Source organism: Geotrypetes seraphini, chromosome 16 (assembly GCF_902459505.1).
Source record: "Geotrypetes seraphini chromosome 16, aGeoSer1.1, whole genome shotgun sequence".
NCBI lineage: Eukaryota > Metazoa > Chordata > Amphibia > Gymnophiona > Dermophiidae > Geotrypetes > Geotrypetes seraphini.
Window position 1 is genome coordinate 20,473,139 of NC_047099.1, and position 72,089 is coordinate 20,545,227.

A 72,089-nucleotide genomic window follows, 5' to 3' on the forward strand; every position below is an offset into this window, starting at 1 on the left:
ACACTCTTATGGCAGCCAGAAGACCTTCAACCAGAAAACGCTATGGGTTGAAAGGGAGAAGGTTCCGCTACCAGTGCACAGACACGCAGCAAGACCCCTACAACTGCCCCATACCGGACATCCTGCAGTACATACTGAGCTTATCTCAGGGGGACCTAAAACCCACTTCCATCAAGGTCCACCTAAGTGCAATCACGGCATACCACGCTGGCCTAGACAGCAAACCAGTGTCGAGGCATCCAGTAATCACAAAATTTCATGAAGGGACTGTCCAATCTGCACCCACCGGCCAGACCACCACCGCCCGGATGGGACCTCAACTTGGTGCCGCATCATCTCACCTCGACCCCTTCAAACCTTTGGGTTGAGGCAGATCCCGTATTCCTGGCTGGGAAAACCCTGACCATCGTGTCTATCGACACACTCCCTCATGAGAACAGGGTGGTACCCAGAACCCACCCCCGATTCTTGCCGAAGGTGGCTTCAGCGTGCCTCCCGGCACTTTACATCTCCCCACAAGGAGGCACACTGCCACCTCAGCAACACCTCCTGGACTGTGTGCGGGCCCTGACTATGCAGCAGATTAGACAAGCCTCAATTGTTCGTCTCCTACGACCAAAACAGACCAGGACTTACAGCCACCAAACGCAGGCGCTCGCACTGGATATAAGAGTGCATCCCCTTCACCTATAGAAAAGCGCAGCATCAACCGCAGGTGGGAGCCAACGCCCACCAGCGCAGAACCATAGCCAACACAACGGCACATCTGCACCACACACCAATAGGGGACATCTGCGACGCAGCCACTTGGTCCTCCATGCACACCTTCACCAAGCACTACTGCCTCGACATACCATTCCACGCTCCAAATGCATTCGGCCGAGCAGTCTTGGAAGTGGCTCTTCCCTCCCGGGAGGGACAGCAACCACTAGCACAGCCTTGACAAACACTGATCAAGTAGGGTGTTATAAATATCGACAAACACTGTTCAAGTAGGGTGTTATAGATATTGATTAAGTAGGTCTTCCAGCACTCCTTCCTAGACTGAATTTGGAATAGGCAAGTATGAATTCTCACATGCAAGTACAATTTGTCACTGTTGACCAGTTGGTTTCTCACTGTTCATTGATTGTCATTGACCAATTTCACTGTTCTGTGAGTTAAGTAGGTCTTCCAGCAATCTGTCTAGACTGAATGTGGAATAGGCAAGTATGAATTCTCACATGCAAGTACGAATGGTCACTGTTGACCAGTTGGTTTCTCACTGTTCATTGATTGTCATTGACCAGTTCATTGTTCTGTGAGTATTATTGCTCAGTTAACACAGCACTTTATCTAAAACCTTGTTTCCACAACTTTACCTGCTTTGCCTGATTACCCTGCCCGGCTCGGCCTCCACAGCCAGGCGAGGGATGCACAAAGCGCCAAGGCGCAGGTCCAGTCGGTACATCCTTCGGCTAGGGAGTCACCCATATGTGGCTGACTCATCCTGCTTGTCCTAGGAGAAAGTGTAGTTACTTACCTGTAACGTAGGTTCTCCGTGAACAGCAGGATAGTCAGCCACACAACCCACCCGCCTCCCCATACGGCCGACCCGGCCACAGCTAGGAACATCCTGGGGATTAGGGGGAAGCAGGGGGAAATGGGTAGGGCTCGGGCATGCCCAGTGGGGCCCGGGCACTGCACGTGCTCAGAGAAAAAAAAAAAAAAATCTCTCTGAGCTATTGGAGAGCTTATCTGCCAATTGGGAGGTGTTGGGACAACACCCATATGTGGCTGACTATCCTGCTATCCACGGAGAACCTACATTACAGGTAAGTAACTACACTTTCTTGAGTACTGATAGTTCAGATTTGTAACAGGACAGAAAGGAGGGGGAGGCGAGTCTTCCTTTCAGAAGAGGAGAGGATGGGAGAAATATTCCTTACAGCTGAAAGAATGAGAGGACAGAAAGAAAGAAAGACAGACAGGGGGAAGGGAGAGCGACAGAAAGAAAGACAGACAGGGGGCCAGGAAAAGGGACAGAAAGAAAGATAGACAAAATGAAAGAAAGGGGGCAGGGAGAGAGGCAGAAAGGAAGAAAGAAAAAGAAAGAAAGAAATGCCTAAGCCTACACATCTATTCTAGCTCCCGTTAATGTAACGGGCTAAAAAACTAGTTTTGAATATAAACCTAGACACTCAAGCCTAGTACATTTTCAAAGAGAACAATTTAGCAGCACAACTCTCAAAGGGACCCTTTTACTAAAGCTGAGCATGAGCTTAATATGCTGCCAGTTCTATTGTATACTTATGGACTATCTAGCATTTAGCGCATGCTAAGCTTTTTAAAAGGGCCCCGCTGTTAGAAGTGAAAATGCATTGACTGTCGGGCTCTGAATTTACAGATTTTATAGACACTAAAAACAGAAGCATTGTAATAACCAGTAGGGAAGAAGGGCAAGCAAGGTCACAGTGGCAAGGAGGGGCTTGGCACCTACAGACAGGGGACATCGGTATTTAATAATGCACACCACTAATTTTATTTCTCTCTCACACAAACATTTTGTTTTTCTCTCTCTCTTTCTTTTATTCCTGATTCTCTTTTTATTTTTTTCTCTCTCTTCTTCTTTTGCCTCTTCTCTTTTCCACTCTCTCTCCCTTTCTTTCCTCTCTTTCTGCTCTTTTCTCTCTAACTCTGTTTTCTCTCTCATTCTGGTTTTTTTTCTTACCCACACTGTTTTTCTCACTTTTCCTTTCTCTCTGTTTTTCTCACACCTACTCTATTTTTTTCTCTCTCTCTCTGTTTCTCCCTCTCTCTCTGTTTCTCTTTTTCTCACTCTTTCTTCTCACCCTCTCTCTCTTCCACTGTTTTTCGCTGTCCCTCTGTTTCCTTTTTCTGTTTCACTAATTTTCTCTCCCCCACTGTCTCTCCTTGCCCCTGTTTCTCCCTCTCTCTATCTCTCTCTTTCTATTTTTCTCACTTTCATTACCATTCCTCTCTCTTTCTGTTTTTCTAGCTCTTCTCTCACTTTGTTTCTCTTTCCATTTTTCCTGCTTTCCAATCTTACTTTTTTTTCTCTCATCCACTCTTTCTCCTTCATTTGCTCTCTCTCTCTCTCTCTTTCTCTTTTCCTACACTCCCACATCTAAGCAGAAATGGCTGGAGAAGGTACTTATACACAGAAAAACAAGTGTTGAATTTTTATTTTACCACAGCTCTTATCTTTACTAATGACCAAGTTAAATATTTCTTATACAACAGAGTTCATCAGAAGATATACTGTATATGGACCAGCGGACAACACTCGACAGCAGATGCCCTCCCCCAAGAAGTACAAAAGGGGGCAGCAGTATCCCCTGAGAGGTAGATTTAATTATGATCCCATGAAGCTAAGATCCACCTCTGCCCTCTTTTATTGACAGATTTAAGAAATAATATATGGAGGACAGTTTGTGACAGATTTATTGCACAGGAAGAGTTCAAAGAACTCAGCAAAGAGGCAAAAGAGATGTCTGTACCAACCGTTAGTCTCATTTATTAAAGCAACATATATAAGGTGTAAAAGTCCTAGGTCTTTATAAAGACCATATGAAGTCCCAGATGTAAGATAGGGCTCCTTTTACTAAGCTGCGGTAGCGTTTCTAGCGTGCGCTACACGTCCAAAACTAATGCCAGCTCAACAGTGGCGTTAGAGTCTAGCGTGCGCGCTAAAACCGTTGGCACAGCTTAGTAAAAGGAGCCCATAGTAACATAGTAGATGACGGCAGATAAAGACCCAAATGGTCTATCCAGTCTGTCCAACCTGATTCAATTTCATTTTTTTTTTTTTTTCTTCTCAGCTATTTCTGGGCAAGAATGTCCAAAAATGTCCAAGGATGAGTGGTGCACATACACACATCTGGCAGAAACAGCCAAAGCCAGGCACGAGATCCCCTAAAGGATGGTGAGCTGCTGTGACGCGGAAAGGCCACAGCTGACTTTGTGTCTGTCAAAGAGATTCTGCAGCTCTTCAATGTACAGCCGGTGATATTTATCGACTTCCTCGCACGACGGCACAGGGATATGAGGGACCTGGATTGGCCTCCCAACTGCAAAGAACATTCGGAGGATTAGAAATTCTACAACCCCAGCAGGACCAGGGAGATAAAGTGAGTCATCCTGGAGGTCACACTCAGAAAATCTGTGACAGAGCTGTGGATTAAAACGGCACAGGAAGGAGGGGGGAGGGGAGTGACTCATCTCTAGATCACAGGTACAGTCCGTGGCAGCTGGGATTAGATACAGAGCAGGATACAATGAACTGCCAGGGGTCTGTCTCTCTCTCTCTCCCCCTTCTTCTGCAGGATTATTTTCCCTCAGCCTGAGTAGCCCCCAACCCCCCACTCATATCCTTCCCCTCTGGGATTTGATTTTGGGCACTTGCTGGCTACAGTTTCTCAGAACTGCCAGATCCACAGCTCGCTCGTGTGTCGTTATTACACTCACCAATTGTGGTGACCGGTTTGTTGAAGGGCGTCAGCCCCCAGGACTCGCTGGAGAAAATTCCCCGCCCAAGGAAGAGGCAGGGAGCAAAACCAACTATCTTCTGAAAGTGAAGCTGCAGGGTCTTCATCCAGCTGCCTTCCTTAAATATCACCTGCTGGTATAGGTCACTCTCACCAAAGGTGTACACCGGTACCAGGTCTGCTCTGGAAAGCACAAGCATAGTCGGAGTGCGATTAATCAGGAGATAAGCAACAGTCAGAAAAACCACAGTTAGAGAAAAGAAAGTGAGACTAAACACAAGACAAACCAGCATCAGAGGAAAAAGAAAATGAGAATAAACAGGAGATGAGCCATAGTTTGAGAAAATCCTTTGAGAATAAACAGGTGTTCAATATCAATCAGATGAGAGACTGTGAAAATAAAAAGGAGATAAGCCACAGATGGTGAGAACAGTCAGACCCCCCCCCAAACAAAATAAAGTGAGAATAAGCATAAAATAAATAAACATCAGAGGAAAAAAACAAAACAAAATCCTGTGAGAAAAATAACCTACAATCAGAGGAAAGACAGTAAAAAGAATAATCCATAATCAGAGATAAAACAGTGAAAATAAACAGGAGATAAACCATAGTCTGATAAAATCCTTTGAGAATAAACAGGTGTTCAACATCAATCAGATGAGAGACTGTGAAAATAAAAAGGAGATACGCCACAGATGGTGAGAACAGTCAGGACCCCCCCCCCAAACAAAATAAAGTGAGAATAAGCATAAAATAAACAAACATCAGAGGAAAAAAACAAAATAAAATCCTGTGAGACAAATAACCTACAATCAGAGGAAAGACAGTACATAGAATAATCCATAATCAGAGGTAAACAGTGAAAACAAACAGGAGATGAGCCATAGTCAGAGAAAATCCTGTGAGAATAAGTAGGTGCTAAACAACAGTCAGAGGAAACACAGGGGGAATAAACCATAACCAGAGAAATTCCTGTGAGAATAAGCAGGCGCTAAACCACAGTCAGAGGAAACACAATGAAAATAAAAAGGGCATAAACCACAGTCAGAAAAAGACTGCGAGAATAAATAAGGAGTATAAACTAGGTCAGAGGAGTGACAGCAAGAAAAAGAGAGAGAAAAGAATAACAGTGAGATAAAAGGTAGAATAAAAAGGAGATGAACTATAGTCTGAGAAAAGATAGTAAGAATAAAGAAGTGCCAAATCACAGTCAAGGAAAGACAGTAGAGGTAAATGGGGAAAGCTACAATCAAAGGAAGAAAAGAAAGAATAGAGAAACAGAGAAAAAGATAATAAGAATAAACAAGATAAAACCATCACAACCCAAGGATAGACAGTGAAAGTAAACAGGAGATAAACCACAGGCAGAAGAAAGAGAATTAAAGAGGAGCTAACAGTCAGAGAACTGAGGATAAATAAAACCTATACTATAGTTAGAGAAAAGGCAGAAATAAATCACAGTCAGAGGAAAGACAGCAAGAATGAACAGTAGAAAAAAATACAGCCAGTGGAAGACAGTGAAAATAAACATAAGACAAACTACAATTAAAGATGGAAATTTCCCAAAGGTGGCAGAGAAAATCAAAGACTTCCCTCAGAAGAATGAACAGCAACTATGGGGGAAACTATGTGTATCCTGTGACCAGAGAGAAACATGACCACGGACAAACCAAACCTGGGTATTGTCTTTCTGTAGTTTGTAAGTCTTTCTTTTCACTGATTATTGTATTAAAGGGGAGAGGGCTAGTAGCAACTAGAGAGTTGCGTGGGGACAGAAATCCCACCCATCCCCGTCCGCCCCACCAGGATCCTCTCCGTCCCCGTCAGGATCCTTTCCGTTCCTACCCATCTCTGCAAGGAATTACCTCCATCCCCGCCTGTCCCCATAAAAAGCAGCAATTACTTCTGACAGGATCATCAATTCCACAGTTTCTTTTGTGTTTGCGCTACTATTTTCCTTGTGGAATTTCTTTGGTGGAACCCTTTTATTGTTTTCTGTTCAGATAATTAACTTATAAACCCCCTCTTTTACTAAGCCTGACATGTCCATTATATTATATGGATGAACCCTGCTTCCAAAGTCTTCCATCCCCGCGGGAGTCCCGTGGGCCAGAGGGGGGTCTCTGTGGGAGTCCCGTGGGTTAGGGGGGATTCCCGCGGGACCCGCGGGATTCCCGCGATCCCCGTTCCCGTGCAGACCTCTAGTAGCAACCCCAGTGCCTGAAATGAAGTGCAGAGGGTAACACAGAAAGATAAGCAACAGTCAGAAAAACCAGTTAGAGAAAAGAAAGTGAGACTAAACACAAGATAAACCAGCATCAGAGGAAAAAAAAAAGAGAATAAACAGGAGATGAGCCATAGTCTGAGAAAATCCTTTGAGAATAAGTAGGTGTTCAACATCAGTCAGATGAGAGCCTGTGAAAATAAAAAGGAGATACGCCACAGATGGTGAGAACACTAAAACCTTAGCAGAGGATGGTTTCAATCCATTGACCTCTGGGTTATGGGCCCAGCACGCTTCCGCTGTGCCACTCTGCTCCTGAGCGCCACCTTATGTCAGCTCTATAGCAGAATCACTCACTGTGACATTGATGTGTAATGTGATAAATAGTCACACTATACATATATTTTCCACTATAAGAACATAAGATTTTCCGCTGCTGGATCAGACCAGTGGTCCATCGTGCCCAGCAGTCCGCTCTTGCGGCAGCCCTTAGGGCCCTATTTGAGTCTAGCCTTACCTGCGTCTGTTCTGTTCCAGTAGGAACTTATCCAACCTTGTCTTGAATCCCTGAAGGGTGTTTCCCCTATAACAGCCTCCTGGAGAGCGTTCCAGATTTCTACCACTCTCTGGGTGAAGAAGAACTTCCTTACGTTTGTACAGAATCTTTTCCCTTCTAACTTTAGCGAGTGCCGTCACCAAACACACTTACTCATCAAATATACAGACACATCCACTCACAGAACTCCCAGGTACATACAGTCACCAAACATATGAACACAATTCACAGGACACATCCACTCACTAAACAAACATACACACGCAACACTCACTAACACAAACACAGAAACATATATTAACAACATTCACTATAGATACACAACTCACCAGACGCAAATATATACACACAGTTCATAGATACATAAAGTCACCAAACACACAAGCATACACATACAATACAATACAATACACAAGCACATTCACTCAACAAACACACAAACATACACACACAACTCACAGGATTTACCACACATACACACACACACACTTTTGGGATTGGCCACCACTGTGGATTCCGGATACTGGGCTGGATGGACTATCAGACCGACCCAGTATGGCTGTTCTTATATGTCACAGTGTCAGTCATTAGTGGTCGACAGGGCTCCTGCAGGGCTGGCCCAACGAATGGACAAGACATGGAATAAGCTATGACTACTGCTTATAACTTCTAAAGGGCTGCTGGACTGCGCTAGAAGTGCTGGACTGAACATTACGTTTCAAGTTTCAAGTTTATTATAAATTTGATTAATCGCTCATTCAAAATTCTAAGCGATGTACAAAACAATAAAATGACAAATTTCTGGGGGAAACAAAACAGACGAATAGAACTAACCTGACAAAACATATTAAACAAAAGGAAAAGATGGGGAGAGAAATACAAGTTGTTGATAGTAAATAAGACACGTATGGGGAAAAAAAAGGGGAAAAAAAAAATAGGAGTCTGTCATAGGGGGAAACACCCTTCAGGGATTCAAGACAAAGTTAGACAAGTTCCTGCTGAACCAGAACGTACGTAGGTAAGACTATTCTCAGTTGGGGCACTGGTCTTTGGCCTAGGGGCTGCCACGTGAGCGGACTGCTGGGCATGATGGGCCCCGGGTCTGACCCAGCAGCGTCAATTCTTATGTTCTTAAGAGAGAGCAGTGTGCCTCAAAAAAGTTGTGAAAATAGGATTCAATTGAGGCTCCTAATCAAGCTTTCTAGCTATCAAATGCATCTTTAAAAAGAAAGCTTTTTAACTTGCTCTTAAATCTGTCTAGATTGCATTCTTCCCTTAAATAAATAGGGAGTGAATTCCATGTTTGGGGGGCTGTGACAGAAAAGATGAATTTCCGCCTTGTGTTAATGGTTTTGAGTGAGGGATCAATTAATAGATGTTGGTCTTTGACCTCAGTAATCTTGTTGAGGTGTAAGGAATCAATAATTTATGAATGAAGGCGGGAGTTTTATAGAGAAGAGATTTGAGAGTCAGCAGACTTTATATGTTATGCGGTAAGCAACTGGGAGCCAATCCACTTTTTTAAGGAGAGGTGTCACATGGTCAAATTTCTTTGCTTTCATTATAAGTTTAATAGAAGCATTCTTGGATAATTTGTAAACGTCTGGTTTCATTTTGAGCTATTCCCTTAAATCAGGGGTGTCAAAGTCCCTCCTCGAGGGCCGCAATCCAGTCAGGTTTGCAGGATTTCCTCAATGACTATGTATGAGATGGATTTGCATGCACTGCCTCCTTGAGATGCAAATCTATCTCGTGCATATTTATTGTGGATATCCTGAAAACCTGACCTGGCTCCGGCTCTCGAGGACTGGAATTGCCTACCCCTGACCTAAGTGGAAACAGGAAGTTGAATCAGAGGGGGGGGGGCACACTATGGCAGAGGGAGATTACCGAGGAGGCCACGGGCAGCGCCACAGAATCCCTGACATGCTGGCCATCCTCTTGCATTTTAAAAGAAGAGGGGAGCTTTGGACCAAGATGGGGGAGAAGGAAGGATATTCCGGCCCCCCTGGAGCAGCTGAAATCAGGGACCCCAATATGTCTGGTTTTATGCAGTTGTGGTGCCAGTCTCTCCTAATGTTATCTGGGTCTGAGAGAGTGGAATCTCCAAAACTTCCCATTTACAGTACCCAGGTAAATGGGATTCGGAAATTGTCTTCATTAAGTACTAAATAAAGTTTATTTAGATGTATGATATTCAATGATGCATTTTTACAGGATTGCTCCGGGAGGTGTGACAGAGAGGGTTTATGAAAATCTCAAAAGAGTGCCTTGGGGCACTGAAAATTGGGAGGGGGACACAAAGCTGAAGAGTCACCGAGGGCACCTGATATCCTCACACTAATCCTGGTTAAGGTTACCAGATTTTACGTATGTAAAACCCGGGCCCATAGACTCACCCCCAGGCCCACACAGCTCTACCCATCCCCACCCCGTTATGCCCACACCACGCCCTAGACTCGCCCTAATAGCCCCGCCCCCATCCCTGGCCCAACCCCCTCAATCTGCTCTTCTCGGTTGGGAGGGCATCCGCATATGCGCAGATGTCCTCCTGACACAATCTGCTTTTCAAGACCCAGACAAAGAGCTGGGTTTTGAAAAGCCATCTGGACGCCTAGACATGTCCTCCAAAACGAGGACATGTCCTCCAAAAAGAGGACATGTCCAAGTTAATCCATTACATCTGGCAACCCTAGCTCTGGTCCCGAGAGCCCTGCAGATCCCAAAACTCCTATATTGCTTCACCAAAGAGTGGTCGTCTGCACACCTTGGAAAGAATATTGCTGATATTCACTGAAAGAGTGGTGGACCATTGGAACGAGCTCCCGGAGCAGGTGATCATGGCCAGCAGCATACAAGATTTTAAGAATAAATGGGATGCCCACGTCGGATCCCTACGAGGGTAGCATAGAGGAGGGCAGATTGGGGACGAGTGATAGAGTGTAGATTAGGGGAGGGTTGTTGGAGTGGGCAGACTTGATGGGCTATGGCCCTTTTCTGCCGTCATTTTCTATGTTTCTATGATATGTCCGAGGATGTTACTGAGACAGACTCCCATATCGCCAGTTAGCGCAATTGCTGGAAGGTGGAACAGAGATCCTTGGCACTCACCCGTGCTCCAGAGCAAGCTTCACGAAGCCCTTCCGTCCACGCAGGGTCAGCAGATGCTCTCCAGGGACACACTGCAGCGACTCTGCTGCCCCTCCAATGACAATCATTACAGCATTACCTGTTCCAGTCTGGGATAGAAGGTAATCCAGGCTCATTTTACTGACTGGACACATCCCTGTGGACAGAAGAGAGACCTTGAGAACCAGAGAGACACTCAGAAAGAGACCCCGACAATCAGAGAGACCCCCCCCCCCAGACAACGGATGAAATCCAGGCTCACCTTACTAAACAGGCACAGTCCAGGAGGCAGGTGAGAGCTCCTGACAACCAGAGAGACCCCCAGACATAGGCATCAGAACGGGGGAGGCCACAGGGCCCATGGCCTCCCTCAAAATTCTCGGTCGCTGTGGTTTGAGCCCATCCGCCCACCATGCTTCTAGTGTTTGCTTAAATGTTCGGACAGTCACCAAACAGCAGGCCTGCCCCAGAACCCTTCATTCTGGGGGCAGGCCTGCTTGTGGACACTGCATGGCGGCGGCTGAAGATTTAAAACTAGAGGTGGTTAGGGGACTTGGGAGTTATTTAGAGGTCATGCACCAGGGCTCCCCAAAAAAACAAATCAGTATTCTGCTGCCTATGCCCCCAGATGTGGTAATCCAGCTCGCCTTACTGATCCGACGCTTCCTTGGAGGAAGAAATGGACCCTGAGAGCCGGAGAGACCTGAGAAAGAGAGACCCCCCCATCCCCTAGTGAAAGGAAGTAATACAGCTCACTGTACTGGAATATGCTTGGGAGCAGGAGAAACAGAGAGAACCCCAGCAAACTAGGCTCCGCCTACTAACTAGACACAGTCCTGGAGGCAGGAGGAAACCCCGAGAACCAGAGAAACATCTAGAAAAAGAAGCAGAGAGACCTCCTTAAAGAGAAAGGATATGCAGGGTGGGCCAAAAGTAGGTGTCATGAATAATATTTTTGTGAATTTTTTGTATCAGTTACATTGGTTCACATTTACAGACTTGATTATCATTCATTCGTGTGTTATACCTATTCAATACCTGTACAATAAAAGGAAATAATGAATACATATTGTATACCTACTTTTGGCCCACCCTGTAGATGAAGAGAGTCTTCTGACAACTATTGAAATATATATTTATATCCAGTTAAAAATATTTAAAAATAACTATACCAAAATGCAAGCTATCCCAGTTCTTAAGTCATTAACTAAAGGGAATTATGCTATTTACTTTATGTAAAAAATAGTCTTTAGCAGAGGATGGTTTCGATCCATCGACCTCTGGGTTATGGGCCCAGCACGCTTCCGCTGCGCCACTCTGCTACCAGCAAGCTACTTCCTGCTTTATCACTGCTATAGGTTTTGCTCTGTGATGTGTTGCTGTGTTACTGAGCAGACAGAAGGTGGCATTAGTGCACCAGGTTTCAGCAGATGTTCCTCACTGCTTTGGGCAAAACTGGAAATCCAAGCACCACCAAGGCAAAAACTGGGATCAGCTCATATCGTTTCCCTGACAAATTGAAGCAAGCTAGTGATTCTTAGTACACCATAACTTGTAGAGGGCTGCCAGCGTCTCGGTGTTTTTCAGGATGGCTGGAGCCATATTTGGTTTTACCCCAGTGCATGCAGGGAAAGGTAGTCTCTGTGTTTTGTCATAAAGCCAAACTGTAAGTTCCAGCATGTGATAGGGAAAAAGCTGGACAGGATCTATCTTACAAAGAATGGAAAACTGGTACTGTCCCAGTTGCTGGAAGGAGAATTCAGGCAGAGCTGCTAAGGGACCCAGGCCTAGATGAACTAAGAGGATCGGTAAGACCATTTCGGTCTGCACCAATCCGATTTTTGGGCTGATTTAAAAAGAGCTATAGATGCCCTAAAAAACTGCATACAAATGATTCACGTGGATGTTCAGCGTAATCCCTGATTCGGCCTCCGATTGATCGCTGTGAGCGCGACTCTCACACAAGTGCAGAACCGGTAAGGAAAGCCCAAACAACTGAGAGGCAGGGGAAGCCCTGAGAACAGCCTCCTACCACTCAGGTGTTTGGGGCAGGAAACCTTTTTTTTTTTTTTAATGGGCACAGATGCTGTGCATGTTACACACGCACAATATCAGCTGCATTAAAAAAAAAAAAAATCACCCTCCCCTCCCCGCTGATGACGGCCCTCCCCATGATCAATATGTCAAACAAAACAGAGAAGCAGATCTCCACAACTTCAGACACGAAAAGACGAACAGCGGAGAAGTGCCAAGGTCCAGGTGTGCAACTTTATTTCAAAGCGTTATAAATGCGATGGCTCGACGTGCATGTTTTTTGGCCTATGTAAGGTAGCACACATCAAATGAACTTAAAATGCGCAGTCACGATACAAGCTCATTATAAGTGCTTTTGATGTCTGCTACCTTATCTTACCTTACCTGATGAAGGTTAATAATTAGGCTCCTGAGGCAGGCCGGATAGGCCCAAAAACGTGCACGTCGAGCCATCGCACTTATAATGTTTTGAAATAAAGTTGCACACCTGGACATTGGTACTTCTCCACCGTTTGTCTTTTCGGTCCTCCCCATGAACCAGCACTGCAAACCGACCCCCCACCCCCAGCAGTGAAAACAGCAGGAGGAATACCCACTTCCTCCTTGCCAACGGAGCCACCCCCTCCTCAAACCATCCCCTACCCTCCATCCTCCCCACCAAAAAAAAAAGGCAGGAGGGATGCCCATTCCCTCCTGCCACCAGATGCTGCCCCAGACCACCCCCTGTACCTTTTAGCATTGGAAGGAGGTGGGAAGCAAAGCCCCTCCTCATTCAAGGTCCGCTGATCCTAAATGGCGGGCCTTCCCTCCTCGGTGGCAGGAGCCTGCTTTCAGAGCTTCCCCTGCCGGCTCTGTGCATGTGAGAACCTCTCTCAATGCAGTCAATCGGACAGAAGTCTGGGATTACGTGGAACCTCCGCATGAATCATTTGCATGCAAACATTTTAGTGCATCACAAGCTCTCTCTGAATTGGCCAAAAAATCGGATCAGTGCAGAGCCATATGGTCTTACCGATCCTCTTAGTACATGTAGTCCCTGGTTTTAAACTCAAACCCCAGTGCAGTGTAAGGTTTGTAGTCGCTGATTCTCCCATTGAAATGAGTGCCGCAGATCCCATAATGCATCAGGATCGGGTTGCAAGAAATCCAGGTTTGGCCTATTAAATATCCCTCTTGGAACTGGTTAACTCAGAAGCTTTGATTCAGGGTTTTTTTTTTTTGTCCACATATTCGCCCCCTTGACCCCTCCCCTTCTTAGACCCATAGTGGAAATTGCTCCCCCACCACTTGCCCCCAGCTGGACTTCATGCACCATAACACATTAAGATCCAACTCTCCATCCTAAAATGGTGTCACTGGACTCTCAGCTCCATCTAACTTATCTGTCTTCTCATTCCCTCTGTAATTCCCCCACCTGAGCACTGTGTATTGAAGCACCTTTTTGTCCAGTTTGTCTGTCTTCACTAGATTGTAAGCACTTTTGAACAGGGACTGTCTCTCTATGTTTTGATGTATGTCTAGTAGCGCTATAGAAATGATTAGAAGTAGCAGAAGCTGTCTGAGCACTCAGTGACATCACAATGCATCTGGGTCATACCCAGAATTCTTGATGACATCATAATGCAGCTGTATATGGTTCCCCCAACTGAGAACATAAGAATTTCCGCTGCTGGGTCAGACCAGAGGTCCATCGTGCCTAGCAGTCTGCTCACGTGGCGGCCCTTAGGTCAAAGACCAGTGCTCTAAATGCGTTCAGCCTCACCTGCGTACGTTCCAGTTTAGCAGGAACTTATCCAACTTTGTCTTGAATCCCTGGAGGGTGTATTCCCCTATAACAGCCTCCAGAAGAGCGTTCCAATTTTCTACCACTCTCTGGGTGAAGAACTTCCTTACGTTTGTATGGAATCTATCCCCTTTTAACTTTAGAGAGTGCCCTCTTGTTCTCTCTACCTTGGAGAGGGTGAACAACCTGTCTTTATCTACTAAGTCTATTCCCTTCATTATCTTGAATGTTACGATCATGTCCCCTCTGTCTCCTCTTTTCAAGGGAGACGAGGCCCAGTTTCTCTAATCTCTAACTGTACAGCAACTCCTCCAGCCCTTTAACCATTTTAGTCGCTCTTCTCTGGACCCTTTCAAGTAGTACCATGTCCTTCTTCATGTACGGCGACCAGTGCTGGATGCAGTACTCCAGGTGAGGGCGCATCATGGCCTGGTACAGCGGCATGATAACCTTCTCCGATCTGTTTGTGATCCCCTTCTTTATCATTCCTAGCATTCTGTTTGCCCTTTTCGCCACTGCCGCACATTGCGTGGATGGTTTCACTGACTTGTCGATCAGAACTCCCAAGTCTCTCCAAGTACCGCCCTGGACATCCTGTATTCGTGCATGAGGTTTTTGTTACCTTCTTGTTCAGTTTGTCTATGTTGACTAGATTGTAAGCTCTTTTGAACAGGGACTGTCTCTCTATGTTTGCATATGGCTAGTAGAGCTATAGAAAGGATTAGTAGTAGTAACTTACCTATACTCATTAGGTAGTCACGGTACACGGGAAAGCGGAAGAGTCCACTCAGGATGGCCAGGGTGGGCCGGATGTCAGGGAAGGTCTGTTGGAAGTTATTCGCTTCCGTGGAAAAGTTAGTGAAGGGGCCGAAGCACATGATGCCATGGGGGTGGCAGCCAAAGATGTAATTCCTGTTTGGACTGAGCTCAGCTGTCTTTATCATCTGCGAAAGAGGAGGAAGAGAGATTAGAGAAGCTGGGGGCAAAAACAAAACAAAACCACATTTCTATCCCAGGACGCCTTTGAAACTTAACTGCCCTTATAAGGGCGAAATTCTTAATTTTTTCTTTTACTTTTTTCTTGAGAAATTTACTTCCCCACCTACTGTTTGCCCCCCATTGGTTCTTCTTTCTTATCTAATATTGTAGTTCTTTCATCTTTACCTTCCGTTTCTGTCTGTCATAGACTGCAGTCTTTTGCTTACTAACCTCCCCTGTAGTCATATGTTGTGCAGTTTTGTTTACATTTTTATTAATTTTATCTAATATAATAAAACGGTAAGCTGCGCATGCGCACTTCCGATGCGTGCGTCCGTTTTCCGTGAGCTGAAGCGACCCATAGGAAGTGCGCATGCGCGGCTTACGGTCTGGCCTCACGCGAGGCAAGACAAGTTCACATGCGCGCCCTTCCCTGCTCTCCACCTGTGGAGCGGCGGCTGCCGGCCGCTAGCACCCCCTGCCCTCTCCGTCGCCTCCCGGCTACAGCGGCATAGGCAGCACTATAAACACGCTGCTTCGCGCCCTTCTCTGCCGATTTCCTCTGCCGCGTCTCTGATGACATCATCGGAGACAGACGCAGCAGAGGAAATCGCCAGTAGAAGGCCGCGAAGCAGCATGTTTAAAGTGCTGCCTACGCGGCTGGAGCCCCGAGGTTTGTCGGCGGTGGGAGGGTCAGGAGCAGGCCGGATCGACAACGGCAGTAAAAGAAGGGGGAGGGGCTGAACGGAGCAGGTAAGAGAAGGGAAAGGGGGAGTGGGGGAAAATGCTGCTACTGCTTCTACACAGGAAAGGGGGGGATAGGAGGGAAATGCTGTTGCTGCTGCATAGGGAAGTGGGATGGAAATGCTGCTGCACAGGGAAATGGGGAAAAATGACAGACAGACAGCGGGAGGGAGGGAGACAGAAAGAAAGAAAGACATAGGGGCAGGGAGAAGGACAGAAAGACAGACAGAGAAAGGGGGCCAGAGAGAGAGTCAGCGGGAGAAGGAAAGGGGGCTGCTATGGGGGGAGGGGTGTGCTTGGGGCAAACAGCTTTGCTCTGGGGGGGAAGACAGAAGGGGCCATGGAGAGACAGGGAGAGGGATAGGGGGCTGCTTTAGGGGGAGGGGTGTGCTGGGGGGAGACAGAACGGGCCATGGAGAGATAGGGAAAGGGGGCTGCTTTGGGGGGAGGTGTCCTGGGGACAGACAGCTTTGCTCTGGGGGGGAAGACAGAAGAGGGCCATGGAGAGACATTTGGGGGGGAAGTGGGTGCTGGGGGCAGACAGTTTTGCTCGGGGGGGAGGGGGAGACAGAAGGATACAGACAGCAGCCAAGGAGAGAGAGATAAAGAAACACAGACAGACACATCTGTTCTAGCACCCGTTAATGTAACAGACTAGTATGATAATAACAAGATATACAAAACAATCTAAAGCAATCCATCTGTATAAATCATGAGTGGTATATACATAGCAAAACAAAGCAAAACTAAAGAATACTGAACAAGGGAGAAAAAAAAGGGTAAATAGATAAATAAATATACAAGTATATACACCCATATATATATATATATATATACATACATACACACATATACATATGGTAGGGTCAGTGCACAGGTTATCATTAAAAGGTATATATGTGAGCTTGTAGTAGGATTTTCAACGAGCATTACCTATTGACTTGACTCTAAATTACTATTTGTCAGTGCAGTAAATTTGGACAGGACTCCAGATTTTACGGAATGAACTGGTGGAATGATGTTTTTCTGCGATCATCCTTTCAAATTTGGCAGTGATACATACTATGATCCACCATACCATGAACTCTACTTTGTCTAAGTTTTTCTACCAATGTAATATATTCCTGATAGCCAGAAATAATAGGATATTGAGCAAGCGAGCATTGGGTTCTGAGATACCTTGTGTGAGACCCAGTTGTCCAAGTACAACAATTTTGAGCCACAATGGTACTTGAATCTTTAATATAGCGGAGATGGTGTTCCAAACTTTACCCCAATATACTGTAAGGTGAACATAAGAACATAAGAATTTGCTGCCCAGCAGTCCGCTCATGCAGTGCCCCCCAGGTCAAGCACCAGTGCCCTAACCGAGACTAGCCCTACCTATGTTCGTTCTGGTTCAGCAGGAACATGTCCAACCCTATCTTGAATCCCTGGAGGATGTTTTCCCCTATAACAGATTCCGGAAGAGCATTCCAGTTCTCTACCACTCTCTGGGTGAAGAAGAACTTCCTTACGTTCATACGGAATCTATCCCCTTTTAACTTTAGAGAGTGCCCTCTTGTTCTCTCTACCAGGTGAGGGCGTACCATGGCCCGGTACAGTGGCATGATAACCTTCTCCGATCTATTTGTGATCCCCTTCTTAATCATTCCCAGCATTCTGTTCGCCCTTTTCGTCGCCACCGCACATTGCGCGGACGGCTTCATCGACTTGTCAACCAGTACTCCCAAGTCTCTTTCCTTGGGTGTCTCTTCGAGTACCGCCCTGGACATCTTGTATTCGTGTATGGGAATACACTTATCCATGTTGAACCTCATTTGCCATGTCACTGCCCATTTCTCGAGCGTTGTTAAGTCACGTTGCAGATCTTCACAATCCCCCTGCACCTTCACTTCGTATCATCTGCAAATTTAATCACCTCACTCGTCGTACCCATTTCCAGATCGTTTATGAATATGTTGAAGAGCATGGGTCCAAGCACCAAGCCCTGCAGCACCCCACTAGTGACGTTCTTCCAGTCCGAGTATTGTCCATTTACCCCCTAGCCAGTTTTTAATCCACGTGAGTATTTCACCCTCTATTCCATGGCTCTCAATTTTTCGAAGTAGTCATTCATGCGGAACTTTGTCGAACGCCTTCTGAAAATCCATATATACAATGTCGACCGGGTCGCCCTTGTCTAGCTGCCTGTTTACTCCCTGGAAGAAGTGCAGCAAGTTCATCAAGCTAGATCGTCCTTTGCTGAAGCCGTGCTGTCTGGTCCTTATCAGATTATGTCCGTCAAGGTGATCAATGATGCGGTCTTTTATCAGCGCCTCTACCATCTTTCCCGGTACCGAGGTCAGATTCACCGGTCAGTAGTTTCCCGGATCTCCCCTCAAACCTTTTTTGAAGATCAGCGTAACATTCGCCACCTTCCAGTCTTCCAGAATCTTTCCCGATTTGATCAACAGATTGGCTATTTGTTGAAGCAGTTCAGCTATAGTCTCTTTCAGTTGAAATATCATATGGGGTAGAGTACCCAGTGATATCCTACAGGACCAGCATAAGTTGGAGGCTTTATGTGAAAATTTACTAATTTCGTGCAGTTTTTAACCTTGATTCTTATAAATGTAAGAAGTTTACTGTTTTTATTATTCTACACCACTCAGAAGTCCAATTGAGCGGTATAAGAAATTTTAATTAAACTTGGACACTTGGAAAGGGCAAGGGGAAAAGGGGAGGTGGAGCTGCCAAGTTACCTAGTTCCAGTTTTTCACTGGTCCTAGCTTCAGTGGCGTAGTAAGGGGAAGATGTGGGTGGCGGCTCCCTTCCTCCTCTCCGCCCCCTTCTGCCTCTTCCCACTCCTCCTCCGCTCACCACATGCACACCCCTTCCCTTCTTCTGTATCTCTGGTTGTTTACCACTGCGAGCAACAGCTTCAATATGTTCCTTCTGACTGCGTCAGCTCTCCCTCTGATGTCACTTCTGGGTGTCGCACATAGGGAGTGACAGAAGGACAGCCGCTGGGGTCGAGAGGAGCACATTGAAGTTTGTGGTGTGGGATTTATAGACCTTAGTGTTACTCATTGGAATTATTTTTTTTTTTTTTATTTATTCAGTTTTTTCTATACCGTTCTCCCAGGGGAATTCAGAACGGTTTACATGAATTTATTCAGGTACTTAAGCATTTTTCCCTGTCTGTCCCGGCGGGCTCACAATCTATCTAATGTACCTGGGGCAATGGGGGGATTAAGTGACTTGCCCAGGGTCACAACGAGCAGCATGGGTTTGTACTACAGGTCCCATAATGCCTCATGATGGGATTGTCAGAAAACCTGGATCGGTTGAATAGCGTGGTGTGGGATTTATAGATCCTGATGTTACACATTGGAATTAGTACTACAGGTCCCATAATGCCTCATGATGGGATTGTCAGAAAACCTGGTTTGGCTGAATAGAGTGGTGTGGGATTTATAGACCTTGATGTTACTCATTGAAATTAGTACTACAGGTCCCATAATGCCTCATGATAGGATTGTCCGAAAACCTGGTTTGGCTGAATAGAGTGGTGTGGGATTTATAGACCTTGATGTTACTCATTGGAAATTAGTACTACAGGTCCCATAATGCCTCATACTAGGATTGTCAGAAAACCTGGATTGGTTGAATAGAGATGTGTGGGATTTATAAACCCTGATGTTACACATTGGAACTAGTACTACAGGTCCCATAATGCCTCATGATAGGATTGTCAGAAAATCTGGATTGGTTGAATAGAGATGTGTGGGATTTATAAACCCTGATGTTACACATTGGAACTAATACTACAGGTTCCATAATGCCTCATGATGGGATTGTCAGAAAACCTGGTTTGGCTGAATAGAGTGGTATGGGATTTATAGACCTTGATGTTACTCATTGAAATTAGTACTACAGGTCCCATAATGCCTCATGATAGGATTGTCCGAAAACCTGGTTTGGCTGAATAGAGTGGTGTGGGATTTATAGACCTTGATGTTACTCATTGGAAATTAGTACTACAGGTCCCATAATGCCTCATGATAGGATTGTCCGAAAACCTGGTTTGGCTGAATAGAGTGGTGTGGGATTTATAGACCTTGATGTTACTCATTGGAAATTAGTACTACAGGTCCCATAATGCCTCATACTAGGATTGTCAGAAAACCTGGATTGGTTGAAATGCTGCCTCTTGGAGCTAGGTAACTTGGCAGCTCTGGGGAGAATAAAAGAGAGAGTGACCTCTGATCAACAAAGGCAGTTTGACATCTTAATTGCTACTGCTTTAAAAACTATTTTGAAGGATTGGAAAAATAATAGCAAGTTTCTTTAACTTTTTGGTGGAATTCTTTATGTGTTATTTTACAAATAAGAATCAAAAATAGCTGAGAAATCTAGATCTTTCAGTAAATCTTGCAAGGTTTTGGAACTTATGGAACTATTTTGTTCTGACAAAGTCATTAGTTCTGACTAATAAGTGTTATATGATTAAGGTGATATGTAATCCATTATATTGACAAAGCATCAAAGTATGTGGATTATTGGCGCTAAATGTATATATTACTTGCTCTATCTCATATAGTATATTTTCTAACCAAGCTGAACAACCGTCTCATCCAAACTACATCAACTAGACATAGGAAAACCCCCACTCCATTCACGTACCCTCCAATCAAAGTCAAACGGAAAAAAACTATATGATGGCCTCCTAGCCACACAAGCAGCAAAACCCGACAACCAAATCTCCAATCTACTAATTATGACCCCAGACTACAAAACATTCAGAAAAGAAATAAAGACTCTACTTTTCAAGAAATTCCTGCAAATGACTTAATAACGCTAGCTTCTTCCCACTTCCCGATTCCCCCAAAGCAACCTCATCTACTCTTTAAATTACTCTAGAAATTACCAGATATCTCCTTGTAATACGTTTTTTTGTAATTCTTTTGTAATCCGCCTTGAACCGCAAGGTAATGGTGGAATAGAAATCTCTAATGTAATGTAATGTACTTTGTTATTTTAAAATTTCAATAAAGATAGATTTGATCTTAAGAAAGAATGAAAGAGAAAGGTCTGCCTTTGGTGGATTGTGGGAAGGGGGGGAGAGGGGAGGAGGGTTTCGGTGTCAGGAGAGAAGAGACTCAAGTGCTGAGTATGTGCACACAGACACTGAACAAAGAGTTAGGGTTGATGGATAAACCATAGGGAAACAGGTAAAATATAATTAACCCTTGCTTTACCTTGACAGGAAAATAATCTTTCAAGCGTTTCCACACTGTCCATCTTCGAACCCATGCTGACCTCCGGCCACCTATAACAAGGGAGAGAGTGATTGAACATTTTATGTTTCATATACAGAGTTCCTGTAAACTGACTATCACCTATAGAATTCATCATATATACCTCCCACTCCCATAGGAGTAGGTATGGCTCCAAGAAAAAGGACAGATTGAGACTTCTTTTGATAGAGCCTCGATCCGTCCTTTTTCTGGAGCCATATGGTAACCCTATTTACAGAAACCGCTCTATATCCCCTCCCCTATAGAGCTTTCCCCTATCTTAAAAGTACATAAGGTATAACAGATATATCCAGTTCCCTATAGGAGGAAGACTGGGTACTTGGTGCATCCCTTCTTTCCTATACCTTGTTCTGGCGTTGCACAGTCAAAGAAGAACCACAGGAAGTATAGGACGGAGATAATCCAGAAAGAAGTAAACATCAGATAGAACAGCAGAGCCGTGAAGGAGATACCTATGGGGGGGAGAACATACCATTAATATGCACAGTATGGAGCTCATAATCAAAGCTTAAACACGTCTAAAACCCCACCCAAGTCAGCACTTGAAGGACCTAAAGAGAGGACGTTCAAGTGCCGATAATCAAACCGACTTTCTGGACGTATCCGGGGACTTTTTAGGTCTCTGAATGCCGCTATGTGCCCAGAGCTAAAAGGGGCATATCTGGAGGAGTGATTAGGGCAGTATTTGGGTGGGATGTGGGCCCACCTAGGCTTAGTTGTCCTGCAGGGATAATCAAATGTTTCATGAGACTTCTTGGATGAAACTCATACATTGTGAGTTAGATGATGTAAAACCAGATATAAGTGCCAAAAAGGTATCCAAACTGACCAGTTAACCACTGCAGAGACAAAGTAAAGATCCCCACACACTCCCCCAGTGATTACTGACCCCCCTCACACTGCCACAAATATCAGAATAAAAATGTACATACCTTTTTTTGGAACATCAGCACCTGCTATAGGAAAGCCTAGTAGAGCTGCACAGAGGTGTCGTAAGTAGAATGGGGGGTGGACAAGTGAACCATAGAGGAGGACCCAGGCCCATAAGCCACTCTAACCACTACATTCATGGTGGAAAGTGTGAGCCCCCCAAAAACCATGCCATAAAGGTGCCACCTGCAGCCATAAGGACTATTGGGGTTGTAGACAGCTGGGGGGCTCACCATATCCTATAAGGGAGTTCTGGTGAGATGTTTATGTGGCACCATTTTTGTGAAGTTCACAGCAGTGCCCTGTAAGGTGCCCCACTGCTCTGTTGCCAGTCTGAGTGGCCAGTCCATCACCATACTGGCCCCTCCCACATCCAAATGGTCTTGTTCTGGACCTTTGGGACTTAGACAAATTTTTGGTCAAAAATGTGGTATAAAGATAGATATTCTGACAGTCTGGACGATCAATGGCCTGGATATCCAGATAGACCAGGGGGTCTCAAAGTCCCTCCTTGAGGGCCACAATCCAGTCGGGTTTTCAGGATTTCCCCAATGAATATGCATGAGATCTATGTGCATGCACTGCTTTCAATGCATATTCATTGGGGAAATCCTGAAAACCTGACTGGATTGCGGCCCTCAAGGAGGGACTTTGAGATCCCTGATCGATTTTAGGGGAAAAAAATATTCTAGATGTATTTTTCGAGAATGGACATTTTACCACTGCCGACTTTGGGCATCTAACACCATATGTCCAAATCAGACTTAGACATCTCTTTTGATTATGCCCTTTCACATGTACAGACATAGAAGATTAGAACCACATGTATCAGCCAATGGACTCATCATTAGCTACCTACTGTACTTTCATGGGTCCTACTCTGTGGTGTAGCGAGGATGAATGATGCAAGGAGCAGTATAGTGCACCTCCCTGCCCTCTTCTCTGCCCCCCCTCCCCCCGCTCCTTCCCGACCTCCCTGCCCCCCCCCCTTCCCTTACCCGTACCTCTTTAATTTTCCCGGCAAGAGTAGCATCGTAAACTTGCTGCCCGCATCATGTCGGCTCGCCCTCTGATGTCATTTCCTAGGCGATGGACCTGGAAGTGACATCACAGAGAGCTGACACTGACACGGTCAGCAAGTTTGCGATACCTGCTTGCGCCGGGACAATTAAAGAGGTATAAGGAAAGGGGCACATATGTGGAGCAAGGGGGATCGGGAAGGAATGGGGGGGCAGAGAGGAGGATGGGTGCTGGCTCCCCCACCAAGACGGCACCCATGGAAGACCACCACCTCTCCACACACACTGATCCTACTTGTTCACAAATATTTTCTGCCACTAAGATCCCTCCGCATCTATCTAGAGTTGGCGCAAGGGTAGTGGAAACCATAGACTCAAATATCTTTAATAAATATGCATGAGAGAACTTTTCATATAATGGAGATAACAGGCATGCAAATCTCTCTCATGCATATTCATTAGGGATGTCCTGAAAAGCCGACAGACTTGTGGACCTCTAAGACAGGTCTGAGCACCCTTATTCTCTAGGACATTGGTTCCCAACCCTGTCCTGGAGGACCACTAGGCCAATCGGGTTTTCAGGATAGCCCTAATGAATATGCATGGCACAGATTTGCATGCCTGCCACTTCCATTATATGCAAATCTCTCTCATGTAATTTCATTAGGGCTAGCCTGAAAACCCGATTGGCCTGGTGGTCCTCCAGGACACGGTTGGGAACCACTGCTCTAGGAGAAATATCAGAAGAACTGTTGGTGTCAGCGACTGGATGTGCACTTCTGTCTTTCCCAGTATTTAAGGTGGGTGAGGGTGGGGCACTAAAATGAAGACTGCCAACTGAATCCAGATTTGCAGGACAGGGTTGATCCAGTCCTGGGTTTACCTCAGTGCATGCTGGGACTTGTAGTCTTGCTTATCTTAGAGTATGCAATGATATGAACCCTGGACTGGATCATCCCTGTCCTATGAATCTGGATCTAAGTGGCAGCCTTAACTATATTCTATTGTCTTCCTGATTAATATGTAATTTTAAATAAGCTCATCTTTACACAAAAGTCTCAGCCCACTATTCTAGCCATTGGTGTACTCCTCCATTTTCTACACTTTGACAATCTGAAGCTGCCTCTATTGCAGTTAATCTTACCCACTTTAAATTATGCATGTCTCCATCTTGTTATTTTAATTCAAACTATCTTTTGTTTTGTACTGAGCTTCCAAACTTTCCAATTCCAGAAAGGAGTTTTAAGGCCAATCCTTGATTTCTCTCAACCTCATCCTGATGCATTATGGGACCGGCAGCACTGATTTCAATGGGTAGAATCAGGGACTGCAAGTCCCACACTGCTTTGGGATGCAAGTTCAAAACCAGGACTGGTCAAAAAGTTTCCCTCCTGGAACTGGGTAATTTGGCAACTCTGTATTGTTGTGTTCTATTTTTGTCAGGCTGCCAACTGGATCCAGGCTCCCAGGACAAGGTTGATCCAGTACTGAGTTTACCTCAGTGCATGCTGGGACTTGTAGTCTTGCTGTTCTTAGGGCATGCAATGAAGAAATCAGAATTATGAGTCCCTGCATATAGGGTTGCCATATGGCTCTAGAAAAAGGAGGACAGATTGAGATATCTGGGGTTTACTTTCAATGGAAGTAAACCCCAGATGTCTCAATCTGTCCTCCTTTTTCTGGCGACATATTGTAATCCTATCTGCATAAAACAGGATAAACCCAGCACTGGATCAATCCTGTCCTGCTAATCTGGATGCAGTTGGCGGCTTTATATTTGTGCTGTCTAGACTGAAACCTCTTGGTTAGAGACCATCTACTATATGTACAAAGCTGGGTATATCCAGTATATGGTATTAAAATCATGGTGACTGATAATTCCACATAAGCCACTCAACTTCCCTTTTTCACCTACTCTGTTCTTTCAGAGCACAGCAAATCCTGGCACATTACTCACCCATAAACAGAAAGGTCAACACATATTGCAAGACAGAGATGGTTTCAATGTGCTTCTCCACAGAGGACTTCATTTACTCGAGTGGGAGGGGGGCGAGGGGACTCTGTTCTTATCTGCAAAAGAGGGGGGGAGAGAATACTTCAGTTGATCACGCACCCACTCAGATCACAAACCAAGGCTCAACGTAAACCTAGACTGAAGGGGAAATATTTACACACTAACGACTGCCACTTTCTCTATTTCTAACACGTAGACAGACAAACAGCCACAGGCAAGAGGCATAGAGGCAGAGTTACCATATGACTCCAGAAAAGGGAGGTCAGATTGAGACATCCGAGTTTTATTTCTGTTGCTTTCAATGGGATTAAAATCCAATTGTCTCTGTCCATCCTCCTTACTTCCATTGGTTTCAATGGGAGTATAACCCGGATGTCTCAATCTGTCCTTTTTCTGGAGCCATATAGTAACCCTACATAGAGGAAAAGACAGACCGACACACTTGGACTCAAAGGAGCCATAGAGAAACACTCAGAACCCACAAAGAGCAGAAAGCCAGACAGAGACCTACCCCCCGCACAGGTCAATGTAAAATACTCCCTCTGTCCCTGGCTCCTTGATGCTGAAGGCTTGGCAAGAGCTTGCCTGACCTCTGCTCCCTGCACTTTGGTCCTTCTCCCTAGCTGGCTTAAACAGCAAGGAATCCCAGAAGCAGCAGTCACCCTCTCTCTGGAAACACCCTGAGCACTGCCTGATCAGGAGCCCAGCCCATGGCTTTCCCTGACCCCCATGTCTTCACCTGGCCCGTCCCTTGACACAGCAACAGAGCCAATCAGATAGAAAGGAGACCAGGGGTCAATCAAGTCCAAACTCCTGATTGCTTCATGTTTCTGGCTGTGAAGTGATGATGAAAAGAATTCACATAAATCTGTAGCCAGTGAAACAGTGTCCTTCATAACCTCAAATCTGGTTCAGGGTTGTTGGATCAGCCCTATCGTTCCAACCAAGATTTCATTGCCCTCGGGAGTAACCACTGCACTTCACTGCTGTTTCTGACTCAGTCTAAACCAGTGGTCTCAAACTCGCGGCCCGCCAGGTACTATTTTGAGACCCTCGGTATGTTTATCATAATCACAAAAGTAAAATAAAACCGTTTCTTGATCATATGTCTTTTTAGCTATAAATGACAATATTATTATTAAGACTTAGCCAAAAGGAAAGATTTAGAAACTATAAAGAGTTTTACCTCATGCAAAATTGTCATTTCTTTAATAAGACGTTAACTATTTTTTCTGCGGCCCTCCCAAGTACCTACAAATCCAAAATGTGGCCCTGCAAAGGGTTTGAGTTTGAAACCACTGGCTTAACTGTAACCATGACAACCTGTTTGCCTTTGGGAAGCAGAGCTGAGACTGTGATGTCATAATGCCTCAGTCCACCAATAAGAGCCAGCCTCATCAATGATGTCACAATGGCTTGATTGTCCTGTTCTCCCCTCTGCCCTCCAACCCAGCCAGCAGATTAACTGTTCCCCTTAACTCAGTGGTCTCAAACTCACGGCCCGCCAGATACTATTTTGAGGCCCTCAGTACGTTTCTCATAATCACAAAAGTAAAATAAAACAGTTTCTTGATCATATGTCTCTTTAGCTATAAATGACAATATTATTATTAAAACTCAGCCAAAAGGAAAGATTTATAAGCTATAAAGAGTTTTACCTCATGCAAAATTGTCATTTCTTTAATAAGACATTAACTATTTTTTTCTGAGGCCCTTCCAAGTACCTACAAATCCAAAATGTGGCCCTGCAAAGGGTTTGAGTTTGAGGCCACTGGTCTAAACCATTCTGCCAAGGGAACTCAGAGTACTCAAGCATTTTTCCCTGTCTCTCACCGATCCTGAGCAGATCCCAAATCCTATGTTTTTCACTGACTTTGATCCAATCCCGCTTCTGTGTCTGACCCTGCTCCTTCTCTCGGACTAAACCTGCTCTGATCCCTGGCCCTGTGTCTCTGTCTGACCCTGTTCTGATCCCTGGTTCGGTTTCTCTGACTGACTCTTGATCCTCGGACCCTGTCTGACACTACAGTGTCTAGAACTGGGATTATTGAAATTATCTCTCAGCACACACTCAGCTCTTTTAAATATCCACTGAATGGTCTGTTCAATCTGTTGCTTCTTTTGATTTTATTCCCAGGGTTCTTCTCTTTTTTTTAAATACTAATACATTTTAAATCCTACTTCCTGAGATCACTCTTCAGCTGTTGTTGCTGTGTTCCATCTCCATGTGTAATAGTGTGATAGGATGCCAATGATCTGCTCTTCAGCTGTCTGTGCTGTGTTCCAGGTGTAAGAGGTCAGTGTTCAGTTAGGGGCTGACCACATGAAGTTATGCAGGTCCACAGTGACACTATCCATTCAACAAAAACCATTTTGCTTAACCTTGGAATGCCCTTGACTGTGCCCCTTAATGAAATGAATAGCTTCAGTTACAGTTCTATAACTGAGCATCTACAGTTTCGTGGGTCTTGCCTGACCCTATGCCTACCTCTGACCCGGGCCTCGCCACGAGAGGCACGTCCTGGAAGCAATCAGCCAGCGCCAGCGCCTCTCCTCCTCGCCCGTGTCTCATGGCACACCTGGAATCTCGCTGCGGCGCAAAGTTTGCGATACACAAGCATTAGCGCATTCTAAGCTTTAGCAAAAGGGTCCCGAAGGGATTCTTTTACTAAGATATGCTAATGGATTTAGGAGCTGATTCCATAAAGGACACCTAAATTGGCAAAATACACTTAACAGCCTCAATATTTGGTTTTAAAAAATTTAATGGGGAGATAGATGCCTCTCTGATGCTATAATAGATAGGCGCCTATCGCAATGTGCTTACAAGTATCTAATGCCTAAGTGGGCATTTCTACGGGTGGGGTGTGATTCAGTTGCCGCTAAGTGCTATTCTCCCAAAAACGTAGGCGCCTGAAATGTAGGCTTTTTAAAGCCCTCGCCTACATTCCAAGCGCCTAAGTTTTTACAAAGGCAACGCTAGCCATGATTCTGTAAAAGGCGCCTATGCATGATTGGCAAGCGTCCGGGACATCTTTTTTTTTTTTTTTGGCATCGGTCAATGTAGGTGCTGTTTATAGAATCAGCCCCTTCGTGCACGCTAATGATTAACGGGCACTAAATTCCACAGAGTTCATTGTATACCTAGAGGCTGCAAGGCGCTTAATGCAATTAATTAATTGGTGCACACCATGGGCATCAGAACGGGGGAGGCCCCAGGGGCCATGCCCTCTCCAAAGAATGGCAGTATAAGATCTTATTTGACACTTCTTTGTTGAAGTTACTGGTACAATCGTTGGTGTTGAGCCAACTAGACTATTGTAACATCATATTTTTTAGCAGGCCCACAAAAGAATTTATCGAGGCTGCGTATAGTCCAGAATGCTGCGGTCCGCCTGATTTACGGTTTGGAAAAAATACGACCGTGTGAGCTCTTATTATCGAGAATTGCATTGCTTTCATCGACTTAGAATGATTCGCTCTCTTTCAAAACTACTTGAGCCTGCTTCCTTGAATACTTTGATCCACTCTCTTGTGACTTCCTGTATAGACTACTGTAACGCCCTTTACAAGGGCATAACAAAAAAGGAAATAAGACGCCTTCAGATTGTGCAGAACATAGCCATCAAAATTATCTATAACGCAAAAAAATATGATCACGTTTCACCTCTTTTATTCAAAGCTCACTGGCTACCCGTTGAACGTAGAATCAGCTACAAAATCCTACTTTTAAACTTTAAAATCCATTCAAGTAACCAGCCAGTGTTCATTGAAAGACTTCTAATCCCTTATAGTCCATCTAAATCACTCCGTTCCATGTCACAGAATCGTCTTATCATACCATCTTTAAAGTTAATCAACACGTTGAGATCTAATAATTTCGTTTTCACCGCACCTTCCCTCTGGAACTCGTTGCCCAATTACTTACGCGTAGAGTCCGCACTAAACTAATTTAAATCCAAGCTAAAAACCTTCTTGTTCCGGGATGCGTTTGGATAATAACTGTCCTTTCAAGAACTAAAACAATGCTTCCCTGTTTTTATCCCTACCTATTGTTTGTTCCCTTCTCCGTGTTCTTTTCTCCAAAGATTGTAGTTCTTGCCCGTTTTCCCATTTCTTTGAAGTAAGTCTGTATGTCATGACATTTGTTGTACTAATATATCCCGGTATTGTTTAGCATTATTAATTTTTAATTTGATTTTATGGTATTTTCATTGTACACCGCCTAGATGTTTGATTAAGCGGTATAAGAAATGTTAAATAAACTTGAAACTTGAGTCGAATTTAAATTTGGTTGTTTTTGTTATAAAGTGCTCTTTGTACTGATTTATTTATTCGAATTATTTATTTATTTATTCGAATTATTTTCCTTTGCTCAATCTAAGTGTCCACGTATTTCACATAGTCTCTTTAATTTTCCATCTATCAAAGGTTGTCGTTATAAAAATCATCTTCAATGTTTGCTTTCTTATCAGGCAGCTTGCTGGGATAAGGAATTGAAACCTTTGTTATTGAGCTCTGAGTCTTATCATCATTTTCGAAAGCAACTGAAGACATATCTGTTTGCTAACTAATCAAATCTTTCTAATCTGTATTGGTTTTTAAAAATTATTGGTTAACCACATTGAACTTACTGGTTATGCAGTTTAGAAGTGATTTGATATGTTATTGGTGGTCAAGTAAACACCAAAAAGTCCAACAGGACAAGAACCCACGGGTATAAAACAGTACAAAAGGAAGTGGGAACGGACAATGAACACTCCACTGAAGATCACTGATGTAAAATCAACTTGTTTATTTCATAACAGGACACAAGCAGAAGCTGTGGCCCCGACACAGCACCGTGTTTCGGCATCTGAGGAACGCCTGCATCAGGGGTCACTGTGGCGTATATGTTCACAAATGACAGGTCTGGGATTAAACAAAGCTCGGTCCAACTAACATGCCAGAGTAACCAAAATCACCGTCTCCTCCTTCATTCTACTTCCGGGGGGGGGCAGGCCTGCTCGTTGATGCTGTGTGGCGGCTACCCAAAGTTCTAAAAGTACAGCGCCAGGAGGAGGTGGGTGAGGGATTCGGGAGCTGGGGAGAGAATGTGCCGCAGGATTCTGCTGGCTAGGGCGGAGCCTTTGGACCTCCCCCCCCCAACAAAATGGCATTCCGCTGCCTATGGTGCAAGCTAAATCTGTTAGCGCACCTTGCCAACCCCTTAATGACCTAAATGATTAAAACTATGTATGAGTGTCCCCAATATTTTTTTTAATAATGCACTTATGTGGTCATTGCTTGTATTAGCTACCTAAGTGCTTTTAAGTTTTGCTCTCAACAAGTATCAGCGTGATGTCCGCTTGGGTTTCTGATGAACATAAGAATTTCCGCTGCTGGGTCAGACCAGTGCTCCATCGTGCCCAGCAGTCCGCTCATGCGGTGGCCCTTAGGTCAAAGACCAGTGCCCTAACTGAGACTAGCCTTACCTGCGTACTCTCAGGTTCAGCAGGAATTTCGAATCCTTCGAAGGTGTCTTGAATTTGTCTTGAATCCCTGGAAGGTGTTTTCCCCTATGACAGACTCCGGAAGAGCGTTCCAGTTTTCTACCACTCTCTGGGTGAAGAAGAACTTCCTTACGTTTGTACAGAATTTGTCCCCTTTTAACTTTAGAGAGTTCCCTCTCGTTCTCTCTACCTTGGAGAGGGTGAACAACCTGTCTTTATCTACTTTGTCTTGAATCCCTGAAGGGTGTTTTCCCCTATAACAGCCTCTGGAAGAACATTCCAGTTTTCTACCACTCTCTGGGTGAAGAAGAACTTCCTTACGTTTGTACGGAATCTATCCCCTTTCAACTTTAGAGAGTGCCCTCTCGTTCTCTCTACCTTGGAGAGGGTGAACAACCTGTCTTTATCTACTAAGTCTATTCCCTTCATTATCTTGAATGTTAATGAAGGGATTAGACTTAATAGAGAAAGAGAGATCTGCCTTTCAGCTTGCCATGCTGTATACATGGTTTACATGTGTGTGTGTGTGTGTGTATGACTCCTGCATAGGCAGTGTTACCAGACGTTTGGATTTAAACGGACATGTACTCTTTTTAGAAGACTGTCCAAGTGTCCGGATGGCTGTTCAAAACCCAGCATTTTGTCCGGGCTTTGAGAAGCTTTGAGCTCGGGGCCACAACTGGAGGGCATCTGCGAAGGTAAGGATGCAATGTATCTGACATCATCGCGACACACCTGCTTATGCTCGGAGGTCCTCCAAACACAGCTCTGAGCTCAAGAAGAAGAGGTTTGGGGTGGGGGGTGGGGGGCAGTGACTGGGGCAGAACATGGTGTAACATGGGCAGAGCTGGGGGGGTGGGAGCAAGTGTCTGGATTTTACAATTGTAAAATCTAGTAACCCTAGGGTTACCATATGGCTCCAGAAAAAGGAGGATGGATTGAGACAACCAGGTTTTACTTCCACTGAGAGCAATGGAAGTAAGGAGGTCAGATAGAGACATGAAAGCAATGGTTGTAAAACCTGGATGTCTGAATCCATCCTCATAAGAACATAAGAATTGCCGCTGCGGGGTCAGACCAGTGGTCCATCGTGCCCAGCAGTCCGCTCCCGCGATGGCCCCTAGGTCAAAGACCAGTGCCCTAACTGAGACTAGCCCTATCTGCGTATGTTCTGATTCAGCAGGAACTTGTCTGACTTTGTGTTGAATCCCTGGAGGGTGTTTTCCCCCATAACCACCTCTGGAAGAGCGTTCCAGTTTTCCACCACTCTCTGGGTGAAGAAGAACTTCCTTACATTTGTACGGAATCTATCCCCTTTTAACTTTAGAGAGTGCCCTCTCGTTCTCCCTACCATGGAGAGGGTGAACAACCTGTCTTAACTACTAAGTCAATTCCCTTTTTCTGGAGCCATGTGGTAACCTTATGCATAGGGGCGAGGGGGATGGAGGGGTGCTCAGATGGCAATAGCCATCAGCCGTCAGTTAGATTAATCATCAGCAGTGGTGCAGGAGACAGTTTCATATATGAGGTGATCAACGCCTGTGTTTAAAGATGCTGAAATAAAAAACAGAAAGGAACAGGTTGGAGAATCACTCTGACGACTCTTCTCACTATCTCAGAAATGTTGGTTGCCCTGGCAGTTTTCTGATTAGCAGATATGGATGCTCACAGGGATCATCAGAAGGTCCCAAGTCCACATTACCTTGTATTTATAGAGTTCTAAAGGTAATGAATGGAAATATATTCTGATAATTGACATCTTTTACTCGTACCTGACCTGAAGACGAAAGAAAATACAACTTTAGTCCTATAAAAAAGGTATCACCTTATTTTCCTTTTGTTCTATTTCTACTACTTATCTTTAAAGTGGACTGACGTGGCTTTCACACTAATCCAGGGGTAGGCAATTCCGGTCCGCGAGAGCCGGAGCCAGGTCAGGTTTTCAGGACATCCACCATGACCATGTATGAGATGGATTTGCATGCACTGCCTCCTTGAGATGCAAATGGAGCTCATGGATTGTGGATATCCTGAAAACCTGACCTGTCTCTCCATCCCTAATTGCTTCTCCCATTACTCCTATTCCTAAGATCTCAGACCCTATTTACAATTGCCCAAATGTGGGCAACTGCTCCTCCCCTAACATGCTCGGTTCATAGACAGTAACGTGGACGACAAAGGCGCGCGCCGACAACTGAGCGCAAGACGGAGGCGCGCGCCGAAGAAAAAGACTGTTTTTAGGGGCTGCGACGGGGGGTTTTGTTGGGCAGCCCCCCCCCCACTTTACTTAATACAGATCGCGGCGGCGTTGTGGGGGGTTTGGGGGATTGTAACCCCCCACATTTTAGTGAAAACGTAACTTTTTCCCTAAAAACAGGGAAAAAGTTAAGTTTTCAGTAAAATGTGGGGGGTTACAACCCCCAAACCCCACATAATGCCCCCACAACGCGGCGCGATCTGTATAAAGTAAAGTGGGAGGGGTTCCCCCCCACCCCCCATCGTAGCCCCTAAAAACAGTCTTTTTCTTCGGTGCGCACCTCCGCGCTGCGCTCAGTTGTCTGCTCGCGCCTTTGTCCCGGCGCGCTTTTGACCTGACACCAACATGCTCACCTCCTCATACTACATACTCGGGCTGGTTACTTGAACAAAAGTCCTTATGGTTAGTTATGCTGAAACATCAGATTCCATGTTCACTTGACTGTAGGCATTGCATTCATATAATTACAAAAAAACTATGCCAGGAACGCTTCCTGCCTTTCTTCTGATTCAGCAATAATTCTTGCTGCTATAGGCAGTGTTAACACAAAATTCCCTCTAGTGGAATTTATAGGTTATTACACACTGCAACAATTACCATTACAGTGGTGCCTCACACAACGAACTTAATTCGTTCCAGGAGCAAGTTTGTTATGCGAAAAGTTCGTTATGTGAAACGCGTTGTCCCATAACAATACATGTTAAAAAAAATAATTCGTTCTGCAGCATAAAATATGCTAAGATGACATAAAAAAAGATAAATTTGTCAAAATGGTGAAAATGGTGGTCTTGCTGAGGCCAAACTCTTTGACGAGGTCACACTGTTTTACCCCACATTCACTCCTTCTAATTATTTCCCGTTTCATTTCAACAGAAATCACCTTCCTGCTTTTTTTAGAAGCCATGATATATAAAAAATATTGAGTTTATCTTAAAAGGACGACTGTATACAGTGAGAGAGGGCAGTTAAGCGTAGTGACTAACGACTGCCTGCAGTGCCTGCGCGGAAGGATGCAATACATCGGCAGCTCGGGCGACTTCGTTGTGTGAAACGAAGTTCGTTGTGTGAAACGAAGTTCGTTGTGTGAATCAAGACATGAAGTTCGTTGTGTGCAGCGTTCGTTGTGCGAGGCGTTCGTTATGCGAGGCACCACTGTATATCATGATTAATATTTATTCTGTTATTTCTAATTTCATTTCTATGTTTTCTGAACACCTACTTATAAAACTGTCCCCTAAACATTTAACTTTCTTCATCTATTGCCAGCAAATATCAAACTGAAGTGGTCTTGGTCCATCTCCACCTATCAGATCCATTTCAAATCATAACACTTCCTTCCAGAATCACAGAAAGATTTGTCCACCCAGGGTCACCACAACTGACTCCATGTCCTTGGGAAAAGTCCAGACGAATCCTAGTTGTATCCCCATTACATTCAGAAAATGAACCCTGGCGTCCTGCATGCCTGCTGGGAGAAGTAAGTAAGTGATGAGTTCTTATGTGGAGGTAGCAGAGAATGGATGCAGCTGTCCTGCTTTGGTACAAATATTGTGGGCTGTCTTTAGCCAGAGGTTTGTGCCAGTAATCAAAGCACAACTGTGTGAAGAGAGTTGTTTTGATTTTTGCCATCAGTATACAGTAACCATCATATCTGCATCTACTTTTCATAGGTTAAAGGAAATTAACGTGCATAGATTGTATTCAGATTATTTGTCTCCTTGATGTCAACATACCACGGGGTATGGTTCTGTGGAGAAAAAGAGAGGTATCTGTTTCCCAAATCCTCTACCATTTGCAGACGAGTCAAATGAGTATGAAAAATTAACCCCAGTTAAGAACATAGAATAGCCTGACTGGGTCAGATCGATGGGTCCATCAAGCACAGTAGCCCGTTCTCACAGTGGCCAATCCAGGCCACTAGTACCTGGCCAAAAACCCAAGGATCAGCAATATTCCATGCTACCGATACAGGGCTTCTCCCATGTCTTTGTAAATAACAGACTATGGACTTTTCCTCCAGGAACTTGTCCAAACCTTTTTTAAAACCAGCTATGCTACCGATACAAGGCTTCCGATAAAGGGCTTCTCCCATGTCTTTGTAAATAACAGACTATGGACTTTTCCTCCAGGAACTTGTCCAAACCTTTTTTAAAACCAGCTATGCTACCGATACAGGGCTTCCGATACAGGGCTTCTCCCATGTCTTTGTAAATAACAGACTATGGACTTTTCCTCCAGGAACTTGTCCAAACCTTTTTTAAAACCAGCTATGCTACCGATACAGGGCTTCTCCCATGTCTTTGTAAATAACAGACTATGGACTTTTCCTCCAGGAACTTGTCCAAACCTTTTTTTAAACCAGCTATGCTACCGATACAGGGCTTCCGATACAGGGCTTCTCCCATGTCTTTGTAAATAACAGACTATGGACTTTTCTTCCAGGAACTTGTCCAAACCTTTTTTAAAACCAGCTATGCTACCGATACAGGGCTTCCGATACAGGGCTTCTCCCATGTCTTTGTAAATAACAGACTATGGACTTTTCCTCCAGGAACTTGTCCAAACCTTTTTTAAAACCAGCTATGCTACCGATACAGGGCTTCCGATACAGGGCTTCTCCCATGTCTTTGTAAATAACAGACTATGGACTTTTCTTCCAGGAACTTGTCCAAACCTTTTTTAAAACCAGCTATGCTACCGATACAGGGCTTCCGATACAGGGCTTCTCCTATGTCTTTGTAAATAACAGACTATGGACTTTTCCTCCAGGAACTTGTCCAAACCTTTTTTAAAACCAGCTATGCTATCCGCTCTTACCACATCCTCTGGCAACGCTGGCTACTTTTTAGGGCAATTTACTAACAAGGGCCCCTAGTTTTAAAAATATACAGTATAATCTCGTTATAATGGACTTCAATGGACCTGAAAAAACAGTCTGTTATATCCAAAGTCCGTTATATCCAGAGTTGCATTTTAAAAAAAACTTTAGGTCAGCTTGAAACAATGTACAATCGATGAACAGTCACTGCACAAGCATATCAGGCAACATCAAGAACAAAATTTAGTAAAACATTGGTATGGCACGAAATGATTGCAAAACCAGAACACTAAAAGATGTTCTAAGCATTATGTCGTACTGGAAAGAAAAATAATCTGTCATTTTCTTCTGGGCTGCATTTTGATACTATATCACCGGCACGCCACGCGCCTTGTAGGCGGAGCCTGCATGTCCGTTATAGCTGAACAAAACTACAGCTAAAAGTGGCTCTGGGGACCAAATTGTTTGTCCGTTATATGCGAAAGTCCGTTATATGCGAATCCGCTGTATGCGGTGATTTTCTGCATGTTCATAAAGGCGCACAGCCGGAACCAGCGGACCTCGTCTGCTATAGATGATATTCCTTTATAAGCGAGTCTGTTATAACAAGAAGGTTTGGATAGGTTCCTAGAGGATAAGGGGATTGAGGGGTACAGATAGGAGTTGAGCTAGGTTATAGGAATAGTCAGGGACCACTGCACAGGTGATAGGCCTGAGGGGCCGCCGTGGGAGCGGACCGCTGGGCGGGATGGACCTCTGGTCTGACCCAGAGGAGGCAAATTCTTATGTTCTTAAGATTATACTGTATATTTTTATGCAATTTTCAGAATGTTTACAAGATAAAACTCATGTTAAGGAACCAAAGAGCCCTTTTTCCAAACAACAATAAAATTGGCCTTAGTGCCTTTCCATGAGTCTTTCCTGCCTTCTTTTCTGCTGGGGTAAAATGGCAGAATTTCCTATTTTTTTGTATTAACGGCCACAAACTATTTTTGCCTTTAGCATGTGGCAATTAAAACATTAGCGTGTGAGCTCTTACTGTCATTCATTTTGTAGACAGTAAGGTTTCGCTTGCTAATTACACGCTAATTATTTAGCATGCAGTAAGCTAACTGCACTATTTGATTTACACAGAACATAGAAACGTGATGGCAGATAAAGGCCAAATGACCCATCTAGTCCTCTCTCTCAGAGATCCCACTTGCCTATCCCAGTCTTTCTTGAAATCAGACGCGCATTCTGCATCTCTTATAGGCCCCCACTGCAAAAAAAATAATTATTTTTTAGTGTGTGGGTAGCATGGGCACATACTCTCTCGAGGAACGCAGAGAGAGGGGAGATATGATAGAGATGTTTAAATATGTAACTGGCCGTATTGAGGTAGAAGAAGATATCTTTCTCCTTACAGGACCTACGGCAACAAGAGGGCATCCGTTGAAACTTAGGGGTGGGAGATTTCATAGCAACACTAGGAAGTATTTCTTCACCGAAAGGGTGATTGATCGTTAGAATGATCTTCCACTTCAGGTAATTAAGACAAGCAACGTGCTCGATTTTAAGAAAAAATGAGATAAGCATTTGGGTTCACTTCATGGAAGTGCTTAGGGGGGAGGGTCCTTAGAGTGGGCAGACGTGTTGGGCCAGTGGCCCTTTTCTGCCGTCATATTCTATGTTTCTATCCTGAAATTACAGGAAAATGCTTTAGCTCACCTCTTGGTCCGCCATTTTATGCTGCCGTAAGCATGCGTTACCGCTTAGTACAGCTTTGTAAAAGGGTCCCTAAATAATGAAAAGAAAACAAATATACAAATTCTGAGCCAATCTGTTCGCTAAGATTTGCTTCAATTGGGCAGGATCATAAAATACAAATCTACCTCCCCCTCCCCCTCCCTATTACTAAGCTGCTCTTATGCTCATAGAATTCCTACGAGTGTCGGAGTATTTAGTGCTTCAGGCCACGGTAGAGCCTCTACTGTGGCTTAGTAAAAAAGGGCCTTAGTTTTAATAGAAGTTATATATTCTTTAGAGCAGAATTTTCTACCTTGCCTGGCATGCTTAAAATGTATAATACTTCAAATTTGTTTTTTTTTAAATCTGACAAGAGGAACCCACATGACATGGAAAGCCCACTTTCAACATCATTTGAAGAAGGCAACTCTTTGTCCTGGAAAGTTACGTACATTATCATGCAAATCTTATCGTTGTGGCCTGCAAAGATCTGAATATTTAGGGCTGGCAGCTGGATTAGGTCCGACTCAGAATAGGCAGATCCGATCCAGCCTACAGCGTCAGCATTCAAATCACCCTGAGCTTGACTGTTTGTAGTTGTCACTCTTGGGGTCATTTTTGGACTCTCCATGTTGAGACAAAATAGTAGAATACTTTTGACTCGCAAGATTTACACCAGCTATGTTTAATATTTAAAAAGGTTTTATACACTGCTCAAAATATCAAAGCGGTTTACAATCAGTTGGAAAGGAGGAAAAGAGCTACAAATCTTTACAGAAAAGCGGAGGCACGGAAGAGGACTGAAAGGGAAGCGGGGAAGGAGAGGAGGGAAACCACCAGGATGATTAAAATTTTGGTGCCATAAACATTGCAAACTCAGCAAATTCAGCTCTCTGGGCCAAACTAGTGGGTTTTCAGAAGGGTTCGGAATATAGGGTACGAGAGTTCTGAAGGGAGTTCCAGAACGAAGAGACAATCGCAAAGAATGCATGTAGACCAGACATGGGCAACTCTGGCCCTCGAGGGCCGGAATCCAATCGGGTTTTCAGGATTTCTCCAAAGAATATGCATGAGATCTATTTGCATGCACTGCTTTCAGTGCAGACTTTTGATGTAGACTGACGTTTTGTCAGAGGAACTGAGGGCTGTTGCGGAGTGAAAAGCAAGTGCGGGATTAGAAAAGACGCCGTAAAACTGGGATGACCAATATGCAGCGTCTTGAAAGCCAACGAGAGAAGCTGGAGCCCTGCCTGTGTCCAGTTCAAGTTCTGCCCCTGGGTGCATCCTGCTTGCAAATGAACTCTATGTAAGTTAAGCAGATATCTGCAGAATGGCGCTTAGGCGGCATTCTGGGACATACGCACATAAAATGCTAGCATTCCTAAAATTTATGCATGTAAGCCTAAGTTATAGAAATACTCCCACAGAGCTGAGGATGCAAATCCCCTTGCGTAATTTTTCTCTAGAAAACTAGCTCCCTCCTTCAGGCACGCTTAATGTGACCATACATCCCGTGTGCAGACCCCTTTTCCGTTGTCCCCACGCACAGCTTCGGGACGCCGAAATGTCCCGTTTTCAGAGACGGCGTCCCGAAGCTGTGTGTGGGGACAACGGGACAGGCAATCGCCGAGAATGGGCTCTCTCACTGCTTCCCCGACCGCCGCCGCAATTACAAGAAAGCAAGCTCCGGGGGTGGGGCTAGGGCGGGATTGAGGGGGCGGGGCTGAAAATGAATAGATGTCCCATTTTGATGAAACAACTATAAATATATAAAAACCTTTTTTACCAAACAATGGACCCATTGTTTGGTAAAAAGGTTTTTATATATTTATATTTGTCACGATAAATTTCGCCTGCATCTTGCACATATCTGCAGTTCCTTTTTTTTGTTTGTTCCTGGTTGGTTTTTTCTGCAGACAAGGTTGGACCTTTCCTCCCTTTTTGTGTTTAAATCTATTTTATTAAGCAACAGTAAGTACAACTACAATAATAACCATGGTATGCATTTTCAGCAAACACCCGCGGAGGACTGGACTCTTATGTCCTCCCCGGACCTACCTGACCCCCACCCCCAACAAAGAAAACCCTACCCCCCCACCCACCCCTCCCCATCCCCCCACAGAGACAGAAACACTCGTAAGCAGGGAACAGCAGAGACATCTAGAAGCACAGTTTCAGAGGTGGAGTCTATTCAAGACCCGGCTACGACTCTCAGGAGGCAAAATGTTCAAATATGGAGTCCAAGTGTGAACAAAGTCTCTGCTCCGGCGTCGGGAAGAACGTGCCAAACGGGCTTCCCAACCCATAAGTTCATGGAGGCGATTCCTCCAATACCAGAATGAAGGTGGTTCAGAAGACAGCCAACAACACAAGATACCGTACATTTCTTCCCCAAAATAAAACATTTACTAAGAAATAATTTTTCATATGAATTGTACATGTACAAGAATGAAAAATGGGCAAACAGCATAGACTGCACGGATACTGGCACAGGGGTCCGCAACAAGCCCTGTAAAAAGGAGGCCAGCTCCGTCCAGAAGGACTGAATCCCCTCACAACTCCAAAGACCATGAAAGTAAGAATTTATCTCCACCGAACAGCGAATACATAACTGAGTATCAACACACCCCATATGGTAAGCCTGACTCTGGGAAGCATAGGCCCGCAGGACAGTTCGAAAGTGACATTCACGGAGCTCAGCACTATGTACCAAGCCCGTAGTTTTTCCTCCCTTTTTGTTGCTCCATTTTGATGAAAAAAATAAATGGATACATTGGGCATGCTAAAAGTGGACCAAAGCACACACTTTTAGTCAGATTGAGGAGGGGGCATCCACTGTTCGTTCCTAGAAAAAGCAACATCTAATCTGTTTTATGCTTTGGAATCTTGCTAGGTACTGGTGACCTGGGTTGACCACGGTTGGAAACAGGATATTGAGCTTAATGGATTCTCAGTCTGTCCCAGTATGGCAACGCTTATGCTCTTATGTTGAAAGAAGAAGGTACTATGTTTATACTAGATGTTTGCAAGTGGTTTCTCTGTGTTTGTACAGAAATAGAATTTAAATATACACCAGAATACACCACAGATTTATTGCCAAGAACCCCGTCATTGGTCCGGTATATTTGCTGCTTTAAAAAAAAAAAAAAACAACTTGCTTTATTTGTTTCAGAATGCATCAATTAAATTAATAACGAAATCCAAAAAGTTTGATCATGTAACACCACTCCTTAAAAAGGCTCACTGGCTTCCTGTTATGCATAGAATTACTCATAAATTATGTACAATTATTTTTAAAACTTTATATAATAAGACCCCAGCATTTTTATTTAGATTACTTATCCCTTATTCTGCAAAGAGAACCTTGAGATCTAGCGAACAAAATCTTTTATCTGTTCCCTCTCTAAAAATTATCAATACAAGGAGACAATTTATTTTCTCTTGTACGGCACCGCAGACATGGAACGCCCTCCCAATGTTTTTAAGGGAGGAGAAAGAGTTTATAAAATTTAAAAACGAATTAAAAACTTTCCTTTTTAGAGATGCATTTGCAAGTTAATCTTTTATCTTATTGTTCTGCTTATTTTATTCCCCTCAATTGTCTTATTACCCTTTTGTATTTTTCCCTTAATGTCTCCTCTGTACTTTATAAATTGTATTTCATCCCTCCTTACCTTGTGTTTAACAATGTTAATTTTAGCATATTAAGTTTATTTATTAATTGTATGGACTGTTTTGTTACCCAATCAATGTAACTTTTTAAATGTACACCGCTTAGAAACTTTGTTTAAGGCGGTTAATCAAGCCATTAAATAAACTTGAAACTTGAAACTTAAGAAACTGCTAATCTTTTGCCATCTAATATTTTCCATTGTAACTCTTTTGCTAGACCAGGGGTAGGCCATTCCGGTCCTCGAGAGCCGGAGCCAGGCCAGGTTTTCAGGATATCCACAATAAATATGCATGAGATAGATTTGCATCTCAAGGAGGCAGTGCAGGCCAATCCATCTCGTACGTAGTCATGGTGGAGATCCTGAAAAACCCGACCTGGCTCCGGCTCTCGCGGACCGGAATGGCCTACCCCTGGGCTATACTGCTCTTAGTTTGTGGCTATTATCGTTAGAGATGCTAATTTCTCTATTTAGACCTGTTTGACTGCATGAAAAGAGCTTTTAGGGATTAGATCAGCGCCATGTGTAGGCCTAGAGATCATTTTGACACTTATAATTCCTCCCACCTTACCATAACATAGTAACATAGTAGATGACGGCAGATAAAGACCCGAATGGTCCATCCAGTCTGCCCAACCTGATTCAATTTAAATTTTTATTTTTTTTTCTTCTTAGCTATTTCTGGGCGAGAATCCAAAGCTTTACCCGGTACTGTGCTTGGGTTCCAACTGCCGAAATCTCTGCCGAAATCTCTGCCGAATACCCTACCCTCCACGATCTCCCCCTGGCTTGTTCCTATATAGATAACCCAATAAGTCACATTCAGGTGATCTTGCTGATTGCTATCCCTTCCAAGTTTATTAAAATTTTTTATACCGCTCAATCAGACTTCTGAGAGGTGTACAATGATAAAAACATCAAACATTATACATTTCCCCCCCCCCAAAAAAAAAAAGGAGTTTCACGTTTATTAAAAATTTGTTGTACACGCAATGTCAAATAATAATAATAACTTTATTCTTCTATACCGCTACAATCTTGCGACTTCTAGGCGGTTTACAATCAAGAGTGCTGGACATTCAGCGACATACAATAAGTAGATATTCAGAGGAAATACAGAGATCAGAGACCTCAGGAGGCAATAGTATAGAGATACAATTTGCTGAGCGAAGATGTAATATGTACATTTTAGTAGGTAATGTCTTCAATGCGTATGACAATTTAAAATTGGGAAACAAATAAACACGTGCAGTGTATACGTACAAATAATTACCAGTACAAAAGGAAAGGAGGGTGAACTACAATCTTTAAAGAAAATAGAGATACATTTAGGGAAAAAACAACTGGAGGGTAATAGAAATGAATCTTGAAAGCATAGCTAAACATGGAAAACGTGGAAAAGACGTAAAGGAGATTATTAGAGCATATGCTTTAATGATAGAAGAACTATACTATCTATGTCGTGCGTCCCTATACAAGTAACTTTTTAAAGAGCTTTTAAATTTTTCTAGTGAGGATTCACCAAAGTAAATTGGTAAGTTGTTCCAGATCTGGGGTGCTATAACCGAAAAGATAGTAGATCTCCTAGTACCTATTACTTTTAAAGAAGGGATAGTCCACAGATGTTGTTCTGTTGATCTGAGTGTCCTGACATATGCCAAAAAGGGGAAGTTAGTAGCCAAAATATTTCAATTTATAACAAAGAGGAACAAAAGGTAAAAAGGGGAGAGCTATAATATTTGATAGGAGAGAACAAGTAATGGACAAAGAGTAGGTGGTAAAATCAATTTGCAAGATAAAATTATAAGATGAAGGAATTATCAGAGTATGCCTGTTCACACTCATTCCAACCATTGAACATGTCTTTCATTCAGTGTAATACTCATAAGTTTGGTTCATTAGTCCTAATGTAATGCTAGTGTTATTGTCTAGGTGGAGATTAATATCACCAATAATCAGCCATCTTTGAAATTTTCGGAAAGCGCTTGTTATGGTCTCAAAAATGAGTTTGGAGGATTTATTCCAAGGGATTGGAGGACGATATTAATGACAAAATACCCAAAGGGTGATTCAAGTTCAAGTTTATTATAAATGTGATTAATCGCTTATTCAAAATTCTAAGCGATGTACAAAACAGTAAAATTACAAATTTCGGGGGAGGGGGGGGGGAACAAAACAAACGAATAAGACTAACCTGAGAAAACATATTAAACAAAAGGAAAAAATGGGGAAAGAAATACAAGTTGTTGATAGTAAATAAGACAAGTAGGGTAGAAAATCAATAGGAAGGGTGAGAGCGGTGGGCTTCAAATAAGTTGACTGTAGCTAGCATATATTCTAGTGATGTATTGCTACCCTTTTCGAGGAGCTGTACACCAGAGAAGTGCCAGGCCTCCTCCTTTCCGGCAATTTCTGGAAGAGAAGAGGCCTTGATAACCATGGGAACAGAGTTCGTTATCTCATTTCGTGCTATATAATCCCATGAGGGTAACCAGGAACTGTAATTTATTTGAATACCTAAAGATTTTAGGCTGTAAAGTTAGGTCTTTCTTAGACAGGATGCTTGCATTTCAAGCAAGTAAACAACAGTCCTGGTTGGGTTAACTATATTAGCGGAGCCATGTTGTCTTACAGCGCCTTCCAAAAAGAAATTAAGACAGTACTATTTGATAAATTTATCTCTTAATTCGATGTTTTATTCTTAACATAATAATTTTATTGTATTTACTTACATTTTTTATCGACTTTTTAGTCAATATGCTGTATTCTTAGGTTCATAGACAAAACTGCGGAAGACAAAGGCACACGCCGACAACTGAGCGCAAGATGGAGGCGCGCGCCGAAGAAAATGACAGTTTATAGGGGCTCTGACGGGGGGTTTTGTTGGAGAGCCCCCCACTTTACTTAATACAGATCGCGGCGGCGTTGTGGGGGGCTTGGGGGGTTGTAACCCCCCTCATTATACTGTAAACTTAACTTTTCCCTGTTTTTAGGGAAAAAGTGAAGTTTTCAGTAAAATGTAGGGGGTTACAACCCCCCAAACCCCCCACAACGCCCCCACAACGCAGCGCGATCTGTATAAAGTAAAGTGGGGGGGGTTCCCCCCCACACCCCCCCATCAGAGCCCCTAAAAACAGTTATTTTCTTCGGCGCGCGCCTCCGCGCTGCACTCAGTTGTCCGCGCACGCCTTTGTCTTCTGCAGTTTTGACCTGACACCGTATTCTTATTATTAATATTTTGCATTTCGATGATTGTCCAGTTTTTCTCTTTTGTGTAAACCGCCTAGAATTCTTTTGATTGAGGCGGTATAGAAAAATAAAGTTATGCTATATTATGTAATGTAAATAAATCATTTTTTTCCAATCCATGATTCAGTAATGCACAAGAATCCAGGATCAAAATCCCCTAGTAGATCATTTCATATTTGAGTCTTGTTGCATGCTGATCTAACACTGCAATATAGTGTCGGGACTGGAGTAGGAGGCGAGACTGAGCAAGGAGCTTACAGGTTACCCAGATATGTTAAGGACAATAGTATTTTATCTGGAAAACCTTGAAATGCATTAATAAATTAACAGATGTTCCAGTAGAGAAATCCACTCATCAATCCTTATGGCTAAACTCCAAGGTTCAAATAGGAGGGTCTGGGATCTTCTGGAAGCATTGGATGCAGGCAGGTATTCGTACATTAGATGATGTTATATCTAATGGGAAACTGCTTGATTTTTCACGACTGCAACAATCATTCGGTATTGCAAAGTCTCAGAATTATAGGTGGTTGCAGCTGAAGCAGGCCACTTCTTTTACTACAGGATAAGGCTATCTTATATTCCACCTATCAGTGGTACAATCAAAGTGGGAGATTTTAAAGGATAATTACATTCTCTAGCATTCAAAATGCTGTAGTTTTGGGAGAATAGTACACAGATTGTGCGAGTAGATAGGAGTGAGGAGTTTTTCAGTCTTGAGCTTGTCCTTGAAGTGAGAAGAAACCATTTCCAGGGATTGGGAAGCAGTTTGTGAAGCATTAACATCCTCCCTCCTCCCAAACTTTAGAAACTGAAATTCCTTTCATCTTCTGGAAGAGTTGCTGGGAGCTAAGGAAAGAAATGGGCTTTGACTAAACGAGATTACCAACATGGCATGATTTATTTATCACGATTTAGATAACCCCATGGCCCAGCTGATGTACACAGCAAAAATGCAAATAAGTACAACCATCAGATAAATTAATGTTAAGCCCTCTTTAGATCAATATAAAGGCCATCCAGATGATCACTCAAAATTGGAAGAACTGTGATCGTTTAAATTTTTCGTTCTGGCGGGCAAGTCTTTGCTCTAGTTATAGACTTGAAAGAATAAATGCTAAGAATTTAGGGCATGGTAATATACATAAATTGATATGGGGCCCATTGGCATTTTATGTTACCTCATTATAATTGACTAATGTTTAAGCCCGTTACATTAACGGGTGCTAGAGTAGATGTCTGTCTGGGGTTTTTTTCTTTGTCTCTCTCTCCTTGGACACTGTCTGTCTGTCTTTCTTTCTGTCTCTGTCTCCCTGGCCCCCCTGCCTGCCTGTATTTCTCTGTTGCGCCATGCTTGCCTGTCTCTCAGTGGCCTCATTCCTATGTCCATAGTGTCCCATTCTATGTCCTTAGTGCCCTCAGTGCCTCCTTCCTATGTCCTTAGTGCCCCTTCCTATGTCCTTAGTGCCCTCAGTGCCTCCTATGTCCTTAGTGCCCTTTCCTATGTCCTTAGTGCCCCCAGTGCCTCCTTCCCAAGTCCTTAGTGCCCTCAGTGCCTCCTATGTCCTTAGTGTCCTCAGTTCCCCTTCCTATGTTCTTAGTGCCCCCAGTGCCTCCTTCCTATGTCCCCCTCACTGCCTTCCAGACTTTCTCCCACTCCCCCCCCCCGAAGCCAGCCTGCCTGCCTCCCTCCCTCCCATCCCCCTGTGCAGTAGCACCCTTGAGCAGCATCTTGCCATTTCTAACCCCCATCCCCTCGTACAGTAGAACACGGCATTTTTCTATCCCTCCCTCCCTCCCATCCCCCTGTGCAGTAGAACCGTTGAGCAGCATGTTTCCATCTCCCCCCCACCGCCACTACCGCCACCGTGCAGCAGACCCCCTGGCCCTCCCATCCGACCCTCCCACCGCGAGACGACCTACAAACCTCCCGGCTCCAACAGCGTCCACAGCACTCTAAACACGCTGCTTTGCGGCCTTCTACTGCCCGTGATTTCCTTTGCCGCGTCTCTGTCTCGATGTCATCAGGGACACGACAGAGGAAATCAGGCCAGTAGAAGGCCGCGAAGCAGCGTGTTTAGAGTACTGCGGAGATTTGTTGTAGTCTCGCGGTGGGAGGGTGGGATTGGAGGGTCAACAGGGTTTCGGGTGCACCGAGGAGGGGTGAGCCGGGGGGGTGCAATGATGACGAACTGCCTTACAGTGAGTGCTGCCTTACAGTGAGTGAGGGGGAGTTGAAGCATGCATGCGCACTCCTGCTGGCCACGGACCTACGGATCAGGGATCAGGGATCATGCAGGTAAGAGTGCACATGCGTGCTTAGCGTTTTATTATAGTAGATAATAGTTGAGTGTTGACTATGAGTCAGTTTTTGTTTATTGTGGTACATATCCAGGGAAGGGTGGGAGGGGGTTATTTATGTCATAAATTAATTTTTGAATATTCACACTTGGGGTGGGAAGATATCATTACTTAAAATAAGGTAAGGTTTTTATGATAATATATGTTTTTGTGTTTTATTGAATGATTATTGGGTGGGTGGGTGAGAGAAAATGGTTGATTATGAACATATGAAAGTTAAGTATGCTTTTATTGTATCATTATACGTTGAATTTGTTGTATTGCACTGTTGAAGTTTTAAAATCAATAAAGAATATGTTTTAAAAAATAGAGAAAATTAATCTTCCCATAATCCATCCATCCCTGTGATACCACAGAAATCAAGCTGCCAGACAGCTCTTTCCAAAAACAAAATAAGCTTGCATTCCTTAACTTTAAGACAGAGAAAGGCTGGGAGCATCCCTCCCTATTTTCTTTATAAATGCAAATTTAGGTCTAAGTACCATGGACAACATAATTACATTACATTAGAGATTTCTATTCCGCCACTACCTTGCAGTTCAAGGTGGATTACAAAAGAGATATAGATGGTGGGTTACAAAGGAAGATCTTAGGTCATTTCTAGAGAAGGTGAAGTAGATCAGGAAGTTGGGAGAGAGGGGGGGGAAGGAAGTATTAGTGTTTCAGGGCTTTCTTGAAGAGTATAGTTCTTATTTCTGTTCTGAATCTCTTGTAGTCTGGGGTTGTTATCAATAGTTTGGAGATTTGGTTATCAAGTTTTGCTGCGTGGGTGGCCAGGAGGCCATCGCATAATTGTTTTCCGTTTAACTTCTTTGATTGGAGGGTGTGAGAATGGGGGGGGGGGGTGTTCTGTGTCTGGTGGAGGACAGTGGAGATTTCAGCTCATGTTATGCTCTAAGAATGGCCAACAGCCGCTTTCTGAATAAGTTCTAGACTACAGAAAGTAAGATCTGAAATGGCGATGCATTTGTCACTAGATGGGAAGCAGCGAGTGAAATGTGCTGAGACAAAGACGAAGGCAATTTCGATGGCAGGGGTGAAAATGTGGAACAACTTAGATGGACAATATACGACATTTTTAAAAAGCTACTGATTCATAATAATAACATTTCCATTTATCATTCCTTCAAATTAAATTGCCATATCAACTGATCCATTCCTTTCTACACCCCGTTGATTCCATCCCCTTCCGCTCAACTGGGCCTCTTCTCCCTTGAACAGAGGAGATTGCGAGGGGACATGATCGAAACATTCAAGGTACTGAAGGATAAGGACTGAGTAGATAAGGACAGGTTGTTCACCCTCTCCAAGGTAGGGAGAACGAGAGGGCACTCTCTAAAGTTAAAAGGGAATAGATTCCAAACAAACGTAAGGAAATTCTTCTTCACCCAGAGAGTGGTGGAAAACTGGAACGCTCTTCCGGAGTCTGTCATAGGGAGAAACATCCTCTAGGGATTCAAGACAAAGTTAGACAAGTTCCTGGTGAACAAGAGCGTACACAGGTAGGGTTAGTCTCAGTTAGTGCACTGGTCTTTGACCAGAAGGCTGCCGCATGAGCGGACTGCTGGGCACGACTGCTGGCAATTCTTATGTTCTTATGTTCTACCCTTCCCTTCAAATGAAATCCCCCACCCCGGATGAAAGTTGACAAAAATAAAGAAATAAAATAAATATCTGGAATGATTCTTATTATAATGAATGTATTTTTGTATTATCTTATTGTATTTCTTAATGGATCCTTTCAATAAAAATTGTTAAACATTAAAAAAAGCTACTGAAAATAACCTTATTTGTGGAAGTGTTTTCTTTAAACTTGTGGAGCGACATAATAATTTAAAAAAAAAAAATGGCTGTTCGTTCTGGTCCTAGGGCGCTAGTTGCCCAAAGTCGGCAGCATCTAAAGTCCATTCTCGAAAAATACGTCCAAAATATTTTTTTTATCTGAGAATCATCTAATTATATGTCCAGCCATTTGATTGTTCAGACCGCCAAGTCGTATATTTTATACCGCATTCTAAACTAAACTAAACCTTCACGTTTTCATCATTTCCAAAAAGATAGAGCTCGGCACGGTGTACAGGTAAATTCAATAAATGAGGGAAGGTTGTTTCTTGTAATATATTGAAAATTTCAATAAATAAATAAATTAAAAAAAAATAAATGAGGGAAGGACATAATAAGAAATTAGAGATTATGAAGAGGATAGCTAGCTTTATATTTTAAATAGGTAGCTTTACGTTTTGGAGAAAAGCCAGGTTTTCAGATGCTTTCAGAATAATTGGAATGAGCCTAGGTTCTGCAGCGGGGCAGGGAGGTTATTCCAAATCTCAGTGAATTTGAAGAAAAGGGATTTCCCTAATTTACCTGCATACATGAAGCCTTTTAACGAGGGGAAAGATAGTTTGAGTTTGTGGGCGGATCTGGTAGTATCAGGTCTCGAAGAATTCCAGAATAGTAGGATTAGGGGAGAAAGAATGCCATGTAGGATCTTGAATATTAGGCAGGTCCCTTTAAAGTGAATCCTAGAAATCACCGGAAGCCAGTGAAATTTTGACAGAAGCGGGGAAACATGGTCAAATTAGCTTTTCACGAAGATCAACCTAGCCACAGTGTTCTGGATCCGCTGAAGTCTTTGAAGATTTTTATTGGTTAGACTTAGATAGATGGAATTACAATAGTCCAGTCTGGAAAGAATGATTGATTGTACAAGGAAAATCCCCAAAAATTGTCCAAGTTCAAAACGCCCAGAACAAGACCTTTTGGACGTGGGAAGGGGTCAGCAAAGTGATGGACTGGCCACCCAGACATGGCAACAGAGTAGTGGGGCACCTTACAGGGCATTGCTGTGAACTTCACCAAAAGAGTGCCACATAAACATCTCACCACAACTCCCTTGCAGGTCATGGTGAGCCCCCCCCCCCCCCCAAACCTACTGTACCCACCTGTCTACAACCCCAATAGACTTTATGGCTGCAGGTGGCACCTATAGGCAATACAGTAGGGTTTTGGGTTGTTTGGGGAAGGGGGCTTACATTTTTCACCATGAATGCAGTGGTTAGAGTGGCTTATGGGCCTGGGTCCTGCTCTCTATGGTCCTAGACTACTTAATCCAACTCTGTGTATCTCTGCTAGGCTTTCCTATGCCAGGTGCTGATGTTCTGGAGGCAGATATGTATGTTTTTATTCCAATTTTTATGGCGGTGTGGGGAGGTGGCAGTGATCACTGGGGAAGTGTGTGAGGGTCTGTACATTATCCCTGCAGTAGTTATCTGGTCACTTTGGATATCTTCTGGGCACTTAGAACTGTTTTTAGATCGCCTAAGTCACAACGTATAAGTTCCGTCTATGCACTTCATCAAACTTTTTGATTATCATTGCAGGACAGCTAAGTTTGGTCGGCCCACATCCCGCCCACCTCCCACCCTAATCACTCCTCAAAAAATGCCCCTTTTCGCTATGGACGCACAACGGCAGTCAAAAGGCCTAAGATGCTTTTAATGTTATTATGTTTATTTAATATTTTATGTATGTATGGTTGTAATCTGCTTAGTTTTTAGGCAGACTAGAAGTCTTTTAAATAAATAAATAATAATCTATACGCATCAGAATCAGGGCAGGAATGCCTGCCTTTGAATGAAAGAACGTGGGGAAAGTAATTTCAGGGTTGCTCTTGTAAGTTAAGAGAGTTGTGAAAGCCACGGGTGGCAAGAAGATCATGCCCTAATACAAGGGAGGCAAGAGAAGGAATTGACTTGTACTTTGTCTCATTATTGGGGTTCACACTGAAGAAGGGACCTGCCTAAACCAGAGAACTCAAAGATATCAACATCTTTAAAGTAATGAATTACTATCTCTGCCCAGTAAAAGAGTATACAAGGGGGAACTATGCAGTTATGTACCTAGAATGCATCATATTTGTTCATTAAGTATTTGTTATTTTTTTTTTTCTTTCATAATTATTCATGCTTTTTTGTTATCTGCTTTGAACCTTTATTGGGAGTCGGCAGATTAGTATCATATCTACATTGAGTCCATCACAGAATGCACTAGGAGGTCAGATTCCTTGTCTGGGGCCATGTGTTGAAAGCTGGACTATGTCCATTAGAGCCTTCTTCAGTTTTGGACTGCCCAGGATCAAGATTATGGAAACCAGTGTATAGGGGTGATTGAATTTACAGTAGTGAACATGATGGAGTATAATATTTTGTTGCTGCTGGCATATGGAATCCAAATCATCGTAGTCACAAAGTTGATACTGCTGCAGGTGGTGAGCATGTGGACCTCCAAGCGAGAGTTCTTGACGCTGTCTGAATTCTTCATTCGCTTCACCTGCTCAAAGAGTGAGGTGAGAATGGCCATAGCTGATAAGAAGAAGATGACAAAGGCTACGATACATCACAACTGGACTGGAAAAATAAGATCCAGGGTGGAGATTGTCAAAGATATTGTCTGGTATGTTAGTTGAAGACTCCCTGAGGGATTTCCATCCTATGGGGAAGCTGATGACTAAAGAACCAAAAGCAGTTATTGGGAGAATCCAAAGCACTACATCAGAGAACCTCATCTTATTTTGTATTTACCTTAATTGTTTTTCTCTCTTTCTATGACGATTGTATTTCTCCCCCCTTCCCTATTTGTTCCTAGGGGCTCTACAGTTCCACCTACCCAGTATGTACTTGTAATTGATCATGTACGTCTTACTTGTCAAATCACTAGTAGATTTGTTATCATGGCCAAGTATGTTCAGTATGTCTAATATTTATTTGTTTATATGTTATTTTTTAATATTTTGTAAATCGCTTTGCATTTTGAACAAGCGTTTAATCAAAAAACGGAATAAACTTGAAACTTGGTCTTTAGTTGGAGAAACTTTGTTTTCCTTTTCTTCATTATTCAATAAACAAATTGAACTAAAAAAAAAATAAAAATAAAAAAGAATAGCCTTACTGGGTCAGCCTTATGGTCCATCAAGCCCAGTAGCCTGTTCTCTTGGTGGCCAATCCAAGTCATAGAAACATAGAAAGATGACGGCAGAAAAGGGCTATAGCCCATCAAGTCTGCCCACTCTACTGTCCCACCCCATTAAGTCAGAGTGCTTCTCGACCCACGTAGAGATCCCACGTGGATGTCCCATTTATTCTTAAAGTCGAGCACGCTAGTGGCCTTGATCACCTGCACCGATAGTTTGTTCCAGTGATCCACCACCCTTTCTGTAAAGAAATACTTCCTGGTGTCACCACCAAATCTCCCTAGTACCTGGTCAAAACCCAAAGAGTAGAGGCAGAGCCAGGTAGCAAACCAAAGTCTGCAGGACACCAAAGTCCACCCAATAATAATATTTGCCTTCTTGATGCAATTGCGATAAAACACATTTGCCCAGAAGTAAAAGAGGTAGGAATTCAGAGATGCCTGATGTTGCAGTAAAATGCTGGCTGTTCCCATGCTACAGACAATGAGGTCAGAGGGATTGAAGAGCTGACTCTTGACCCGCTGATGGACATGATAAATAGGTTGCAGGAAATGCCAATAATACAGGTAACCCTAGACAGGGCCAGGAGTAAGTAAACCACTTGTATTAATTGTGTAATCGGGGCTTTCTTAGAAGAATTCCTGCCTTCGTTTGTCTCAGGCTATAGGCAAGTCTGGCATCAGGAGCTCAGTTAGTCTCTGCGGTTGCTCTGCGTTCTTTTATAGCGTCTGCTCTGAATGGACTCTTCCTCTAATCCAGCCAGTGCTCCTTCTCTCTCTCTCATGTATAAGTGGTCCAGTGACAGTTCCATTTGTTGTTTTTAAGGCCGAAAGGTTGATTTGACAAGACGCAAATTCATCTGACACCTTTGCATCTGGAATTTCTCTCTACTGGGTGACTGGGGCAACTCCGGTCCTCGAGGGCCGGAATCCAATCGGGTTTTCAGGATTTCCCCAAGGTATATACATGAGATCTGTTTGCATGCATTGCTTTCAATGCATATTCATTGAGGGGAAATCCTGAAAACCCAATTGGATTCCGGTCCTCGAGGACCGGAGTTGCCCATGTCTGGATGAGATAGTTTGATAAATGAAATGCTCATAACTTTAACCACAAGCCACCTCTTCTAGTTCCTTATTGCCTTCACTTCCCTACTGGTGTGAGCCATGAAGAGCCCCAGACTGAGGAATCGCAAACTGCTTTTAATAGAGCAGGAGCGTGATTCAAATTCATGCTGTGTGACTCGACCATGAAGTTGGCCATGGATACTTATCCCGATTTGCCCCTTCCTCTCGTCCTTTCCCCTCAAGGTCATCTTTCTTTACAGCACTGTAGTTCTTCCCTTTTTTCCTCATAGTCCTATTAGCTGTCTATTGAATGTTATGTAGGTCCTCTTTGTCCCTATTGGATGTTATATTGGTATAGATGTACAATTTTGTGAATGTTTTATACCCCTATTTTGTATGTACAGTGCTTAGAAGGTTTTTTATAAGTGTTTTTATCACATTTTAAATAAACTGTAAACTAACTTCAGAGTTCAGAACTCACAATGGTGATTAAAACCGAGGCACAAGGAAATAAAGCGACTTCCCCGGGGTCACGCACAGATAGCCAGGGATTAGAACCTGAAACACGGGGAAGTAAAGTGACCCCTCACTCAGGATCATATGCAGAGCCGGGGATTAGAACTGAAATCCAGGGAGATAAAGTGGCTCCTTAAACAGGGTCGCATACAGAGCTGGGGATTAGAACTGAAACCCAGGGGTCACTCAGGGTCACATACAGAGTCAGTGCCAGAGCCGGGGATTAGTACTGAGACAGAGTATAGGGAGCTGGTAGTAGACAAGAACCAGAGGAAGGAGAACGAGCCCAAGAAAGAGTGAGGCTGGACTTCATGATCACATTTTGTCACTCCCTCCATGTCTCATAAATCACTCTCTAGATATGGGGGGGGGGGAGAGAAGCAGTATAAAACCAAGTATTTTATCACTCCACTTCATTCTCAGAGAAATGATTTACGCATGCGTTTATTCTCGATTCAGCTGGTCTACTCTGCTCCCTGTCTCAGCCAGGCACCAAGCCAAAAAGGAAAAGTGAAGCCTGAGTTTTTACAGCGGAGGCTCCCATTCCTTTCGCAAAAGAGTCAAGTCGGGTAAAGGAGAAAGAAAACACAAACCCAAAATGTTTGACTTTGCTTTCCTTTATTTCTAGCTTCTTTTCTCTATTTCTATTTTCTATTACAGACGTCTTGCTGTCTCCGCTCTCCGGATCATTCTATTAAAAAAAAAGAAAAGAAATAGTTTTATTCAAGTTCTCTTTTGTCTTACCATCACCTCTGCTAAATCTCAGTTATAGAGTTCCCCACACCCCCCTCTTCATTGCCTGTAATTTTTGTTAAAATTCTGTAATTTTGTTAAAATTTTGTAAATCCGTGTGTCACCGCGGACCTTAATTAATGAATGTGAACCGCCTAGAACTTTTTGGGTATGGTGGTATACAAGAATAAAATTATTATTATTATTATTGTTATTATTATATAGTTTTCACACATACGTGTCAGTAGGACTTGGCTTTTCATGTGGAGATCCCCATCTCCTAGATCAATTTTCTTTATCTCCCCCTGGTTTCCCCTGCACATCTTCAAATTAAATTTGTGTCTGCCTGTGTCTGACATGCTTCTTCATAACTCTTATTTGTCCCCCACCCCTTCCCGCTTTGTTATTTGTATATTAAGTCAGTGAGGCATCATGATAACTTGCTGCTGAAAATCCGGGCCGACTGGTCCCGTTTGTAAATTGGAGTCTGCTCCCCTTTTATATGTTTTATTTATGTTATAACATTTTATTGAAGAAATCCAATAAATATACGATAATATAATACAATAAAATAATCGTTACATATTAAATTTACCATATTAACATTCCATCACTTATCTTTCATTTCTTCAAAATAAATTTCCAAATTACCTATTACAGCTATCAATACATTCCCCCTATTACCTTCCCCCCTTCCCTCCTTCCCTTCCCTCCTTCCCCCTCCCCCCCATTATTTTAATTTAATTATAACATTGTAATAAATGAATTAAACAAAATACAATTCAAGTAATTCCACATATATTACTATAATCCCTCCAATTCCTACCCCTACCCTAGAATAAAAGGTGACATCAAATACCAAGTAATAAAATACATTGTACTATACCAAATCTGCAATGTAAAGTATTAAGAATTATACTTCTCGCTCTCAAGGATAAATTTTGTATGTAAGGATCCCAAATTTTTTTAAAATAAACAAGTTCTTCTAGGAAATTTACGAACCTTCCACACCTCATATACATTTTATTTCATTTGTACAATGCTTTGAATTATATGATTTGCGTTTAATCAAAATTTTAGTAATAATAATTCAAAAAACTACGAACACGGTCTCATTGGTGCTGATTATCAATAAAAGAGAGGCAAGTCGTGATAGTTGCAAAGAAGAAAAACGGATCGACGTGGTTAAAATAAACACACTTTTATTAAGATTGCCCGAAGTGGCTACGTTTCACCTATGGCAGGCTGCTTCAGAGGCAGCGACTCTCAATAAAACAAACATCAAACTAAAAACCAAACAACCATACATAATAATAAAAATGTATTACAATCAAACTACTATAATAATACAATTAATGAGATCTGCAAATCATTTAGGGACCCTTTTGCTAACGCTTAGCACATGATAAACTCTAAGAAGTCCATAGGTGTGTAATGGGTTTTTTAACACAGACCCCTTTTCATTAAACCGCGACAGTGGTTTTTAGCGCAGGGAGCCACGCTGAATGCCCCGCACAGCTCCCGACGCTCATAGAGTTCCTATCGGGAGCAGCGTGGGGCTTTCAGCGCAGCTCCCTATGCTGAAAAAAACGCTATCCCGGTGTAATAAAAGGGGGCCTTAGTGTGTGCTAATCTCCCTTTGGAAAAAGGGCCCTTCGGTCTTTTAAATGTTTCCTCACCTCCTCCCCACCCCTCTTTTATAAAACTGTAGCACGGTTTTTAGTGCCAGCTGCGGCGGTAACAGCTCAGACCTCATAAAATTGCTATGAGTGTCAGAGCTGTTACCACTACGGCCAGCGCTAAAATCATGCTACAGTTGTATAAAAGGAAGGGGGGGGGGGGGTTGGTAATTATTATATTCTGGGGATTCATTACTTTGATTACTTATTTGCTATTTTGTCAAGTCATTAGCATGCATGTTTTATTATGATTTTAATTAAGTGTATTGTTCATTGTAGTTTGGTTTTTAATTTGATGACAGTTGCTGCCCCTGAAGAAGCTTGTCATAGGCGAAACATAGTGGGCAATTTAAGAAAAGCGTAATTTGTGCTGGGGCAGCCCAAAGCTAGGTGTTATCTGGGCAGTGCTGATACTCAATGGAGGCACCTGGGATGGCTACTTTGTTAACTTAGGGCAGAAAAAAAAAAAATCATCTGATGTTAAAAAGAGCAGGCCCAAGAACAGAACTTTGAGGCACACCACTGGTAACATCCCTTTCCTCAGAGCGATCTCCATTGATCACTACCCTCTGTCATCTTCCACTCAACCAATTCATGACCCAGCCCGTCACTTTGGGACCCATCCCGAGTGCACTCGGTTTATTTATTAGACGTCTGTGTGGAACACTGTCAAAGGCTTTGAATCTCCTTACTGCTAGAAGACCCTGCACTAGGGATACCCCAATTAACATCCGGAAATGGACCAAGCTATCTGAACAACCACCTAATCTGGAAAAACACATCCAGACCAAGGAGAACTCAAACACACTTTACCCATCCCCCCAATGAAAGGCAAGCAAAGCAAAAAAAATATATGACGGCCTACTAGCCACCAGAGCAGCAAAAATAGACCACCACCTCTCAAATCTGCTGACCACGATGCTCAACTACAAAACATTCAGGAAAGAACTGAAAACCATACTATTCAAGAAATTTGTCAAATGATCCAACCAAACCGTATCGACCATTCCCAGATCCTGACGCATACTATAGCTATCAATCTTGTAATCTCCCTGGGGAATGCCCAGGCTAATTACTTGTTGTAAACCACCTAGAACTGAAAGGTTGGCGGGATAGAAGACATCAATATAATGTAATGTAATTATCTCCCAGACATGAATAATCGAAGCCAGTACTGAATATCTAGATCCTGCTGCCCAAATATAGGGGTCCTTTTACTAAGACGCACTACCCGATTTAGCACCCGCTAATAATTAGCGTACCTTTGTAAAATGACCCCATAGATATCTATACCTATACAGAGTTCTTAGGTGCACAGAAATACCTTCACTCTGTATATTCTGCCGCTCGCTTTAGGATTTAAAGAAAACATGACCATGTGATAAAATAATCCTCTATCCCAGTGTTCTTCAACCTTTTTACACCTATGGACCGGAAGATATAAAAGAATTATTTTGTGGACCGGCATCGGTCTGCAGACCGGCGGTTGAAGAACAATGAGCTAAGTCGTGGGCCATCTGGAAGCCTTTCCTCTGATATTGCGACATCAGAGAGAAGGCTTTCAGTTCAGGGGCCGGACGTGCATAGGAACCGCTGCCCGTGGCTTTGTGTACTGAGTCAGTGAGGAAGAGGGAGCTGGCCCGAAGATAACACCGCATCAGTCACACCACGAACCGGCGGTTGAAGACACTGTTTTGGGCCTGATGCACATGCCGGCCCTGTGAACCAGCAGGAAATTTCTGTGGACCGGCATTGCTCTATCCCAATGGTTTGCCCATAAACTAAGTTGTAGGCATACAAATTTCTCTCATGCATATTCATTATGCACTATATATATGCAGACATAGGTGTCAGAACAGGGGGGGGGCCACAGGGCAATTGCCCGGCATTACGGCGGAGCAAACAGGGCAACTGCCCTATCTACCGTCATAGCCTGCAAGCGACTTCGCCCATGATCTAACGGTGTGCTTGCCAGCTTCCCAACCCTGTTCCCTGAAACCAGAAGTTCCATCATGAGGGGGGAGGGAGGAGAAGCGAAGCCGGAAAGCACAGTGTTAGAGCCCCGGAGCATGGGTGAAGTTGCTTGCTGGCTAGGACGGCGTCGGCAGAAGACAGGGCAGGGAGGGAGGCATTCAACTCGCTGCTCCTTCTTGCTTCGGGCCTTCCTCGCTGCCGGGTCCTGCCTTTGCAGAAACAGAAACTAGGTGAGACCTGGCAGCGAGGAAGGCCCGAAGTAAGCAGGAGTAGCGAGTTGTGAATGCTGCTCTGCTGATGACTGTGTGAGACCAGGAGGGGTGGGGTGGGACGGGGAAAGAATAAGAAATTCTGCCAACGGCTGTATGAGATGGGGGGGGGGAAAGAGAATGAGAAATGCTGCTGACGGCTGTGTGAGACCACAGGGGAAATGCTGCTGCAGCACCCTTTTAGGGAGAGAGAGGGAAAGAGGGAGAAAGAAGACCAGGGAAGGGGGGGGAAGAAAAATGCTGATGTTGCACCCAATTGGGTAGAGAGAGGGAAAGAGGAAGAAGGAAGACCAGGGAAGTGAAATGCTGCTGCTGCTGCGCCCAATTGGAGACAGTGAAAGAGGGAGAAGGAAGAGAAATGCTGCTGTTGCACCCAATTGGTGAGAGATAGGAAAAGAGGGAGAAGGAAGAGAAATGCTGCTGTTGTACCCAATTGGGGAGAGAGAGAGAAAGAGGGAGAAGGAAAACCAGGGAAGGGGGGAGAAGAGAAATGCTATTGTTGTATCCAATTGGGGAGAGAGAGGGAAAGAGGGAGGGGAAGAGAAATGCTGCTGTTGCACCCAAATGAGGAGAGAGAGGGAATGAGAGATGCCAAGTCCATGGGAGGGAGGGAAAGGAAAGGAGATACCAGACCATGGAGGGAAAAGGATGCCAGAGCATGGGGGAAGGAGACAGATGCCAAACCAGGGAAAAGGAAGGAAGGAGGGAGGAGAGAAAGGAAGGAAAGAGAGGAGAGAGATGCCAGGGCATGGGGGAGGGAAGGGAAACTAAGGAGACAAATGTCAGACCAGAGGGAAAGGAAGGAGAGGAGATGCCAGAGCATGAAGGGAGAGATAGGAGAGGAGAGAGATGCCAGGACATGGGGGGAAAGAAGAAGATAGAGATGCCAGACCATGGGGTGGAGTGGGAAGAAAGGAAGGAAAGGAGAAGAGAGAGATGCCAGAGCATAGGGGGAGGGAGTGGAGATAGAAAAATGGAGAGGGGGTGAAGCTGAAATGAATCATGTACAAAGGAAAGAAGGGGCACAGGATATACAATCTGCCTGCTTTTAAATATCATAGAAAAAACAGACTGACTGTAGTAATAATGTTTAACAGTGAGGAGGGAGTGGACCTACTGGTGTTCAAAAAATGCTCAGAGAAGTGAAACCCTGAAGAGGGGGTGAGAACCACCTCTTGAAAGGAAGAGTTTACCATCCAGTCATTGCATTTACATGTAGAAAATCACTCTCTGGTCACTGGTAAAAGTATAGGTTCATATACTCAATGCAGTATTATTCCAAAACTTATAACAAAAAGTTCTCTATATGGACAAAATGATGTAGTGCACTTAGCTGCAAAAAGACTTAAAAAGCTTGAAAGTCTCAGGGGTCCCAACGTGGCCCCGTTTCGAGATCTTCTGCTTCAGGAGACCCAAACGTAATTTGTTTAAAGCCCTCTGTGCAGACTTAGTAGAGTCAATTATTTGCCAAGAGAAATCTGGAAAAAATATATATACACACATTATTAAAAACCCCACATCGCAGCAGTATTCTCAAACTTACTGCAATGAGAGAACAAGTTAACATCTTTTATGGCAAAAACGAAGAGGAAGAGAAGGGCTGAAAACTCACATACCGGTCTTAAAATTCAGAAATTCCAAACGACAAGGAGCACGAACCACCTCACCCGATTTATATCAAACAAAGGGGGAGGGGAAGGTGACCTCCGTTGGAGCGTGATGACGTCAGCAAACGTCAAAAATATTTCTACTGACACAAGCTAACTGTTGTTGTTTTACATAAAGCATGTTGAAAAAAGAAAAAAGAAAAAAGAAGAAGAAAGAAAATCACAGAAAAGCAACCCACTCGATTTCACTGTTTAGTCCATGTGGGTGTAAAGTGTTCAATGTAAAAATCCACTGCTGTTCTTTGCGCCACAATGTCCTTTGTACATCACCCCCCCGAGGGAGAATGACAATGTCCAAAATAGAAAATTTCAAATCGTCTATGCTGTGAGCATGATGAAGCCAGTGTTGAACCAGCGGGGCTTCTCGTACACCAGATCTTATTCTGCTGAGGTGTTCTCCTATGCGGGTCTTTATACTACGGATAGTATGGCCCACATATTTCATGCCACACGGGCATTGTATGATGTATACCACTTCTTTGGTGTTGCAATTAGAGGCCAAAGAGGTGGGTGTCTTCTTCGTGGTTAAATTCATCTCCTGAATGGGGACACTGTGCGGACACATTTTACAGTTGCCGCACGGCGTGTGCCCACTCACATCCAGGGAGGCTGCTACAGGTGTGCTAGAAAATTGTGAATGCACCAGGCGTTGTTTAAGATTCTGATTTTTAGTAAATGCAAAGCGTGGATAAACCTGAAACTCAGGGTGATACTGCATGATGTGCCACTTCTGCTTGATGATACGTTTGATATGAAAGGCTAAGTGTGAGTATGGTAAAACACACACCAGGGGATGATCTACAGCTGTGGGTTGGGACTCCAACAACAGGGAACGGTTGGCATACAGCCCCCTCTTGTATGCTTTACGAATGACTCCAGCTGGATACCCTCGTTCTTCGAATCTTGATTTCATAACTTCCGATTGCTGAATGTAATCTTGTGTTGTAGTGCAGAGTCTCCGGAGTCTCAAAAATTGTCCCGCGGGAATATTGTCCCTCAGGTGTCTAGGGTGAAAGCTGTCATATTGTAGAAGATTATTGCGATCTGTGGGTTTACGGTATATGGTTGTTTGAAAATGACCATTAATCAGCAGCACATTAATGTCTAAAAAAGGAACTTGATGATAATTGATGGTCATGGTAAATTGTAAATTACCATCACAATTGTTGAGCCATTCCAAAAACTGATGCAATTCACTGACTGTTCCCAACCATACTCCGAGTATGTCGTCAATATATCTCTTCCAAAACAACATGTGTTGCCAATGAATTGAAGGGTACAGAAAAGTGTTCTCAAATTTAGACACATACAGGCAGGCAATGGACGGAGCCATTTTGGCTCCCATGGCTGTGCCCTTTACCTGTTTGTAAAAGACATCACCAAACTGAAAATAATTCATGCCTAATGCAATAGCGGCCAAGGTGGTCAAAAAATCAATTCTGGTGTCTGAAATGTCCATAAGATGCAATTCTGCTTTGATGATGTCTATTGCCTCACGTTGGGGTATGTTGGTATACAGTGCAGCAATATCCAAGGTGAAAAGTATAGCTCCCTCCGGGATGTTGTGAAATGTGTCTAAAAATCTGATGATGGAAGCTGAATCTAGGACGTATGAAGGTGCTAAAGGCACCCTATCCTTCAAATAGGAATCCAACATAGACGACAAGGGTTCCAGTATAGACCCTATCCCTGAAACTATGGGTCTTCCTGGGGGTGATTGTAAAGACTTATGAATTTTAGGAACGAAATAGATGACAGGGGTCCTGGGATTTTTACAAAATAAAAATCTATATTCCCGATCTGTAATAATGCCCTGCTCCAATCCCTGGATTAAATGATGTGAAATGACATCCTGAATGTCTCCTACAGGATCCGTGTGTAAGACCTCATAGTATGTGGTGTCTGTGAGTTGACGATGAGCTTCGGCCTCGTACTGGTCAGAATCTAAAATAACAACACCCCCTCCCTTGTCAGCTGGACGTATAATGATACTATTATCTGCTGCTAGGGAGTTCAAAGCTAGCAGCTGTGGATGGGAGAGGTTAAACCTGCTAAGGGATCGCTGATGTTCTAAGGTCCCTATGTCTTGTAGTACGAGGTTCTCAAAAGCCTGAATATGGGGGTCTACAGTGCCAGGAGGGCACCACGTGGATTTAACCTGTAGGTTTGAATAAGCCAAAGATTCTGAGTCTGGCTGGGTGTTGGAGTCTGTTAAAGTATTACTTTGAGTGTCAGATTCTTCTCTATGGAAGAAATTTTTAAGTTTACATTTTCTGATAAACTTAAAAATAGCTATGCGAGTATCAAAAGGATGGTATGTACTTGAAGGAACAAAGGATAAACCTTTGTCTAAAAGTGACATTTCAACAGATGTAAGTTGTCTGTGAGAAAGATTAAATATGTTGGATGTCAAGGCTGGTTTTTTGTAGGTCTTAATCTGGTAGGTCTTTTTGTGCTGGGCTTTGGACCCCCTTGAAAATGGACTGAAGAGACTGCCCCTGCCACTTTCTGCTGTTTTTTATCGTCATCTGAAGAGTCAGATGACGTATGCGTATATGTGGGACGATTGCCACGTCTGGTGGAACGGGATTTGTCCATCCAGGCATAGACAAAACCCTTAGTATAGTCTAATTCATCACGGCGAAGCTTCTTAATCTTAGTTTTTCTGAGATCTTCTCTAAACCCGTCCAACTTATTATTAAACTCCTGGAGTGATTTGGTATAATCCTCAACAGGCAAACTGCTCTCTAAACTTGCTTTAGATGACTGAAACTCACTATTATAAGTTTGTAATTCTGTCTTAGTGGTTTCTATGACTAACAACATCAAGTCAAGGGAGCATTTGTTCAAAATGGCATTCCATTTATCTAAGAATGCAACGTTATCTAAAAATAGTCTAGGTTCTGTACGCATGCGAAGCCCCCGTGGAATACGTTTTAAACGACAATACTCCGCCAGAGTGGCCGCATGAAGCTCTGCCCGTGTGATCCGCTTTTGCAAAATCTCAAGGTGGTCCCAATCCGAAGGGATCGATGTATTTTCCCCAGTAGAAAAAAGTTGAAAGGATGCAAGTAATTCATTAGCTTGTTGGTCACTGTATGTATGCGCTTCCCACCCCATGGTAGCCATGACTAACCCTGTGAATTAGGTACAACTACGTTTAAGAGGATACAGGGATATATATCAATGTAGTCAGAAAATTGCTAAATGATAGAAAAAACAGACTGACTGTAGTAATAATGTTTAACAGTGAGGAGGGAGTGGACCTACTGGTGTTCAAAAAATGCTCAGAGAAGTGAAACCCTGAAGAGGGGGTGAGAACCACCTCTTGAAAGGAAGAGTTTACCATCCAGTCATTGCATTTACATGTAGAAAATCACTCTCTGGTCACTGGTAAAAGTATAGGTTCATATACTCAATGCAGTATTATTCCAAAACTTATAACAAAAAGTTCTCTATATGGACAAAATGATGTAATGCACTTAGCTGCAAAAAGACTTAAAAAGCTTGAAAGTCTCAGGGGTCCCAACGTGGCCCCGTTTCGAGATCTTCTGCTTCAGGAGACCCAAACGTAATTTGTTTAAAGCCCTCTGTGCAGACTTAGTAGAGTCAATTATTTGCCAAGAGAAATCTGGAAAAAATATATATACACACATTATTAAAAACCCCACATCGCAGCAGTATTCTCAAACTTACTGCAATGAGAGAACAAGTTAACATCTTTTATGGCAAAAACGAAGAGGAAGAGAAGGGCTGAAAACTCACATACCGGTCTTAAAATTCAGAAATTCCAAACGACAAGGAGCACGAACCACCTCACCCGATTTATATCAAACAAAGGGGGAGGGGAAGGTGACCTTTTAAATATCAGCAGCAGTGGGAGAACAACTGCTTTTACACCTAAGCAGCAGCGGGACCAGCCGCAACCACCGAGAGCCCACAAACCCGATCCTGCCAGGAGTGTGAGCTCCGCCCCCCCTGCAGTCCACTAGGAAGATCAACTGCTTTTACACCTAAGCAGCAGTAGGACCAGCCGCCACTACCGGGAGCCCTTTGCCCCGATCCAGCCAGGCGTGTGAGCTCCTCCCCCTGCAGTCCGTTGGAGAGATCAATCTGCCTGCTTTTAAATATCAGCAGCAGTGGGAGATCAACTGCTTTTACACCTAAGCAGCAGCGGGACCAGCCGCAACCACCGAGAGCCCACAGACCCGATCCTGCCAGGAGTGTGAGCTCCGCCCCCCCCCCCCCCCCGCAGTCCGCTAGGAAGATCAACTGCTTTTACACCTAAGCAGCAGCAGGACCAGCTGCCACTACCGGGAGCCCTTTGCCCCGATCCAGCCAGGCGTGTGAGCTCCTCCCCCTGCAGTCCGTTGGAGAGATCAATCTGCCTGCTTTTAAATATCAGCAGCAGCAGGAGATCAACTGCTTTTACACCTAAGCAGCAGCGGGACCAGCCGCAACTACCGGTAGCCCATAGACTAGAAGACAGAACTGCCTGCCTGCATAAATAACTGTTAGGCATATGTTTCCATCAGAGACATACAATTACTAGATGGAGGTGTAACTGTTAATTGCATGTATAATTGTTAGAGACTTGAATTAGGACAACCTAGGAACTATAGAGGCTTGTGTTATCATCAAAGACACATATAGTTGCTAAATGAATGAGTAATTGTTAGATGCTTGCGTAATTACTAGAGACTTGCAATAGAATTGCTTAACGAACTATATCTACTTGGGCCACCTCCAAAACTACGCCAATCCAATTAACAACCATACAAACGATAACTCAAGAATTCACAGGCATTCCATTACACTTTTTGTGCTAGGAATAATACTTTACCCTGCTAACATGAATCCCCTCCTGATTTTAGTGATCTGTCTGTTAATTGGCAACATCAAAGATGTTAACTCACTCCACCCACAATTACAATCAATCAACTACCCGGATCTATCAATTTTACACATCACTAATTCACAAGAAAACACAATAAATCATATTACCGTTATCTCAAATAAAAGAAGACATCAACGAACACTTAAAAAAAGAATAAGGCAAGTAAAACCCGTCAAAACCGCTACCGCTACCAAAACTATCACACACACATCTGTCTCCTGTGCATACCTTAATACTAGATCTGTCAGGAATAAAGCTTTTCTAATTAATGATTGGATCATCAACAAGCAAATAGCCTGCCTTTTACTAACTGAAACATGGCTACTATCTGAAGATGATCCAATAATAATTGGTCGAGACATTCAAAATGCTGAAAGGCATCGATAAAATAGAGCAGGAAAATAAATTATTTACATTGTCCAACGCGACACGGACAAGAGGACATGGTTTGAAGCTAAGGGGGGACAAGTCCAGGACAAATGTCAGGAAGTTCTGTTTTACGCAGCGAATGGTAGACGCCTGTAATGCTCTCCCAAAGGAGGTTATTAAGGAATCCACTGTGCTGGGATTCAAAGGCAAATTAGATGCACATCTCCTTATGAGAGGCATAGAGGGATATGGGTGACTAAAACTACATCAGGTGTATACCTGACTGGGCCTCCGCGTGTGCGGATCGCCGGACTCGATGGACCATGGGTCTGATCCGGAGATGGCAGTTCTTATGTTCTTATGTTATGTTCTTATGATCTCCTACCAAGCAATTTCAAAATCCTTCCGCTAAACCGCGTGGGAAAAAAAGGAGGAGGATTAGCAATTATTCTTAAAGAAGGATTTGACTTTGAACTTCTGGATTCCAAAATGACAGACCATTTAGAAATTTTAGCCTGTAAAATTAGCAACTGTCAACTAGAAGAATCCCTATCCTGCATATTATTCTATGTCCCACCAAAAAGCTGGCCAAAAGCCAAAGAAGACTTCTTTGCATTTGTCCTAAACAATTCAATCGGTCCTTCTTATAATATCATCGCAGGCGACATAAACCTACACCTAGATGAAGTGGACAACACAAATGCGATAGAGTTCAAAAACTTTCTATCCCTACTCAATTACAATCTTCCTCTACCCACACAAACACATGAAAAAGGCCATCAATTGGATGTGGTAGCCATGTCCACAAAGGATATCCCAGACCCTGCCATTTCGCTACTTAAAGGCACCTGGATTCATGATATCTGGTCTGACCATTTTACTTATTATTTCCAGCTATTCTGGTCTTATCATAAATCTAAAACACGCCCAATTATAAAAAGAGAACATCACACAAGAGGCTATATTAATCCAAAAGAATTCTGGTCACAATACGAATTGCAAACAGGGATAGATGAAGGAATCGATTTTTGGGATCACTGGACGACAACCAGCATATCCATTTTAAATAAAATCACCCCTATACATAATAGCAAAAGCAATTCAAATAAATATAACAAATGGTTTGACATCGAACTTCTAAAAATGAAACAACTAGCTAGACGACTGGAAAGAACTTGGAAAAAAACAGGAGAACTAGCCAACCGTAACAACTGGAGAGCTAACATAAAAATCTACAAACAAATGTTAAAAGACAAACGTAAAGCATTCTACTCCACTAAAATCAACTCATCTTGTAATGGTTCACAAGGAATCAATACAAAAGAGCTATTCAACTTGATCACAAATTTATTTGACACCACTCGCTACACCTCACCCACACACAACATTAAACTACCCTCTGCAAATGACTTAGCTCTGTACTTCGATTCTAAAATTAAGAACCTTAGAATCCATTGTTCAACAAACGACTCTTGTGATCATCAAATAGCGAACACCCAAGGAAATGATATACCGGCAGACATGATCTGGAGCTCCTTTCAGGATTTAGAGTGGAATGATTATATCAGATTATATAACAAATACTCTAGATCCTATTGCGTTCTGGACTCATGCCCCCCAGAAATTATGAAAGCAGCACCTTTAGAATTTAAATTATCACTGATGCAATACTTGGCTTACAACCTAAACAATGGGAAGTTCCTCTCTAATAATGGTCACATTATTATAACCCCAATTCTAAAAAATCGTAAAGTATCCTCAGCCCTAATATCCAACTATAAACCGGTAGCTTCCATTCCGTTTATTATAAAAATTATGGAGGGATTGGTTCACACCCAACTGATGGGTTATCTTGATCAATTCTCTCTCCTCCATGAAACTCAATCTGGTTTTAGGCCATTATTCAGTACGGAGACAGTAATTGCGGCTATCTTAGACAATTTGCACCTACTGGTTAGTAAAGGCCTTAATGCCCTGATAATGCAATTCGATATGAGTTCTGCCTTTGATCTAGTGGACCACATGAAACTGCTGCAATGCCTAGATGCCATTGGTATCGGGATAAGGTGCTGAACTGGTTCCGTGGCTTCCTTATATCCCGCACCTATCAGGTTCATTTTAATTATGAGCTTTCCGACACCTGGAGCAATCCATCCGGTGTGCCCCAAGGCTCTCCACTATCCCCATTGCTCTTCAACATCTACATGTCCTCACTGGGCACGAAGCTAACCCAGCTGGGGATAAAACTATTTAGTTATGCAGATGATTTTACGATTATCATCCCATTCACCAATTCTGTCTCCGAAACTATTCCCAAAGCTTCAGAAGCTATAAACATGATGGAACAATGGATGACAAACTTTAGGCTCAAACTTAATTCAGATAAAACGACTTTTTTCATTGCTTCACCACATCCACTTGACATTAAATCACCCCTCTGTATCAATAACCTTAGTTACCCTATCCAGCCCTCCATAAAGATACTAGGTGTAACTCTGGATCAATGCCTAACCATGAAAGACCAAGTAGATTCCTTAATCAGAAAGGGATTTTTCACTCTCTGGAAACTCAGATCCCTTAAAGCTTATTTTGTTACATCGGTTTTTAGAATCCTAGTCCAATCCCTCGTACTAAGCCTGCTTGACTACTGTAACATCGCCTATTTGGCAATTTCCCAAAAAAATATGCGACGCCTACAACTGTTGCAGAATGCGGCAGTCAGACTAATCTTTGGACTAAAAAAATTTGACCACGTGACACCCTACTACCGGCAGCTACATTGGCTGCCAATGAAGGCACACGTAAAGTTCAAATTTGCCTGTTTCTGCTTTAAAGCATTACACGGACTTGCCCCCAAATACATTACTGACCTTTTCTCCTTCTCAACCAACAGACACAAGAGAAGTTCACATTACAACTTCGTTTCCCCCCCAGTGAGAGGTTGCAAACTGAAAAAACAACATGAATTCCTTCTCTCACACCAAGCAGAATCATGGGGTAAAGACCTAGAACAATTACTTTCGCCCTCTACTTATGAGGAATTTAGGAAACGTCTAAAAACACACCTGTTCCTAAAACATCTTGACAACTGATCCACTTATCTCTTTCCTCTCAATAGCGACCTACTGTCCTTTTGATCACTTTTCTCCTCAACAATGAATTTCCTGTCTAATTACTTCTCTTTCCTCTTCCCCTCTTGAAGTCAGTCAATTTGTACCTTTGCTTAATCTTTTGTAAACCGCATAGAACTTCACGGTATTGCGGTATATAAGCTGTTATTATTATTATACATTTTATTGAAGGGACATAGAAAGAGGGAAGATGCCGTATGGAAGAGAAAGAGGGCAAACACTGGATGGAAAGGACAGAGAGGGCGGATAGTGGATGGAAGGGGCAGAGAGAGGGTGGACAATAGATGGGGTAGAGAGAGAGTGCAGAGGTTGGTTAGAAGGGGCAAAGAGAGAGGGCAGATATTGCATGGAAGGGAGAGAGACAAATACAGCATAGAAAGAAGAGCAAAAAGAAGATGATAAAAGCAGGAACGACAAAAGGTAGAAAGAAATTTTTTTGTTGCTTTTTGTAGAATCATGTAATATTGTAACTGTATTGATAAAAATTTATAAATAGGAAATGGAAATAAGGCAATTTGGGGGGGGGACTAAATCCCTTTCTTCAGGTCAGGACAGGATACCATAACAGCAGTATACAGTACTTTCCTGAAGAAAGATTTGGCCTCTGAAAGCTAATTGAAAAATTTGATTAGTCCAATAAAATGGTATTTTCTTATTTCTCATTATTTGTTTCATTTCTATCTTTTAATTTGTAAAGTGGTGATTGTTTTGTATCAGTTTTTCAAATTTACTGCTTGTATTTACATCTACTGTCTTCATATTTTGCCCAGTATTAGGGGACATGTGTCACTGTTTCTGTGGTGTTGCATTGTATGCAGAGTCTTGCATCTTAGGGTTTCATTTTTATATATTAGTACTTTTAGTATGTGGTCCCATATTTGCTTAGGGGTTATCTGTGTTCTGGTAGGAATGAATGTTTAGAAGCATACAGTGTGCTTTGTGAAGTTTAATTTTGTGATTAACCATTATGCATTGTTAATAAGATTATATTGTATGTATATATGAAAAATAAATGGAAAAAAATTGTATTACAATTAGTACTATTTTAGGGGTGGGATCTGGGGATGGAGATTGGGCAGGTCAGGGGCGGAGATTTCAGGCCCCTCCCCCAAACAAAAAAGTGTTCCGCTGCCTATGTATGCAGATATAGAAGTAACTGTGGGAAGCCAATGTTGTGCTGTGATGGTCTGACAGTTGGTTCCTCCCAACTGTTGCATTTATGAGGATCAAGAAAGTTTTTCAGAACACATCGGGAGCCATCTACTTCCTCAACTCCTGAAGACGCTTTCGGGCGAAACACAGTCTTGTGTTGGGCTACTGGGCGATCAACTGGTATCTGTGGAAAATAACTAATGAAAATCTTGCAACACCAAAAGGCAGAGAAAGAGATCTAATAGCGGGCATGCTATCAAGTGGACTTGGATTTCTAGCAACTTTGAACTACACAAGATTAAACTGGAAGGTAGGTGAAAATAAGAACATGGAGTGCGAATTTTGCAAATGTGAATTCATTTGTATTTTTAGATGAAGTAGGAAGAGGCTCCTGGTGTTGTGACTTTTAAATACAAAGCCGCACGGCAACATCCCCGAAGCCCTTTAAATCTTTACCACAGTGCAGCCGCTAGCACAGCTTTGTAAAACAGGCCCTATTTGTGAGGATATTTATTGATGAAACAGTAATGGTTATTATTATTATGAATTGTTATATCTGGCCGTGTATAATACAATGAAAATTCTTCACAAGGATCAGGTATCAATCAAGAATAACCCAGGTGATAACGTTTTTTTCACCCTTACTTCCCTGTGCACAAGAAAGAGCTTTTTCAACAAGTTTATTTGCCCTCAGAGATGCCACCAGAAGATCAACATATCATATCTACTGGCTTTATGCACCTAATCGTCATAGGGTCAAAACATTTAGTGTGTGTCTTTTTGTTTATTTTTAGTTTTTAGTTGTTTTAACCTTAAAACCATAAATATTTTAAAGAAATTTTTAAGTATTAGAATACTTAGCTGGCTGGTGGTAGATGACTAGTAAGGGATTAATGAGCCCTTACTAGTCATCTACCACCAGCCAGCTAAGTATTCTAATACTTAAAAATTTCTTTAAAATATTTATGGTTTTAAGGTTAAAACAACTAAAAACTAAAAATAAACAAAAAGACACACACTAAATGTTTTGACCCTATGACGATTAGGTGCATAAAGCCAGTAGATATGATATGTTGATCTTCTGGTGGCATCTCTGAGGGCAAATAAACTTGTTGAAAAAGCTCTTTCTTGTGCACAGGGAAGTAAGGGTGAAAAAAACGTTATCACCTGGGTTATTCTTTATTATTATTATGAAACATAAGTAAAAATTATTTGTATAAATATATATCTATATTTACTAATAGCTTCTATTGGAAGCTGGTCAGTTTTAAGAGCCACTGCTCTATCTTATTCTGCATTGCAGACACGGTGAGAAACAAACTGATCAGTGCCTCTGATGGAAGGTTGAAAGTTCTCGGTAAATACGCACAGGTGGATGAGCATTGGGAGAAGGATAAGAACATCCGGCTGTAACTAAAGGATCCTACTTTCCAGGAACTTGAGCATGCATATGTATTCCCCCTATACCTGGATGTAACTCATCTTGAAAAGGGGAGAGCTAAATCCGAATAACTAAATACACGTGTGTGGGGTGGGGGCATCGGAGGGAAGACATTAGACCACAAGGCTTTTAAGGGGGCTACAAGGAATCGGGCCTGGTGGCAGGTTTCAGCTGCTTTATTTGATAGAAAAGTAAGGCTATGATGGCTCAGCCACTGCCGGTAATTATTGGACCCCGATTCCTCGAAAATGGAGGAGCATGCCTTTTAAAAAAAATCACCCGGAGAGCTCATTTTAATACTAATAGGCTACAGTTTTAATGTTAATGTTCTTATTATACTACATTTGCATAATTCAAATGGAGGCTTGGAAAATACCAATGTGAGCCATTTTTAATAATCAAGCAGTAATACCTTTGCATTTTACGATGGTTTAGTGACATCATGAAATTCACGGTAACTTTAGAAAATCGGCTTCTCAGAGGCTTGCATGCTATAGTGGTTAGATCACCTGCCTTAACACCCTGAAGTTATGAGCTCAATCCCCAAGTCACTTAACATTTCATTGCCCTGGGCACTGTATGAAATAAGAACCTGTCTAAAACATGAAAACTGCTTTATCTTGTATCACAAGGTATAGCCTTCAGGATCACTGGCACACAATCTGGCTTACCTGAAGAAGGAGGCAAGGTGGTGGATTGGTAGGAATCTAAAAAAAGAAATAGACAATCTAATTACAATTACAGTGCTGACTTATAAGTGTGTTTCATCTCTTAGCATGGTGTCATCCCTTCATCTGTCTGTCAGCCCATCTGTACAGATAAGAGCCAACACATAGACAGACACACATGCTTCATAGCGCTGCTGTCACTCGAATGAGACACACTTTACCAGGTGTTTTCACACCTAAGTTATGCAAAGGTATTGTACTTCTTTGAGGGGGTAAACAGACAGGTGGATAAAGGGGAATCCATTGACATCATTTACCTTGGCTTTCAAAAAGCCTTTGACAAGGTACCGCACGAAAGACTGCTTAAAAAGCTGTGGAGACACGGGGTGCAAGGGGAGGTCCACCGATGGATCAAAAACTGGCTGGCAGACAGGAAACAGAGGGTTGGAGTGAAGGGCCATTACTCAGACTGGCATGGGGTCACGAGCGGAGTTCCGCAGGGGTCGGTGCTGGGACCGCTCCTGTTCAATATATTTATTAATGACCTGGAGGCGGGAACAAATTGCGAAGTTATTAAATTTGCGGATGACACCAAACTCTACCGCAGGGTTGAAACCATGGAAGACTGCGAAGATCTGCAAAGGGACCTAACGACGCTAGAAGAATGGGCCAAAAAATGGCAAATGAACTTTAACGTAGGGAAATGCAAGGTCATGCATGTAGGGAAAAAGAACCCGATGTTCAGCTACAAAATGGGAGGATCACTGCTAGGGGTAAGTAA

The 72,089-nt window shown here is 43.2% G+C and overlaps 1 protein-coding gene and 1 non-coding gene across 2 annotated transcripts; both read right to left on the reverse strand.

Moving 5' to 3' along the window:
• Positions 1–3,723: 3,723 nt before the first annotated feature.
• On the reverse strand, positions 3,724–25,822 carry MOGAT3 (monoacylglycerol O-acyltransferase 3). The gene is made up of 8 exons (XM_033925035.1): positions 25,713–25,822; positions 25,145–25,257; positions 21,583–21,690; positions 21,179–21,249; positions 14,953–15,157; positions 10,379–10,553; positions 4,468–4,670; positions 3,724–4,070 (listed from the first exon to the last, which is right to left on the reverse strand). Exons 2-8 carry the CDS (start codon positions 25,215–25,217, stop codon positions 3,916–3,918), a joined length of 990 nt encoding a protein of 329 aa, XP_033780926.1. The 5' UTR covers positions 25,218–25,257; positions 25,713–25,822; the 3' UTR covers positions 3,724–3,915.
• TRNAM-CAU lies at positions 11,647–11,718 on the reverse strand. Its single transcript has one exon. It is a non-coding gene; the product is annotated as a tRNA-Met (tRNA).
• Positions 25,823–72,089: the final 46,267 nt, after the last annotated feature.

Bases quoted from the DNA above. Each gene is read 5' to 3' on its own strand.
- MOGAT3 (XM_033925035.1), bottom strand. From the start codon at position 25,217: ATGAAGTCCTCTGTGGAGAAGCACATTGAAACCATCTCTGTCTTGCAA. The intron at 21,250-21,582 runs GTATAGGAAAGA...CCCTTGTTATAG, and splicing joins CTGTGCAACGCCAGAACAAG to GTGGCCGGAGGTCAGCATGG. The intron at 15,158-21,178 runs GTAAAGCAAGGG...CCTCTTTCGCAG, and splicing joins AAGATTATTTTCCTGTCAAG to ATGATAAAGACAGCTGAGCT.